General features: G+C 37.8%; 3 protein-coding genes across 3 annotated transcripts; all 3 read right to left on the bottom strand.

Moving 5' to 3' along the window:
* Nucleotides 1-20,855: 20,855 nt before the first annotated feature.
* LOC145982529 (uncharacterized) lies at nt 20,856-21,440 on the bottom strand. Its single transcript, XM_083115979.1, has one exon. The coding sequence runs from the start codon at nt 21,438-21,440 to the stop codon at nt 20,856-20,858; it is 585 nt and encodes a 194-aa protein (XP_082972105.1).
* Nucleotides 21,441-22,252: 812 nt separating this feature from the next.
* LOC145982528 (uncharacterized) lies at nt 22,253-23,062 on the bottom strand. Its single transcript, XM_083115978.1, has one exon. The coding sequence runs from the start codon at nt 23,060-23,062 to the stop codon at nt 22,253-22,255; it is 810 nt and encodes a 269-aa protein (XP_082972104.1).
* Nucleotides 23,063-23,076: 14 nt separating this feature from the next.
* LOC145982527 (uncharacterized) lies at nt 23,077-24,192 on the bottom strand. The gene has a single exon (XM_083115977.1). The coding sequence runs from the start codon at nt 24,190-24,192 to the stop codon at nt 23,077-23,079; it is 1,116 nt and encodes a 371-aa protein (XP_082972103.1).
* Nucleotides 24,193-72,089: the final 47,897 nt, after the last annotated feature.

Below are 72,089 nucleotides of genomic sequence, written 5' to 3'. Positions count from 1 at the left end.
TTGTCCGGGCATATTCTGATATGTCTTTTTACTGAATATCCTGGAATTTCCCTTTAATATTTTTACGCTACTTTTAACATTCTCCAGTTGATCGCCACGATGAGGATAAATTTGTTTTTGTAATTTAGCGTCTTCTTCCACTTTTGGCTAATCGCGACGAAGAGGATGAGTGATGATTAGTTTAAATTGATGAAGGGACACTCGTAGCAGGCACGTATCCAAGGGGGAGCTTAGGGGGCTCGAACCCCCCAAAAAGTTTTCTGTTTACAATAGATAAAATGAGGTATTTGGTTTCTTGTGGTCGGAAATAAAATAATGTGACGATAATTTAAGGAGAGGAATAATTATCGAGTCAAGCACGTATCCAAGGTGGGAATCAGGGGTCTCCAGCACCCCCTTCAGGAAATTACGCTACATAAAATTAGGTTCATGGCTTCTTAAATAATGTGATGATAATTTGAGAGAAATAATTATCGAGGCAAGACACAGAAGAATGTTCTATAACCCTGTTATTGTTAATAGCGCGCACCCAAGGTGGGATCAGGGGGCTGGAGTCCACCTTAATTTTTTTCAGTTTACACTACATAAAATTAGGTTTTTGTTTTCTTGAATAGTGTGCCGATGATATAAGGAGAGAAATACTTACCAAGGCAATACGGAGACTGTTCTATAACCCTGTTGTTGATAATATTGCATTAAAACTTTTTTTGAGCTTTCGGTGTTGTCGCTGCACTATGTAAAGACTTGTCAGCATTTGGAAGCTGCAAACGTAGCGCCACACGTAGGGCGATTCATGGTAATTTTTTAATCTCTGGAAAGCGCGAGAGGGAAAGTTCATGAATAAGAGAAGGAGTCGAAATACTGGTAACATTAACGAATCGTTTTATCTGCGGAACATTCTAGAATATAATGAGGTTAAAATACGTGGCTTCAATTTCCAAGTTGATCTGTACAACAGAATCTGTTAATGAGAATTCAAAGGTAAGTGTGACAGTTCATTCATACTGTCGATTAGTGATCAATCAGTGTCCATTGGTGGCTTTACAAGATCTAGTGATTCGAAGATGAAAAGAACTAAATACCGTAAAGTAACGAAGTCTACTACTAGTTCCAATTGGGGTCCAAAGTTGAAGACATTGACGACAGCGGATCTTCCGGAGCCTCAGTGTAGTGCTAGTTCGGGTCGAGGGCCGAAGGGATCAACAACAATCCAACAATCAACAACCAACAATCTGTGTATTACTCTGTGCTGTTTGTGATCCACATGGATTTGTGATCATCCCTTCATCCATTTCATCTACTCACCATTCATTTTCATCTTTGCGATTAGCCAAGAGGTAAATTATACTTGAAATAAAACAAAAGTAATACAAATACAAAAAAAAAATAATGGAACGATTATGCTGTTACGTTTTCCTGTATTTTAGGCACGTTGCATTTACCAGCCAACAGTCAGAGATTGCTTTTCGGTCGAATGATACTTCTAATAATCGGAGGTAAATGCAAGCTGAGAATTATAATTTGGTCTCTTATCCACCTGAGTTGAGGATCTAAATTTTTAAATTTTATTTGTAACAATATTTACTACTGCGAGGAATTAAAAAAAAAAGGAATTTTGGCACTGGCTTCCTATTCTGCAATAGTTACATTTGTTGTAAGAACATAATACATTAATTTACTTTGTATAAATATTACATTATCCATCGCTTTTCCTAATTAAATCTCATACCATATCCAACACACACATAAAATGTGTTTTACTAATAATACAGTGCGCAATTAGAAAATAAGTCTTGTGAAGCAACACAAATATGGCCTCCCCGATGGCCTAGTGGTAGCGCCGTCGCCTTGTAGTCAAGGGGGTCCCGGGTTCGATACCCGGTGTAGGCACATAGTGGTTCGGATCCAACTTTAAACTGTAGGTCCAGTCCCAATTAGCCTTTCTGTGCAAAAAGCGGACTTAAAACGCGAATTCAATCAATCAACACAAATATGAAATATTAAATCTATTTTTTTTATTTGGTTTATTTTACTTCACTTTTCTGCAACTTTTGGCTAATTGCGAAGATGGGGACGAGTCGTGATGATGAAATTTATGAATGGACATTCACAAACATCCATACCCAGGCCGGGATTCGAACCTGATTTCCTTGCCAGGGCATTTGCTTTTATACAAATTTAGCGATCTTAATTACACGTAGGCTAGATAATGAATACATGCTTTTATATCTCTATTCTTACACCGATTTTTACCTACAATATTAATTTAATATTTATTAATTAATATTATTTTAATTTAATATAATAATAATATAATTATTTTAATTTAAGCGTTTATATTATTATTATTATTTCTGAGACACTTGGTTCGCCCTCCCCGAAATAAATGTTTAAATACGTGCCTGACCAAAACTGTTAATTTAATTTGATAACAAGAGATGAAATACGCGATAGGAGAATACATTTATTCCAAAACAATGCATAGTTTTTATTTCATCATACATTATTTTGCGTGATTTCTTGTCGATGTAGTCCACTGCCGGCTTTTCTTTGCTGCTGACCTATTTATTGCATCTGTTTGGAGAGACTTATTTAAATGTCCAATTCTAATGAAAGTTCTTGTCCGGACATATTCTGATATAACTTTCTCGTGAATATCCTGGAATTTTTCCTTTAATATCTTGCACAACGAAGTCATAACGCTGGGAGCATTTGCATATCTTTCTCCGTGGAAAAGTGCAAATGCAATCTCAAACTGTTTTATGGTGTCCATCCATTGATCTGATGGAACTGTAAGCCCTCCACGAGATATAATGGCTATCCAATCACTGTCACTGGAACTTTCGTCAGGAATTGGAAATGTTGTGCCTGGCTTTCCCAAATGTTTGTTGATATGGCGACACTTGTGTGCGATATATCCACCAAGACAGTGGCGTACGCAAGGGGGGTGTTACGGGGTTTAAACCCCCCCCTTGAGCTTGTGGAAAAAAATTAAATGGCCAATTTTTCAGTCAAACATCTGGGACAATAATATTACTATTACTACTTCCACTACTACTACTACTACTACTACTACTAATAATAATAATAATAATTTGAATTATTATTTCCATGCAGCATGGAGAAAAGCAGAGCATTCCAAACACATGCGTCTTTCAGAGTGATGCTTTGAAAATAAACACGAGTTTATGAGGTTAGGTTAGGGCAACTATGATTTAAAAGAGAAAAAAGTTGTTTTGTATCTCAGTTGCAACAATGTTCAACAGACTGGCGTACGCAGGATGTGAATTATCGGGGACATTTATGCGGGGAAAAAGCCGGGAAAATTCCAACCAATTTCGGGAATTTCGAATCCGGATCTTCCGCGTGATATCACTTGTCAGACGCTCTACTGACCAGATCACCGCAGCTCCTTGGATGAGTTCCATACTTTGATTATTTCAATTTATTTTAATATATTTTCTTGTATTTATGGATCTTCTTCACCCTTGAAATGTCAAACCTCGTTGACCAGACAATTATTTCGTTACAAAGAAACCAAAAAATGCTCCCAGGATTTCATAAAAATAGAATGACTAGAAAGTAATTTCTTTCTATTGTTTTCATCAATACTATATTTATGTAGATCTCTACTACTTAATAGTAGTAGTAGTGGTATTAGTAGTATTATTAGCATTAATTCAGCTAATTAATTAATTATAAGTATTATTAATTAATTGTGATTATTATTTAATTAAAGTATAATAAAACAATGGTATGTGAATTTGGAAAAAGTTTTAGAAATAACACCCCCCTTGATGAAATCCTGTGTACGCTACTGCACCAAGATAACGCAATGCATCCAAATTAACGTCTTGATCACATTGTAAAGTTGTCGAGTCTGCATGTAAGGTCTCATGTGAAAGTAAGTCTAGATCTACTGTAACCTGTGACGTGTTCTGAAAAGATGTTACATTTTTCTCATCAACAATTCCTATAAAAAGTTCATTAGTTATAAAATCTTTTAAGTTTTCTTCTTGATCTTCGGTAGTTTCTGCACATTCCTGGCGTTTTTCAGAAGCAGAAACTGGAGCACTTGTAGAGAGGGGAATGTCGTAAGCATTTCCTGTCATAATGAGCAACCGAATTCTATTGCGCACCTCGAAAGGTGACGGGCAATTATGAAAAATGCCAAGACCTCGGATTCGTGAAAACAAATTTTCTAAACAGTCCTGGTTCAGATGGGAGGTAAGAATATATGGTACGTTGAATGCTTTGACTTCTTCGAATAAACCAATCACAGATTTTATTGATATTAGGAAACCTTTTTGAAATGGAAGTATGCTACTTCTCTTTCCGACACGCAATTGTGAGCAAATTTCTGCAAACCTCTTTATGGTATTTTCTTGACTTTGGATATTAAGACCGTAACCACTACGCAATGGCGTTTTGTTGTCGTAAGGACGTCTAGAATTTAATACGTCGAAGGCATCATTTACTAGTTGGAAGAACTTTGCTTCACGGTCTTTGTGTAACACATGTTGTATGGCGCATGCTGTGTGGCGAGATAATAATCTTGCAGCCATTTTTACATTTTGACGGGCACGACCTTTCACATTTATGTGAGCATCTGTTATGTGATGAGTTACTGTCAGTTCTGATGCCTGGCGTTCCAGAAGTTCTTCTATGAGACTTCTCTTTATTACTGTACCACTGGGTAAAATAAATTCCTCGTCTAAAAAATGGTTTCGCAAAAGCTTTAGAAGATGGGGGACGTCGTAGAAAAACCACACCTTCCTGTTAGAGTCAACAGGGTTCGAAAAAAAAGTTTTCGATGTATCAATACACAATTCCTTCGCCACCTTGGCATTCTTTCCCCCCATATCACACGTGACTGCTACAATTTTCAATCCTGATTTCTCACATTCTTCGATAATATTTTGAAGCAATTTACTTGTCATGGTTATATCAAAATCATAATACACAGGTTGCTTCCACTGAACGCACAAACCTCTAAGCATGACTACTTGGACATTATTATGTGGTCCTAATATTTTATCATCACACGAATCGTAGCAGATGCGACAGTCAATATTCATTTCGTCAAACGAAAGTACAGTAAGGCGTTCCATGTCGCTAAAATCACTTGTTTTAGCTTTCAATAAACATAATACTTCATTTAAAACTCCAGGTCTGCATTTAAATGATTTAGTCCACTTTTGAAGAGTTGAACGTCCAGGAAGTGGAACGTTACGTTTTCTCAAAAATGAATATGATTTTGTTGAGAGAGCCCTCAAAGCTAATGCATTTGCAATGTCTTCTGAATTCCACCTCACTCGTTTCCCTTCACTTAACAAGCACTTAACCTGCCCTTTTGTAAAACACCTGGACAATATTTTGTATACTTCCTTATTCACTACCTTGTTTTTATAAGTCTTTGTCAATAGCACTTTCCGTGCATTCTTCACAGAACCTAAATATTTTGCTTTCTTTAAAGCTGCATCGTATTTCTTTAACGCCGTGTCTTTCGCTGAATTAATCTTCTTTAAACGTTCGATTTCAGATCTTAATTTGTTAATTTCCTCACGAGCTTCAGTAACTTCCTGTAACTTTATGATAGGTTGAGTATTAGTCATTTGACTGCATTTTAGTTTAATTGGTGAGAGTCCCTTTAGCTTCGACATTGCCCTGATTCTTATCTCTCTTGATTGAAGGCGCTGTCTTCTTGCTTCAACCTAAAAAAAGACAATATTGTAAGTATCACAATAATTGCTAAGTTCATGGTGGGTGAGAAATAACTCTCTATTAAAACTTAAATGAAGTCATAGTCATGCAAGGTGGTGCCCTTTCGTATTTTGCACGCACTGTTCGTGACTGACTCGACATCAAATTACCGGGACGTTGGCTGGGTTGTCGCGGTCCACATGAATGGCCAGCAAGAAGCCCTGACCTCACCCTACGTGACTTTTAAGTGTTGAAGTGGGCGAAGGAAGAAGTTTATAAAACAAAGCCAAAGACTTTGGATCAGTTGGAGAATTGCATTCGGCATGTTCTGGCACATGTGGAATTTTAACAATTGTGCCTATGTGAACTTCTAGCACTTGTAAAGTTGTGCCATTCTACTGTGCGACGTATAACTGGTTCCATTAAAATCGATCAATTAATATTATGGTTATTAAATATTTCTAATTATGAGTTATTTTTCACCCACTCTGTAGTTTATTAACACTTTCATACAGATGGTATGTATTTGTATGTTAGCTATTTTACGTTACTCTTCAGATTCTCCAAGTTGATTGCGATTAGGATGATTTTGTAATTGTGTTTTTGTTATTTAGCATCTCTTTCCTTCCATTTTGGCTAACGATGAGGATAAGTGGTGATTATATTAAATTGATGAAGAGACACTCACAAAGAACACTCATGCCCACGCTGGAACTTGAACTCTGGAACTTCGGTATAAAGATGGAAAAACCGGGTCTTCAGCGTGGCAGTCAGACGCCTAACCGACTGGACCACTGTGGCTCATTTGAGCTTATATAAAATAAATTCAATTCAATCCAGAAACACAAAGTATTAGATTTTGTATGGTGTCTTTAAATTATATATTGATTTATACTATGATAAATATATATTGTAATGTGACTGACTCTTTACGTTTTTGGTGCTTGTTCGCCTTCCCATGACAATATATTGTGTTATAATATTATAATTAAAATATCATTGATAGAACTTTATTCGTTTTGATACGTATGCATTACAATGATTCGCTTCTTTAGCTATTATCTACAACCTCAATGTTTGACGAGAATGTTCAAAGGATGTGCAAGGGCAAAACGTCTGTTTTATAAGTCGTATATTAAATTTTCTCAACTAATTGTATAATACAAATTTGTCTACAAACGAGCACAATGTGAATACAAGTGTAAATTAAAATTAGTGTTGGCTATCCACGGGATAATCAAAGTATTTATTTCTCGGTGATGTTTGAGCTTCAAAGCTGAAAGGGTCTATATTACTCTCAATATTTAGTAAATAAATAACCAGAAACTGAGTTTTGATCGTGTAGTGGTTTTTAGAAGTTACACATGTGATGATGTGGAGGGCGTTTGGAGTAATGTGGAAATAAGTCTGAAGTTTGGAGAAACAAATTGAACCTCTTTAATTTGAATAATTTATGAAAAGTTAATTGTGCAACTCGTAAGTTGCTGCTGTCTAAGGCATTTTAAAAGCGTGGATAATAATAAGGCTGTTAAACATAACATTTCCAACCCAGTATTAAGACCAACACTAAGTATGTAACAATAAAATTGTAATGACCATTCTTGACCTATCTCACACGGGTAAGGGCAAAGAACCATTACACAATCTAAACTTAACTTTACATTGATTTGATTTATAGAAATGCATTACTTACAGATTCTTGTGATGTGCTTGGCATTCCGTGCCAATTAGGAACGTGCTGATTTGGAACTGCTTCGGCTCGAAGTTCTTTTTTCAAAGGCAACCCTAATAATTCATTTTTCAGGTCTCTTTTGTAATCTTCAGGTAAAAAGTGAACTGAACATACACGTGAATTGTTAACGTTAAACTTCTCTCTTCGTTTGCAACGATTCACCCATTCCTGCTGCAGCAACTTATTTTTTGGGAAGCAATGGTATTTTATTCCAGACGATTTCCTTCCATTATTTTTGCACGTGGCAACAGAACAGACAAGATGATTTGTACTCATTATACGGGCACTTCAAGAAAAGGTGCGTACACATAAAAATCAATACATTTATGGCAAGCTTCCGTAAACGCTAACGAAGTAAATTCCATTCTGTCCGCTTAATGACGTCATAGCGCGCACAGCATCATGGGAATAAATCTCGGAACCTCGGGAATGGCATACCTTATAAAGGTACCTTGTTGCGGAACATTTCTTAAGGCGAAATAATGCATTTCTAACTAAGATAATGTTTATTTTCTCTATTTACGAGTACTTACTGTTTACTTGTTGTTTCGAATCTGTAACACATTATGGCCGTGATAGCATACTGGTTTAGGGGGCGTTCTGAGAGTGTTTTGTCGATTTATGCAGTGGTGCAACCTCGTTCACCGGAAAATATCTACTTTCGTGCCCCTATTTGAAATTATGCTAATACGTCGCATTTACGTGTAGAACTTGTGAAATAACCTTGCGATTTACCACGTTCATTGTCCATCTTCCTTTCGCAATTCGGAACCATCTTTCTTTCGCAATTCGTTAATGATCTTCCTTTACGCACAACACTCTTGCAACCTTGAACATTGACGTCAGACGTGGAATGCCTACGTGGTTAGGTTAGGCCTGTTAGGTTAGGTTCCATTAGCATAAATACAAAGAAAAACTTATATTTTCGCTAAGAGACGCGTTACCTTTGTATTGCCTAACATGAAAACGGTCTCTCCTGTGACGTCAGAACACAATGTTGCTAGGGTGTTGTGCGATAAGTGACACCCATTCGGGTCGGAACCATCTTTCTTTCGAAATTTGTTAATGCTCTTCCTTTACGCACAACCATCTTGCAACCTTGAATATTGACGTCAGACGAGGAATGCCTACGTGGTTAGGTTAGGCCTGTTAGGTTAGGTTCCATTAGCATAAATACAAAGAAAAAATAATATTTTCGCTAAGAGACGCGTTACCTTTGTATTGCCTAACATGAAAAAGGTCTCTCCTGTGACGTCAGAACACAATGTTGCTAGGGTGTTGTGCGATAAGTGACACCCATTCGGGTCGGAACCATCTTTCTTTCGAAATTTGTTAATGCTCTTCCTTTACGCACAACCATCTTGCAATCTTGAATATTGACGTCAGACGAGGAATGCCTACGTGGTTAGGTTAGGCCTGTTAGGTTAGGTTCCATTAGCATAAATACAAAGAAAAAATAATATTTTCGCTAAGAGACGCGTTACCTTTGTATTGCCTAACATGAAAAAACTTTCCTGTGACGTCAGAACACAATGTTGCTACAGTGTTGTGCGATAAGTTACACCCATTCGGGTCGGAATCATCTTTCTTTCGTAATTCTCTTCCTTCCAACCTTGAATATTGACGTCAGACGTCAGACGTGAGACGATGAATGCCTACGTGGTTAGGTTAGGCCTGTTAGGTTAGGTCCCATTAGCATAATTACAAAGAAAAAATATAAAAAAACCTCTCTCCTGTGACGTCGGAACACAATGTTGCTACAATGTTGTGCGATAAGTGACACCAATTCGGAAAAAATGGCTTGTTCCGAACTCGACAGGTGGTTCTAGTGAAAACACGGCGAGGCTGAAACACTGGCTACGGGGTTGCATCGTCTTAACACACGGAACATTGCACTCTCATGCAAAAAGCAAATGGCGTGAGGAGAAACAGCGTGTCGGACAGAGATTTTCGCAGAAAACAACACGCATTCACATTAAAATGGATCAAATCTACATTCAGGATCTTCCAAAACGCTCAAGAAAATGATTTCCGTAAGTACTTTCTCCTGTAAATTTGAAGGAAATTTCAAGGAATCCGTTTTGACCATACGATAATGTTACCCAATGTCTATTAGTATATCTTTTTCCTTTTTGGAAAAATTTGCTGCTCTATATTTTTTCTTTTCCGCCATTGTTTCCAAAGAGACTGCGATTGTAATTCGACTTCTCTCTCTCTTTGATTGTTTACAGGTTAATCGCGAATTGACACACACCGTAATGACATTAACTAGTTTCAACTCCTACATTTTTTTTAGTTTAATCTCACCCCAAAAAAATATATTTTAGTCGGAGAATAATATTGTCTGAATTAAGAAAAAAAAAGTTTATTTTTTCACAAAAGTGGATTAATTGTTTTTCGGCACGATGCAGGACAATTCACATATATAACGAGCATACTTCCAATATATCGGAAAGAATCGATTTTTACCTCGCTTCGCCGTGTTGCCAAACGTATATACAGTATGTAACATTCTTATTCGTACACACGGATTTTCAAAGAAAATGCTTTAATATCTGAAAGGAAATACACTCTTTTGAAATTGTTTCTTTACAATTCAATAACTAATATCATTACGAACATAAAATCTTACCCAAATTCTGTATAAGCAATGACAATAATAAATTAAATGAAACTGAAAGAGAAACCGGAGAAACATGCCATTTTTTATACAACTTTTCTATTCGTACACTTAATAATATAAAAGAAAAATGTGTATTCAGTTCAAATTGACTGACAGTTCTAATACTTTGATGCGTATCCTTTGGCTTTAATTACTGCTTGACACCTGTTCTTCATAGAATTAACCAGTTTCCGACATGTTTCAGAGCTTATTTTATTCCACTCGGCTTGCACAACCGTTTTCAACTGTTGTTTGGACTTGACGCCTGCTTTATGGACTCGCCTCTTCAAAGTTGCCCATAAAATGCTCAATGGGATTTAAGTCTTGACTTTGAGCTGGTGTTGTAGTAGTTTGGGCACATTCCATATTAGCCAATTCATGTTAACTCGCGCCTTATGCTTACTGTCATTGTCTTGTTGGAATCTGTTGATAAGCGGTACTCTGCTTTATATTGTTCTTCAATATGTCCAAATAGACATATGCTTCCATGATACCATCAATAAACTAGATGGTACCAACACCTTTGGACGACATACAGCCCCAAATCAATAATGGCCCACCACCGTGTTTAACTGTTGGAACTGTGTTAATGTGATCATTGTCTTTATTTGATTTTCTTCAGACCCTATTTATCCCATCTGACCATATGACACTATCCCAAAATTCCTGGTCCTTGTGGATGTGCTCTATTGCGAATGAAAGTCTATTCCTGCGATTCACCTTATTTACATACGGCCTCTTTCGTGGTATTCTGCCATTATATCCATGCTTCCACAAGGCACGTCGGACATTTTGATCGGACATCATCTTGCCAGTAACATTTTCTACTAACGGTCGTAACTGTGGAACACTTAGTCGGGGGTTTTCTCAAACTCTTTTTAAAATAAAGTGTTCACCACGTTTATTCAGCCGTCTCTCTTTTGGTTTTCTCGGCACATTCTGTGCTGAACCTTCCTCTCTAAATTTGTTTACTATGTATTGAACTCTGGAGTGTGATTTATTGACTGTTTGTCCAATTTTTCTTAACGAATAACTTCTAAGGGCCAAATTTATAACAACATCCTTCAGATCGGAACTACGTTCCTTCACCTTGCCCATTTCGAACACGCTGATAGATAGACGATAGGCCTACAACAATACCTACGCCAGCATTCCACTTGACGGGGAGCGCGCCTACATGTTCAAACTTGTTACGAAGTTGCAAACTGCACGAAATCGCCCGAATAGCGGTGGCGCTCTATGCGAGGAAGATTGAAACTCTTGCCTGTACGAATAACAATGTTGCATGAAACAGTGTGCTTTTCTCTTTTCACACAAATTATACGATCTGTTTATACACTTTGAACATACATTTTTATTGACATTTGTTGGTGAAACCTTCATTAACATTAATTTCCAGTTACATATGAAAATGATTATATTTACTAGTAGATATGACATTTTTTCCTCGGAAATTCTATGTGTACGAATAACAATGTTACATACTGTATCTGACCTAAGATCAGATTTGATCCCTGATCTGTAAAACGGCAGTTAGCTTTATACAACAAAGCAGAGGTGTGAACTAAGATCATCTTCGAATCATGGATCAAATCTGATCTCCAGTTAGGGATGTTTATACAACCGGCCCCTGGTTGTTTTATTTGTTGTAAGTGCTTTTTTTGGTTACACACGCTTAATACATTGTGCCAGTCTTTGATTATGCTCAACATCTGGAGGATATCTGCTAAATTAGAAAACCACAAATAGACATTAAATTATTTACAGATTTGTAAAGGAACTGAATGATGTAAGAAACTAGTGTTTTGTTGGTCATTCTCTGGATCAAATTGTATCTTTATAGATGTTAAGTAATGGTTTTTGGGTAATCAGTAGAGGCATGCATATTTCGTTTTTGACGAAAATACGAAATGTGAAATAACACAAATAATACATTGTAATGTTAATTTTTCCTGCTGCAAACGTTTGAGAAGCAAAAACAGACCCCATTATACAGGAATAAACTTAATATTCTGGTAATGATTTAATGTGCTATTAAAAGGGAGATGTTTATTTTGTGTAATAGACTAACTAACTAACTAACTCTCTAGCCTTCTTAAACCCGAAGGTTCATGGCTGCAGCAACACAGGCCTTCCATGTTTCCCTATCTTGAGCAAGATCTATATACTCTTTTCCATCCCTACCGATTTCCCTTAGGTCCATCTCAACGCTGTCCCTCCATCTTCGTCTTGGCCTTCCTACAGGTCTCTTACCATCAGGTTTCCCAACAAGAATCCTGTAAACTCCTCTTTCCTCTCCCATTCGTGCCACATGGCCTGCCCACCTAAGTCTTCTTGATTTAATCATTCTAATAATATCTGGACTTGAATACAAATTATGTAGTTCTAAATTATGTAACCTTCTCCACTCACCTGTCTCCTCATCCCTTTTAGGTCCAAATATTTTCCTAAGGATCTTATTTTCAAATACTCTCAAGTTATGTTCCTCTTTCAATGTAAGGGACCAAGTTTCACATCCATATAATACTACAGGCAAAATTACTGTTTTGTATATTTTAACTTTTAGTTTCTTAGATATTAAACGAGAAAACAAAAGTTTATGAAGAGAGAAGTAACATGCATTTCCTGAATTAAGCCTACTTTTTATTTCCTCTTTAATATAATTTTCATTTGTTAATATTACTCCTAAGTATTTGAATTTGGAAACTGGTTCAAACGAGTTGTTATCAATAATTAGATTTTGATTATTACCTAACACTTGGTTTCGGCCTGTAAGCATATATTTAGTTTTCTCTTTGTTAACTTCCAAACCTATCTCTTTAGCAGTTTTGAAAAATATTTTAGCATTATTCTTAATTGTATTCACATCATCCCCCAGTAAGTCTACATCATCTGCATATGCTAACAACTGAGTCACACCATTTAATTTTAGTCCTTCTTTAGTTTCTTTTACTTTCCTAACAGCATATTCTAAGGCAAAATTAAAGAGCAATGGAGATAATGCATCTCCTTGTTTTAACCCATCATGAAGAATTGTAAATTTGTCAGACATATTAATACCCACACGAATTTTGTGTAATAGAACAGTTTTTAAATCAAATGAGATTATATTCACATTTTTAAAACCAAAATGTCATTTTATATGCTAGTTTTTCACTGCTATAACAGCGAAATTTCATTTTATTTACCCCTTTTGAACCTGAAATTGACTCTGTTTTTGTACCGAAATTTTGCTTTTTTATTTACCAAAAATATGTGCCTCTAGTAATCAGATTAATGAAAAGCAAACTTTAAAGTAGAAATAAGTTAGTTGCCAATGCTTTCTCTATTGCATTACAGGAGACTGCTAGGAAGAAGCAAAGAACAGACAATACTGAAAATACAGGGTTCAAGCATTTGTATGAGGAAGCTGTAGATACTGATGTACAGGAAGCAGTAGATGCAGATCTTCAGGTAAGTACAAACATGAATATTTTATATTTCTTAGCAATTCATATCTTACATGGAAGGAAGTTTTTCAGTGGATGCACAAACACGAAAGAACTCCCTCTATTCCTCTAGTTTCTTCAGTCAAATTTACAAATTGAACAATTAATGGCATTTGTTATTAGTGGCCCAAATATAATTAAACAGATAAAATATAAGGATTTATTGGGCCTGTCTAGAATTGCTTTTCTCATTCTCGACACCATTAAGTTAAATGCTCAGACTGAATGTACATTCCCAGATAAAATCGTGGATCTGTCTCAAATATTCCTGTAATTTCTGCCAAACCAAGAAAATTGCAATTTGGTGCGACTACAGGAGAAAATATTGGCTGCGGTAGCTCCGTCATTACAGCGTCTGACTAGCATGCAAGAGACCTAGGTTTGATCCCTGACGGGGAGAACTGGGATTTTTTCCCACCTGTTCAAGTGGCTCCGGTGCCCACTCAGGGGAGGGGGTTAAGGTGCCCAGGGGCATGATGCTGATCACATCACCGCCACCTTTGGCTGTGATCAAGAAAGTATGGGACCCTAACTCCACACCCCCTATATGCCTCCATGGCATGGTGCAAAGCACAGGGGAGCACTTTACTTTATTTTTTACTACAGGAGAAAATAATCTTCCTCTTAGAAGACTATACATGGTGCAAAAGGTATTTGAGGACATGTAATTATTCACCTGCATTTTTGTGCAAATGAATTGCTGTACTTGTATATTTTCTGAACAACATTGGCAGACTATCAGCTAATGCAAGAGATAAAAAGGCACACTGTGACTGTTGCAATATACGCAAATCACAGCAATGTTGATATAGCCTGGTTTTTGAAAGTCGTCAAGCCATTTGAGCACAAAGTTCGAAGGAGTTGGAATGTTGGATGTATCGCCTTTAGCCAAACACAAAAATCATTCACAGCATTCAGACAGTATGCTGACACCACAGTTCATACAGCAGGGGTAGGACATCATCGATGTGAATCCCGGAACGTCTATGAGGGTCATTGGCAGACCTGGTGACCGAGGACACAATCCACACTTTGGTGCGTGATGACATCCGATATAAGTTGCATGTGACGAGAAAAGGGCAGTTCATGTTGGTACACAAACAACACCAATGGCTACTCAGAGGAAAGTGACTACTGAACAAGGTGAAATATCCGGAAGAAACTGGGCTGCCATGGTTTTTTCCCCTGACACAAAGAAATCCGACCAGGCTTAAAAGTTGAGCAGAAGAAATAACAACTGGTTATGTTCTGATCCTTCTGATGTGTTATTATACTAAGTATCATGAACTGTTACGGTTTCAGTGGTGGTGAATAGGGAAGAACATATCATGCCACCCCACTTGTTTTCACAGAGTCTTTGGGTGAATGCTGCTGGCTACATCGAGGTGATGGAAACAGTTATGAATCTTGTGCAATTAAAGGCTGTATGTATTTTAGCACCTGCACACAAAGATGTGTCGACCCAAGATTGGATGGCGGCCAATTTGCACAACCACATCACACCAAACATGTGGCCACCTAACTCACCAGACCTAAATCCTCTAGATTATTGCATGTGGAGTGTTGTTGAATGGGATACTAATCGACATTCCTACAATATGAGTGATTCACTGAAAGTCACCTTTATCCAACATCAATAACAACTATTTAACTCATGCATGTCAAAGCTTCTAGTCCTGCATTGAAGCAATCATTGTAGCTGAAAGTGGTTGTATTAAATAACCATGTACTCCAACTGTGTACCAAGTTTTACATCAGTACATTTTGTTGTTCGTCTGATATGGATGTTTTTCGTATGGCCTCCAATCAGTGCCGGATCTATAAATGTTTGGCCCCCTCCCCGCAAAATGTTACCAAAGGGCCCCCTCTACCTACCTACCTTCACACACACATGAATATGCGTGCGTGCGCGCGCGCTTGTGTATATACGTATATTACAATTATAAAGTTGCATATAAGGCCTACAGGGTGATTCAAAAGTCAACAGGTTAGGCTTAGGGGGAACCACATTGTTTTGTTCCAAGCGAATGTCCATTATATTCATTTCAATTCAATTTCTTTTTAAAATAGGAAAGGGGTGATGTGCATAGGCATAGATTTCTTTGGAGATTGGGGTGCAAAGCTGAGTAAAGCATAAATACTGATTTCTTTCTGTTTTTTTGGGGGGGGGAGAAGTATTTTTCTTTAAGTTGGGACCTAATAAACTTGAGTTAACCTTTGAATAATTGTAATTATAATAACTAGGTTTGACAAAAAAACATATACCGGGATACATCTATCTATATTAGCTGGACAAAAAAATCACTGTACTACTGTGATTATATATTACAACATAATATATTACATGTATCTTTTGACTGAGAATTTGATTATCATATTCGGTTTATAATACTTATTCCTACAATCCTTTATAGAAGTTTAATATCTTCACACATATTTACCAAAAAAAAAAAAAAAAGGAGGAAAGCCCAAGATAAAATTTTCATCCACGTGAGGTCGATTGTTGGCACCCCTACTGCACCCTTTCATAATATAACATACATAATATACCAAGCACTTTCCTTAATTCATTCTCGGTTTGAAAAAGGAAGAAGAAAAACATTCAAACTGAGTGATCCCAGATAACATGTAAGTTAACTGCAAGTTAAATCGAATGTCTATTTAACTTGCAGTTAACTTACATGCTATCTGGGATAGTCCCACATTATTGATTCTGTGCATTTGAGAGCAGAATTATGCCTAATTTCCCACCTGTTGTGTGCGAAGTTTCTCTGTGCAAAAGTTACGTAATATGTTCAAAGTTATACATTGGGGTCCCTATAGGAGGGGGGCAAGAAGAACTGGAGGGGCCCGGGCCCCCTGACCCACCCGGTTTCGGCGCCCATGGTGATGTGATATATATATAGTGAGTCACTGTTTTCTCACATCTGGAAAATTATACATTTGTTACAATCATGCAGTCATAACTTTTTCTTGATTAAAGATAGGTTGAAGGAACCTCCACCACTGCATTTGTAGGGCCCTACCCCCACATACCCTAAACGTGCCTAAATAGCAAGGTGCTATGTACACAGGGAACTTTAACTATACTTTACCTGTATATATTGTATTCGTTTCTGTACCCCTGAGTAACTACATTTATTTTTTACATACGCGAACCCTCTAATATGCCAAGGCTGAGGGCCCCCTAAAGGCTTACTTGTCTCCGGGTCCCCCACACTGCGGGGTTTGCGGCTTGTAGATCCGGCACTGCCTCCAATGTGTCTTCAAATACCTTACACACCTTGTATATGTGCACACACACACATATTAACAGTGTTCGAAGTGAGGGGATGGGTGCAGGACGATGGTATTCCTCAGCTAACAACTTTTGTAAAGCTGTCTTAATTTTCATGTTAAAGCATAAGAGCACCCCCCCCCCTTTCCAACTATCAATTTCCACTTCAAGAACTGCATATTAATAATTTACATATATACATTTGTTGTAGAAAAGTTATGTTCCCTGAACTCATCTTTAATTATTTAACATGAATTTTTATACATTTGTAAACATACATTTTCTGCAACAAATGTTGATATGTAAAAATAAATATTTTAAGAACTAGTGACTTGTAACTGGCCCAGTGCATTCATTTTTCTGTTAGGATCAAAGATTGAAACAACCGCTGTGCATTTTCATAATACCGGGAATCACTTGATCTCAGTGTGGATCTTTAAAATCAGCCAGTGCATGATATTTTCTATTGTGGCTGTTTTTCTAAAGCCAAACAGTATTCACTTACTTTTTTAATTTATTAAACATTTTCGATCTTTGAGCCTAACATTTCCACTCTAAAAATATACTGTAAGATAATTTAGAGAAGTCATAACATTATAAAGTAGTATTGAAATTTATTTGGAAATTACACCTGGAGAATTTTTTTTTTTGTAGGTAGGTTGCGTGTTACTCAAAAATCCAGAATATAAAAAAAGGAAAGTTAAAAATTGTACTTACGTATGTGAGTATAGTGTTCTTATTGTAGAACGACGTTTCAGAGATTGACTATCTCCTTCCTCAGGTTCATATAAAAAACTAGGTACTTGGCATAGTACTGCATCAAAAATGTAATATGAGGATTGTGGTTAAGGGTTGGTTAGGATACATTTAAAATATTAAGTTTTTGCTATTAGAAGTACGTAAAAAGCAAGTTGTTCCCTAAAAAACTTGTACAGTAGACCTATTCACAGGTAAAAAAGTTAAAAAAGTTAAAAATCTAAAAAACCTGCATGAATCACAATGCAACATGCAGGTTTGGCCATTCCTACCCAACTGTGTATCTCAATCCACATGAAGGTCAATTCTCCATGAATGTTTCCCCTCCCCTTAATTTTCTCGTTTCCCCTTATTACGTCACAAATCCAACGTAAGCTGCAAGGGAAGAACGTGAATTTACGTTGGAAACATTCATGGAGAATCAACGTGCTGAAATTATTCAGAGACAACAGTCAACTATGAGACATTGAAACCCATGTTGACCAGTACTATTATAACTGTATTTTTTAAGTATCCTCCTGTATTCTCTCTTCCCCTTTTCCCAATTGTGATATTCAGAACAATATTTTAGTCCACTATTGTTCCCCCAAGTTCCTTATCAGACACTCGAGACAAACTCTTAGTCAGTAAACTATTTACAACTTTCATCCTATCAGGGTTACGATCCTTCCTTTTGAAGTTCAGTCAAGGAAAGAGAAACCTCTTTCTACAACAATATCAGCAGCCTCCACTGATTTATAATAATGTTGTACATAATAAATGTTTTTGCCAAGTACTAATATTGCAATAAAAATGTTGAAATTTATTTTAAATTATTTTCAGAGGAAGCCATCGCCGATGGATATATCAGATGCAGCTCAGGTTAGTAATAGTAACTTATAATTGAAGGGCTCAGGTGTAAAACATGCTTAGTGACATTTTGGTCATTTCTGAATTTATTAAGAAAATAGGTTATTAGAAGCTATTCTGTAAATTGTTTTCATGTTGTGTTTACCAATTTTACAAGGCTTCACTGAGTCCAATGTAAATTGTTTGACATAGCAATTTCACTTGAAAATTGAAGGATGGCATATTTTACTATACAACTCAAAAATTACCAAAATGTCACTTACCATGATTTACACCCGAGACCTTCAATTGTATTGAAATGAGGCTTGGCAATGTCTTGTTGATTCATTGTGTAACGTGTAGCAGTGTTCACGTTACAATATGTATATAAACTTCAAATTTTCTTTGCTTTGTACTTATAATTATATATGTAAATGGTTAATTACCAAGGAATGTGGAACACACCTCGTATAAAAAAACCTATTCATCCTGGTGTTAGATATAAGTTCCAAGAGTTTGTTTCTTTCTGCCAGCAAGCTGAACTGGAAGTTTATTATTGGTGACAACAATGCAAGAAAGCTTCACTGAGTCCAATGCAAATTGTTTGACATAGCAATTTCACTTGAAAATTGAAGGATGGCATATTTTACTATACAACTCAAAAATTACCAAAATGTCACTTACCATGTTTTACACCCGAGACCTTCAATTGTATTGAAATGAGGCTTGGCAATGTCTTGTTGATTCATTGTGTAACGTGTAGCAGTGTTCACGTTACAAATATGTATATAAACTTCAAATTTTCTTTGCTTTGTACTTATAATTATATAGGTAAATGGTTAATTACCAAGGAATGTGGAACGCACCTCGTATATAAAAAGAATAAAACATTCATCCTGGTGTTAGATATAAGTTCCAAGAATTTGTTTCTTTCTGCCAGCAAGCTGAACTGGAAGTTTATTATCGGTGACAACAATGATAACGCTATTGTGTAAGAGCCAGGCAGACTCAACCTTATGAAAACGTTGTCACAGGGAAAAGACGAAAGAATAGGCTGTCTTTCCCACGCTATATCTGTCCTGTCCCTTGGCGGACAATAATTAGACTTATATCATAATAATCCCTGATTCTTTTACTGCAAGACAGTGTATTCAGAATTTAGTTATGTTAACGCAAAAGAAAGTTATGCCCGCGCAAAACAAAACCTGTATATAAATATTTTTTTTGCTTAACATTTTGACGTTGTAAATTTTTTTCTCTTTCTTTGTTGTCATATCGCGTGGCCGTTGCAGGGAGAGAGGGGAGTTGAAAGAAGCCATACTCCCTGGTCAAATTAAATACTGAGTGTAACAATTAAAATTCTATTGCATATTTAATATTCACAAAAGGGTAAAAATAGTAATTTTGACATGTAACTAATTATGTTCCTCATATTGATATTTAATTAATTTGTATTTTATTGTGAAGTAAAATTGGTGTTAAGATAAAAGTTTATAAATCCATCACGGCACCGAGAAATCCTATATAAGCAGCGAAGCTCGGTGGCCCGTGGCCTTTGTATTTGAACTTCTGATAAATGCGGAACTCGTATAACCGTCTTTTCTTTCAACATTCGAACTTCTGCGTTTACATCCACTTCGATATTAGGAATTAGTTCATTCTGGGATTACCTTAGGACAGTTACTTAGCTCTTCTGGTCAGAAGGCTTATATTCTCTCTGTTCTATGCTTCTGGTCAGGAGATATAATTGAGAGGGTTGTGATTGTCTTGAGATATACCGGAATTCGGGATCGGCTGATAGACTGTTGGTAGTCAAATGTTTGTGACCCTGGTCAGGGTACTCCTTTTCTTATTCTGTGGTCACGGATTAATTTTCGGTTCTCTGGTCAGAGGCTGAAAAGAGAAAAGGAAGTTGGATACTTAACTGGATATCGACAGAACCTAGTGGGAAGAAGGATTGTCGATTACTTGTAGAATCTTGGTCAAGATCTATAAGCAGATTGAGAACTGTTTGTGTTTTTGATGTTTTATTCACTAACACGAGTACTACAAATAACAAATAAAATATATTCTGGTATATATCGCAATGCACACCAGAGCTGCCTTTGTATAAACGTCCGAGCAGCCACACTGTTCGCGAGCTCTCGCCTGACTGGCGCAACGTTCTTACTGGCGTGTGTATAAAGAAAACAAATGCATGTTGCTATGCACGCAAAAGCGCTGTGTTCTTGATGACATTTCTAAGTTAAAATAAACACATGATTATCATACATTCTCCCCCCCCCCCCTCTTGGTCGTACAATAGACCAAAATTATATATTATACTGTACTTCACTGTGATGTGATTAAATTTCATCACTTTATAACTGCAAATTGTTATATTGACATTAAACTGCACTGAACACTAAACTATTGTTCAAAATCATCTTCGATGGGAAGTAGTACAATCTTGACTACTGGTCTTCTGTATACACCTCCTTTAGTCTTGTCGTCGATAACTCGAACAAGTCCATCCTTACCAGGATATCCTGCTTCAATGATGCCGAGATTCCAAACAAGGGGAGGAAGTCTTTCATCCTTCAGTATCACAACGGTACCTGCTTGAATCTTCTGCTGACGAGTCCACTTGGATCTCTGTTGTAGTCCATGTAAATATTCTTTCGACCAACGACGGCACAATTGTTGGTGAAACTGCTGAATTCTCTGCCATCTTGTCAGTCTGTGGACTGGTAATTCGGAGATGTCTGGCTTGGGTAACGAGGATAAAGGATGACCTATGAGGAAGTGACCAGGTGTAAGTGGGGTTGGATCTGTTGGATCTTGTGAGATTACAGAAATGGGTCTTGAATTTAAACACGCTTCTATCTGGCACAATAATGTTGTCAATTCTTCAAATGTTATCGATGACTTGTCTATTATTCTTACCAAATGATGTTTCATCAATTTAACTGCTGCCTCAGCGAGTCCTGAAAAATGTGGTGATCCATTTGGCATAAAGTGCCATTGTAGACCTTCTAGTGATAAGTAGTCTTGTAATTTCTTATTAATGCTTCTGATTGAAATAGTCGTAAAAGTTCTTGTAACTCTTTGTTTGCACCAACAAAGTTGGTTCCATTGTCACTGTATATATTACTACTCTTTCCTCTTCGTGATGTGAAACGTCTAAGCGTAGCAATAAAAGCCTCAGAGGTGAGATTGCTGACTGCTTCTAAATGGATCGCTCTTGTTGATAAACAAATTAATATGGCGACGTAGCATTTAGTAACTGTTTTGCTTCTTACGGTTCCTGTTTTGACATGTATTGGACCGGCGTAATCTACAGCCACATTGGTAAATCGTCTTGATGGTTGAACGCGAGCTGCAGGTAATTGTCCCATCAATTGCGACGAAATTGTGCTTTTTAGCTTAAAAGAGATTATGATTATTTATGTAGTATTTTCTTAACTACTTGTTTGCCACGTGGAATCCAATATTTGTCTCTTAAAGAGCTTATTAATAGCTGTGGTCCTGCATGTAGAAGTCTTTTGTGATCTTCTTCGACAATCAATTTTGTAAGGTTACTTTTTGGTGTAATATCATCTGATGCTTGCTGTCAAATGATGATAATTGACTGTTATCCAGACATCCTCCAACTCTTAGCATCTGATCTTTGTCTAAGAATGGATACAATGTTTTCAAACAACTTTTATTTGAAAGTTCGTGGTTCGAGTTAAGTTCTCTGATTTCCTTTGAATAGAACGCTTGTTGTGCAATTTTTATACATGTGTGTAATGCACGTTGCACTTCATTGTGTTTGAGATGCCCAATCAGTCTCTCATGAGATTGTAAATAAACTGTTGGCAATATGCCACAACTCTTAATAATTTAGACAATTTTGAAAATTTGTCAATGATGTGAGTCTCTTTGTTCTGTATGAATAATGATAATGTTGATATTCGTCTCATTTCTGGCGCTTCAGTTTTGAGCTTTATTGATGAATGAGGCCACCAATCTGAATTCTCTTTCAACCATTCGGGTCCTTGCCACCATAATGGACACCGTTTCATGATGCTTGCATCAATACCTCTTGATATTAAATCAGCTGGATTATCGTTTGAAGATACATGTCTCCAATTACGGATTTCTGTTAAATCCTGAATTCTAGAAACTCTGTTTCCTACAAATGTTTTCCATTTTGCAGGTGAGGCTGATATCCAGGACAGAACAATTTGAGAATCTGTCCATAAATGTGTGCTTTCAATTTGCAAATACAAATCTGGCATTGCCTCATGCACGAGTTCTGCTAAAAGTAATGCTGCACAAAGTTCTAGTCTGGGTAATGTTACTTTCTTTATTGGAGCTACGCGTGACTTTGAACAAAGTAGTTTGACTGAAACTTGACCTTGCTGATTGATGGAACGAATATATAAGTATGCACCATATGCCTTTTCACTTGCATCTGAAAATCCATGCAATTGTATTTGTGTCACGTTACCTTCTTGTAGTACAAATCTTTCGACCTTTATTTCATTGATAAGTGGAAGTTGCACTTGCAGTTTCTGCCATTCAGTAATTAATTCTGGTGACAGCTGTTGATCCCACTCAACTTCTTTCTGCCAAAGACGTTGAAGAAACATTTTGTATTTGATGACTATTGGACTAACAGCCCTAATGGATTGAAAATGGATGAAATGATGCCTGTTATTTGACGCTTAGTGGAAATGCTGACTGTTATAGAACCAGAAGTAAATTTACTGCTAACGATGAATTTGTCTTCTACAGGATTCCAAGAAATTCCTAGTGTGTTTACTCCTTTTTGCGAATGTAATTGGACTGGAAAGTTATCTTTGTATTCTGGTGGAATTGTTCTTAATGACTCAGCGTTACTACAACACCATTTGTGTAATACAAAGCCTCCTTTAGCTAGTAACTCGATGAGTTCGGCTTGCAATTGCGCCGCTTGTCGTACGTGTTGAGATCCACTAGCTAAATTGTCGACATAAAAGCTCTCTGCTAAAATGTTCGTTGCTTGAGGATAATTACAACTTTCTTCTTGTGCTAGCTTCTGCATACAGCGTGTTGCTAAAAATGATGCTGGCACTGTCCCATACGTGAGAGTCTGCCATTCATATATTTTGATATCTTCGTTTGGCATGTCTCTCCATAAGATTCTCTGCAAAGGAGTATCATGTTGATGCACTTGTATCATTCGATACATTTTTTCGATGTCTGCCGTGAAAGCGATTGGATGTGTTCTAAATCTTAAGACTATTGACATCAAATCAGGTTTAATGGTTGGTCCAATCATGAGAATATCATTAAATGATTTTCCGTTGTCTGTCTTGGCTGATGCGTTGAATACAACATGTACCCTTGTTGTAGAATTGCTAGGTTTTACTACAGCGTGATGAGGCATGTAATACGTGACTCCTTCTGAGGTGTGACGTTCCTCTTCAACTTGTTTCATGTGTCCAAGTTCTTCATATTCATGCATAAATTTTACGTAATCTTGACGTAATTCTGTTTCACGTTGCAATTTCGCTTCAAGTTGATGAAACCTGATTGAAGCTAGGTTGTATGATTGTCCTAATGTTTCTTTAGCCTCCTTGAATGGCAAATGTACCGTGAAACGCCCTGTATGGTCACGAGTGGTGTGGTTTACAAAGTGCTGTTCGTATGCCATTTCTTCTCTTGTTGTCACCGATGTTCCTAATTCTTCAAGCTCCCAAAAAGCTCTTATCTGCCTTTTTAGATTGTCATGTGTCATTGTGAAACATGAAGTAATCGATGTGTTGGCGTTACATTGTTGTGGGATGCGTCCAGATAGAATGAAGCCCAATTGCGTGTCTTGAAGTACTGGGAAGTTCTTTGGGTGAGTCATACGTTCTGGCTTCAATATTTGAAAGAAAACATCTGCACCTAACAATAATTGTATTTTGCCTGGAATAGCAAACATAGGATCTGCCAATGCAATATTTTTTGGAATGTTCCATTCTTCATACGGAACCTTTTCTGTCGGTAAATTGCCAGTGATGGTTCACTGCATATTCTATGGTTGTAGAATAATCGTTTATTGTGGATTGCAAACATACTTCAACACTTGATCTGGTTTCTGATGTGGCACCATTTATTCCTCTTATTGGAACGACCCTTCTTTGTTTCGCGAGCTCTAGTTGTTGAATCATATCTGAAGTTACGAAATTCGATTGAGAGGCACTGTCTAATAACCCTCTGCATTTTATCCATCTTCCTGTTCGATCTTTCAGCTTAACTAACACAGTTGCTAGCAAAACGTGTGATTGAGGTTTTCCCTTTATTGTGCAATACGAAGCTTGTGGTGAAGAAAATTCATTCTGATTGTACTGACTTGTGTTAGTAGGCTCTGAGTTATCAGAACGAGTATCTGATTGTTGCGATCTTCTTGACGCTTCTCTTGCGCGATCTATGTGCAATAAGGTGTTGTGGTTCTTTCTACATGAGCTTGATTTACATACGCTTGAAAAATGTCCTGTATTTAAACAATTAGTACAGATATTGTTGTTTCGCAAACATTGATATTTCTGCACTTGATTTGCATTAATGAAGTCTTTACATTTGTAAATAGCATGTGGCAGTTTACAAAATGGACACGTCGGAGACGACGTAGTGACGTATGCTCTTGTGAATTTGTCTTGCTTTGCATTAACGTACGATTTTTTGCCTGCTTGTTTGTTATCAGAAGTTGAATTGACCGTATTTTTGATGGATTCTAACGCTTGGCATCTTTTTTCTAAAAATGACAAAAAGTCCTTCAAAGTGGGAAACGAAGATTCTGTGCATTGTAATTCCCATGCCTTTCTAGTTGTAACGTCTACTTGTGAAACGAAATGTTGCGTAAGAATCATGTCTTCTAACGACGCATCTATTTGTATCGCTCGAAGTGCATTTAGATTACTTGTTGCTGTATTGACGAATTCCCTGAGTTCTGTTGCATTTTCTTTATGTACGGGTTTAATGTGAAGGATTTCATCAATGGACGAAGCTGCAATCAACCTTTTGTCTGAATATCTTTCTAATAACAGCTCCCATGCAACCTTGTAATTTGCTTCGCTGATCTGAAGATTTTCAATGAGACGCAACGCTTCCCCCTTGAGCGAAGTGTGCAGATACTGAAACTTCTGTATTTGCGGAATGTCTTTGTTGTCGTGTCTTCATACGCCAGCCAATGCTTATAATCCCCCTCAAATGTAGGTAAATGCATGGTTGGAAGTTTCAAGTGTGAACTCGAAGTCGACGTTACATTGTTTTGCAGCTTTGCTGTGTTATCGAGTTCGTGATCTTTAATGATCGTTCTCATTGTTGACTTAAGAGAAAAATACAGCTGTTCTATTTCTGCCCATACCTCTTCCTGACAAGAATCAGTAGACAAGATGTCTATCTCTTGTTGCACGTCTTGAATCTTACCCCATATTGTTTCTAAATGCTGTAAACGGGTGCATATTTCCTCTACGTTACCATGTTCAATGTCAAAGGCACGTACAAATGTTTGCATTCTTGTCACCTGTCCCTTCTGGGTTCCCCTTTGCTTTACCAACGTTTGTAATTCTTCCATTGTTGTGCGTGTTTATTATGGGATACAAGAAAAACAAGGAATTGAAATTGACGTAAAAAGAGCCAGACATAAACAATGAGCATGCAACTCACCTGCTTGTTGCCAAGTCGCTGAAGTGTTTTCTGCGGCGCTCTACGATGCTGTGTGAAGTGATGCTTTCCGGGTGTCGCTTGTGGTCGATACGGCAACAGTGCTGGATGAAACTGCGTAATCACTGAAGTCTGCTGAATGATCGTTGCACAATCAACTTGTACGTACGCGTGATAATGTTTGTGCACTGATTCGTATCACTATTTGGCTCGATGGAGGACCATATGTTTGTGTTTTTGATGTTTTATTCACTAACACGAGTACTACAAATAACAAATAAAATATATTCTGGTATATATCGCAATGCACACCGGAGCTGCCTTTCTATAAACGTCCGAGCAGCCACACTGTTCGCGAGCTCTCGCCTGACTGGCGCAACATTCTTACTGGCGTGCGTATAAAGAAAACAAATGCATGTTGTTATGCACGCAAAAGTGCTGTGTACTTGATGACATTTCAAAGTTAAAATAAACACATGATTATCATACAAGAACCTTTGACCCAGAATTACGAGGGACCTTACATCGAGGACTGAAGCAGCTGGATTAACCCGAACCTTGAGCCGAGGAGACTCAAGCCCCGAAGAGATGCTGAGCTTGAAGCCGAGGCTCAATAGACCCATAAAACCAAGTACGATCCAGGGCGGACCTTACAATTGATTTGGTTTATTGTACTTCGCTTTTCTGCCACTTTTGGCTTATCACAAAGATTACAATGAGTAATTACATGATACAACTGATGAAAGGATGCTCACAAACCACACCCATGCCCAGGCTAGGATATGAACCTGGAACCCCTAGCATTGTAGATCTCTGTGCTAACCACTCTGCACAGAAGTCAGTGCAGAGTCCTATCTCATCTCTCAATTAAAACACTTCATATATATCTAAAAATATCCAGAGAATTATCTGCATTGTATATTTGACTTTTGCATTTCTGTCCATACAGAAAATAATCATTTTCTCTGTACAGTTGACACTCCACATTAGTCACTAATTCATTACATCTGGAAAAGATGAAAAGTCTACTAACATATTAGCTAAGCTATAGCTTTTCCCTTTATTCCAATATCCCCAGGATTCCTAGTTTAAATTCCAAGAATTTAAATTCCTGCATCTTGAGCACGACATTTGGGGCAAGTTTTTTTTTCCAACTGTTGGTGAACAATTAATCTATTCTGGCATTCCTCAACTTCAGTGTAGGACTAAGATCAAAGGTTGATCAGAAGGTACCAGAAACACTGTGTAAGTCATAATTAATACCTTTTGACAACGGGAGACCATATTTCATTTGTTTCTGATGAATCATTTATGTGATCCATACTTGAATAAATAATAGTTGATTGAATTGCTTTATTTCACTTCGCTTTTTGTGCCACTTTTGGCTAATTTGCAAAGATGGAGTTGAGTGATGACATGATGAAATTGATGAATGGACACTCACAAACATCCATGCCCAGGTTGGGATTCGAACCCGGAAACTCTGTGGATAAATTATTATATGCTAAGTTAATCTACAATATATAGATTTTCCCACAAGGCATACAGAAACTATCGACCTGTTGCTGTCCTCACACACAAAGGTCAAGGCCACTCCCGGTGAGTATTCATTGCCTCGGACCACACCCCCATGCTTGCCAAATTGCAAGCAAGTCCCTGGAAAAGCCCCCAGGCCCTATCCATCCTGCAGACCAGTCTACAACTTGAAAACAGTCAACTGGGAGCAACTTTCTCTTTTCAGCAGCCTCATTCCTTCAACAATGATGGAAGCAGTGGATTTGCTCGTGGACTGTGTGCAGGCTGTAATTAAAGACCACGTGCTCCTAAGGAAAACAAACAATATCCCAATTCCCAGTGTGGTATACTGAAGAAACTAAGATTATGAACAAAAAGAATGTGTGGATCCTTTGGAAACAAATTCCGAGCATTTATACACTGAACATTTGTACTTACTTAAGGAAGCATAGCAAAAACTTAATTCAAAGGGACTATAATACATAATTATATTCAAAGTGTAACAGAAAGTGTTTCTAAAATCCCTAAAACATTCTGGACGCTAATTAACTTATGCCGGCAACATGACCGTATTCCCCTTCAAGACCTTCCCCTGGAACGGTAAGTCTGCTACAAAGGATGAGCGTTCATCGCTTTTTAACTCGTACTTTACAAAGAACTCCACCACGACACTACCGGAAGTTAGGCCCATTATTCCTTACACACACTTTCAAACCTTGACTAATTGCAATGAAGTCCAAGAATTATTAAAATCTGTTTCAAGTTCCAAAGCTACCAATCCTAATGATATTCCTGCGATATTTCTGAAACATTTAGTCCATATTCTATCCAAACCAATAAGCACAATCTTTAATAAATGCTTTTCCAAAGGTGTGTTTCCTCATACATGGAAGCAAGCAAATATAGTCACTATCCTCAAACACAGAAACAAAACTCATGTTATTTCCAGTCGCTCGATTTCCTTACTTCTTGCACTTGCACTGCTAGATGAAAAAATAATTTCTAATCGTATCCTTGCACATGTTTCTCCGTTCCTCGCTCCCACTCCCACTCCCACTCCCACTCCCACTCCCACTCCCACTCCCTCATGCTTCCTGTGACACAAACCTTGCTTGCTTACCAAAGCGGTCAATTGCCTGAATGCCAAGCAAGACACGGATGTCGTATACTTAGTCTTTACAAAAGCTGTTGACTCTCTCTCTCTCTCTGACTCTCTCTCTCTCTCTCTCTCTCTCTCTCTCTCTCTCTCACACACACACACACACACACACACACAGACACAGACAGACAGACAGACAGAGATTTGTCTACCCTACCATACAATACGAGGACATGGCTCAACTGCAATTAGTGGGCTCAAGAAAGACGTTTTATTGAGATGAAACCACTCGCATCGGCATACTCAATGGCTAAATAATAACGAAGATATGACAACTTTTCTCCTTACAGGCATGTAACAGACATTACGAGGACGGTCCTCTAACTGTAGGTCATCTGTATAACCAAATGTACACCTGTGTTTTGTGTGCACAGGTCCTCGCATCGCACATAATTCTATCAACGATGCGAGGACATTGATGTCCTCGAACTGTAGATTCTGCAACAAACTATATGAGGACCTGAGTGTATGTATGTTGCCGCAGCTGGTGCACCGCAGGGGGGAGGGAGAGGGTCGGATAAGGAGGGATGTGGCTATCGCGAAGGAATCTGTTCTAAATGAAGGCCACGTGTTTCCTTCTTTGAAGTAAACCGTGTTGCGGTTAGCAAACTTACAACTTTAAAAGACTCCTGAGGGTCTGGGTTCCATTTTAGAAACAATGCCAGAAATGTCATTTCTGATCCAAGAAAAAAAATTGTCCAGGTAGTTTCACTGAACCTTCTCAGAATGTATAACGTGATACTGTTTCTAATTATAATCTAATTTAATATAATTCATCTTATGTAATAAATTGTCTCTCTTTTAATCGTACTTGCAAGCAGCCACCTTTCTCTAGGGATGGCCAAAAAATCCGGATTCCGGAAAATTTGAAATCCGGATTCGGAAAATATAATATCCGGATTTCGAAGGGAATCCGGATATCAGAGCGAGAAGAATACCGGAGGCAAGACAGGTTGTGGAAGGATAACGGATTACAGAGAGAAAGCGAATTTTGGAGTGAAAACTGATTTCGACCCATATTTTCAATAATTGTCTCTTGAATTTAAGAATATACTCTAATCTACCAATCCAATGTCAGAATGTCTTCCACGTAGTGCACCCTGGACTGCATTTAGCAGACTAACGAGACTATGGCGTCTGGACTCACAGCCAGTACAATCCTACATGGAGCTTTTTTGTGGTTGTGTGATCTGCCCATATGTGTTTGTGATCGTCTGCTTCATCTTACCACAATCCATCCTCAATTGAGCAATTGAAGGGCATCAGGGAAGGGGCACATATATGAGAGAATCAAGATTCACACAGGAAAGATAGATTGATTGAGTTGGTGGTTTAAGTCCACTTTATGCACAGTAAGGCCAATCGGGACTAGACCTACAGTTTAAAGTGTGATCCGATAGGAGAGATAGGAATGATAGCCAAGAGGCTATAAAACAGGTGACGGACGACATCGATTATTTTCGCAATCTATCAAAATATCGCCCTTGTGCAACTGCTACGACAGATAAGGAGTCATTGAGCAATGTGGGCGTGTTTGGCGGAAACAAAAAACTGTTGTACAATACTACTGCAACAACACTGATCTCATTGCTTTTCAGTTAGCCAAAAATTTCTCTTTCTCAGTTTGGAATTAGCTGCAAACATATTCAGTAGACTTAATTACGTACTATTTAAACATTTAAAATAAGCGTGAGCCAGGATGGATCGAATTCGAAATCTGGATTCCATTCAAAATTCGGATTCCCTCCGAAATCCGTATTCCCTCCAAAATCCGGAATTCGGATTCTCCGTTTTTACTACCCGGATTTTAAAAAAAAATCCTGATTTGGCCATCCCTACTTTCTACATATGTATGACTTTTCCAAAAATATTACATGGGGACTTTCTTAGAAATATTAGCGAAAGCAGAAATTTTCCTTTCTACTTGTATTCCATTCATTTGCACTGTATGAATATTTTATTTGGTACTGATGTGTATCAGACTTTACAATCATCAGAAAATACATTGTAGTGCATGCCAGAAGGAAAATATATTTATTTGTAATTTATTTTTCTTATTTTACGTAGCCATTCTACTTTTTTGTTTAATCGTGACGATGATGATGAATGATGAAATTGTTACATGAGAGGGTTTATCAAATTACCGAAATCCGATAAAGTTTAAGATAAAACAACATAAATTTCATGAATAAAATTGTCCTTCATTGACATCTGACAAAATACATCTATGCCAGATATTAGCTCATCAGGTGTTTCAAGTGGATTGATTGATTGATTGATTTGATTTATTTAACTTCGCCTTTAGTGCCACTTTTGGCTAATTTGCGAAGATGAGGATGAGTGATGATATGATGAAATTGATGAATGGACACTCACAAAGGACACTCGCAAACATCCATGGCCAGGCCGGGATTTGAACCCGGGACCCCTGGCGTCGTAGCGTGATGTGCTAACCATTCCGCCACAGGGGCCTGCTGTTTCGAGTAGAGAAATGCACCAAGTTTATAATAATAATAATAATAATAGATGAAAGTAATGGTTTCATTGCAAAGGACGTATTTAGGATGTGGCAATGGGTCTTTTTTCTCCAAAGTTCATGGTATTATTTAAAACACCATCCCAGTTGTATTATTACGACACAGAATGTACACATGATTCTGATTCCGAAGCTTTTGGATATATTCATGAAGTAGTTCTCAACCTTTTTTCACTGACCAGACCCTACACCAAACCCCTGCAATCACGACACACGTTCATTTGAATTTCTAATTATTATTATTATTATATTATATGTAGTATCAGATATTCAATTGAAATGAAGTACGTCCCGGTAGCCGAGAGCTTTGAGTACACTGATAAACAAACTCTGTAAATTCACCTTACAGGGGTGACTTTGGTTTGTAACAAATAGACGTCCACAAAAGGCAAGTTTCCTCGTTCTAAACAAAGGTGAGTTTTCCTTCATGAACTTGGGAAGCGCATTTATCCGCCCGCGAAATGAGGGGTGGTTATACTCACCCGAGCTTAGGGGGTGCATTTGCACTGTATGCAGATGAAATGGTGTAAATACACTCCCTTAGCCAGGGTAAGCATATTCACCACATACATTTGCTAGAGGAATAATTACAAAGCCTAGATTGGTGTGAGAAAACTCACCCCTGCTTAGAAAGTGGAAACTCGGTCTTTGGGGACTCCTATTTGTGACAAAACTCGCCTCAAAAGTCGTAAGCTACTGACTCTTCATGCAGTTCATCTGATGATCATTCATCTCCATCATCGCGATTAGTCAAAAAGTGGCAGAAAATCGGCGTAAAAAAGATCAAGTCCAAATTGAAATGAAGCGCTTTGGTAAAATAGTTGCACTGCTAGCACACGCATATGCCGAGTTAAAACTGACTATTACAATCGCACGATAGCACCAAGCGGGAAAATTAATGCCGGTGTTGACCCTTTGCTATAGATATTCTCAAAATAAAACGACGTATTAAAGGGTAGGTAGCAAATAGTAGAAAAACAGTATGGAATATGGAACCATTCCAAATGAAATTATATGTATTTCGCCACCCACTTACTGGGGTTTCTACACATTTCTTTTTTTTTATTTTATAATATCGTGTGGTCAGACCCGTAGCTAGGCAGGGACGAGGGAGGCTTAGCCTAACCTGGACCGAGACCCCTTTCATCGTATTTCACAATTTCCTAGCATACTACTTCTTCACATGCATGTCAGAAAGAATTTATAAGTTTATTGATCTATAATAAATTTGCATCTCTCATATCGCAAACGAGAACATTTACTAGGAGCAATTTAGAAGGAACAATGCATTCCCTTCAATTTCAAAATTTTAACTAATAATTCAGTTTAAAATATAGATTATTTTAAAAGAGAAAAATAGTAATTTGTTCTTGCTCAATGCGCTAGCACCACGTTGATTTGTATATTAGTCATATCAACTTCATTCTTATTACTATGAAAACTAGCCCCTCTCACCGGTAAAATTAATATTGTTGTCCATTTTAAAAAAATAGAAAGAAGAGGAAAAATCTTCTCACTTGCTCTCCTCGCAATGAAAGTGCTTTAGAAACCACCATAACAACTTTTCTCAAAAGTAATACAATTCTGATAGAAGAATTTGGTTATATGTATGAATACAAGGAAAAAAATATCTCTAGTTGCAGTTCATGTTTCATTTCTGTTTAACTATTGAAAGTAAAAGTATCATGTTTTACATTTGAAACAAGCTCACCCCCACTCACCTGTAACCCATGTACGCCTCCTCAAGAGATCACTCCAAGCTACAGGCGCGTGTTGTCAGAGTTTGGCATCAATTTTACCAGAAACACGACCGAAGACACAATTTCCGTTTCATATTCATATTGGTCTGCTAAAACTCTTTCACGATACTTTAAAAACATCAGAAGGAAATATTCTGAACTTGCGAATTGAAAAAAATAAATAATAATAATAAAAATAGCAATAAACGTTAAGCAATTTGGAACAAATAACATATGCACTGGAGTATATAAAAACATGAATATTTTCAGTGGTGGTTGTTCAAGAGAATACTCACCCTTCAGCACGTAGGATTCTTCCATCCTCTGAACAGTCCAATGTGTGAGCAAATACTGATCAGTTTCAATAAATTCAGGCAAGAACTTTAGAAACTATAGTGCAGTTTAGAGTCATGCTATTGGTCAGTGTGGGGACACTGAAGACAGACCTTTCAGCCTTATATTGTTTTCAGTGAAAAGCGTGAAACTAAAAGGGGAAAATAGGGTGCGACTCTGAAACGAAATGCGTTAGGGGTCAATCAAGTAATTTTCAAAAACTCACCAAAGATGGGGAAAGCTGTCATAAATAACCGATCTTTAGAACCAGAATGTCCAACCCTTCTGGTAAAATTGATGAGGCTGTGATGGGGGTGAAGAAGTTTAAAACATTTAAGAGAGAAGGGTCGGCAGAGAAAGCGTGCAGAGGGATGGGGAACAACAGGGGTGTTGCACATAAAGTCGCAAAAACATAATAAAAAGGAGCCTGCCTTTAAGAATTGGCCTCAATGAGAGAAACATCCCTCAGATGGTTAAGGGGTTACATAATGGCACGTGTGGAGTTAGCAGGCTGGGGTGCAAGAAGAGAAAGTGAAGAGATCTCCCCCTTCAGAAAGTGAAAACCTTCACTCTCTTCACATTTATTGTATTTCGCTTGTTAGTTCTAACACTTTCCCTTCTAGGAGTAAGCACTCTACGAACAAAGGTGGTACCAGACTTTACCCTGTGGGTGAACCACTTCGTGGGGCTTCTTTTAAGATATTCAACGATCTTCAAAGGGCCACAAAGATTATAGATTATATTGATATTGACGGTATTTATGTGCAACGTGATTATCTTTAACGATAGGCTACAATAGTAAATCTAAATGTTGAATTGCATGATTTATTTATATTTCTGGCTATTTTACATCAATGTTTACAGGTTTCGCTTGACCATGGCAAAGAAAAATTAAGTTAAAAATTATGGAAGTGCAATTGCCGGAATTTGTTTGACGGCACAGGGAACGTGACTGGCATGAGATTTTAAGGACCTTTGTTGGGTCACTTGCAACAGAACATATAGTACGAGATTGCGACTATTTTAATCTACTTTATTTACTTTCTTTTCGATCGTTAGGGGAGAAATTTGAAAAGTCAATGAGGCAACGAACGAAATGAGGAGTGATAAGTTTTGAAGTAATATTAAAACTTTAGCCATTATATTTATTTTAGAAAGTAGGTATTGTCCCCTTCCCCCTGGATACCGCCATAATTGGATCTGTATTTTAAAGCGGGGTCTGAACCACTGTGCAAAGTTCCTCAATCGGGGATCGAACACGATAAACCTTGATTTAAAGTCACAATGTTAGGTCCTACATTAACATCGAGAACCAACGTGTCCCTCCGTGTCAACCATAGCTTTTGAGACACTCATAAGTGAGTATCTCAGGAACTACAACAGCCAGAGAGACAAAATTTGGAGATTGATAAATTTAACACACAGCTAAAACACCACCACTAGACTCTGTGAAAGTTCGGCCCCCAATCTCTGGTTTAACTCCGGCCCTCGGGATTACTTCCCTTGTATTATCCTTTCAATCTCTCCTTCCACCTCACCCTGGGTGCCAAGCGAGCAGATCATATTTTCGCCGGAATTACGATAGGGGGGTTTCACATAACATATATATTTTTAGTCCCTGGTTCGTTACACATGTACAGAAAGTGAAAAAATATTTGGTTAAAAATGGATAGTACTGTAGTTCTTGGAGTTACTTCAGCAAATCATAACATTTTTAGTAGGATTATATAGATTTATTATACGTTGCTATTATTTACAAAGTGTTTCCGTATGTGCATTTACATAATCAACCAAGTTCCTTAATTCAAGCAAAGGCGTACCTATGGCCTAACCATTGATACTTTCATTAACGCAGAGTTAGCCTAACTATCTCTGTGGCCTACCCTCGACTTACTTGATGTTCCGACCAGTCTTGTGTTTCCTTACACAGCATCCTCATTCAGCCCGCTAGACATTCTGATGCGATTCGGCAATATCGTACAAATGCAACTCTTTTGCTAATTGGGAATCTTGGGGATATCAAACAGGGGTTGGCCTTACCAAATGCTACATATATTTTCCATCATTAGTTTAGCCACTATAAGTGGACTAAACTTTCGAAGTATGTTCCTTAGCCAAATGATACATTAATTTCAGTCACCAGTCTAGCTACCATAAGTGGACTAAGACTCTCGAAGCTGTTCATTTGCCAAGTATTACATTTTCTTCTCAATCATTCAGTCTAGCCACCCTGAGTGGACAAGACTTTCGAAGGGTCTTCGTCGTTATGAAGGTAGTAAAAAACTTTTTTTTTTCTAAAGCCCAAATGGCTCTTTTTTATAGTCGGGGTAAACGTCAGTGAACGTGAACCCCGTAGCAGTGGAAAATTCCACTGCAACGGCCTTTTGAAAGACAACTAGCTCCCCCCAAACCGGGAAGCTAAAAAAAAACAGGGGAATCTAATATCCAGCAAAGCACAATCCAATAAGCATATACACTTACATGCAATAATAACATGGAAACATATTACTTAACCCTACACCTTGTAGCTGGCCAGCAATTAATTAATACAATAATACAAAACCAGTAATGGTCAACCCGACCATTACAACTCCTACATCTTAATTTCTGTCTAGCTTGGGTATTACTTGGCCTTTTATTTGGAAGATGGCGCAGTGGTAGCGTCGTCGCCTTGTAATCAAGGGGTCTCGTGTTCGATACCCGATGGAGGCTCATAGTGGTTCGGATCCCACTATAAACTGTAGGTCTAGTCCCAATTAGCCTTACTTTGAATGAAGTGGACTTAAGACACCAACTCAATCAAAACTCAAAAGAAGTGAAACTGATTTACGAAAACAAATGGTTTCTAAATTGAAATCTAATGTCCGTGTGCAAAGGCAACAGTTGTCGTTGAGGTTGTATTAACACGTTGCTAGAAAAATTCTGGATTCCTCCCTACTTACACGTAATTTTTTTTAAAAAAAACTGGTCACAGCACCACAATCCAAAGAAAACCAAGCGCATCTGGAGTACACCATTATGCTTGCAAGGTAAAGCATCCAAAAATATAAATTTGTGTCTGATATTTTTAAATTCTTTTGAAACAATGGCCATTATTATGACAAAAATAAATTGATTTTTTTTGCAGGAACAATATTAAGGTGATGGAAATAACCTAAACCTACTTTTCCTAGACCTATTTGAGATTACTTGATACTAGGTTACTTACGTCGCTTTTCTGGCACTTTTGGCCAATCAAGACGGTGAGTATGAGTGATGATTTATGAAATTGATGAAGGGACACTCACAAAGAACAATCAACACCAGGCAGGGATCCGAACCCAGGACCCCTGGCATCCACTACGCAAGGAAGTCCGCTCCTAGGCTTACCTGAATTGATACTGGTTTATTTTGGGAATCTCACACACAGTATGGTGTTACAAGTACAGACTTTTACAGGAAAGTTCTGTTCTCTTTAGTACAATGATACAGCATCTTTTACAAACATACTCTCATCGCATGAATTCCAAAGAAAATATATAGTGGCGTGCCAAAAATGGGGCTGGAGTAGATTATTATCTCCCTTTGGCCCAGTAAAAAGAATGTGAAAGGCAGGAACAGGTGGCGAAATAATGGCTGACTATTGTAAAAATGTATAAGTGCCCCCATTTCGTATGTCCTTGGTACGCCACTGTATGTAGAGTTTTGTCTTTAAACCCAGTTTATGCACAAGGTGGCTAATCGGAACTGGGGATTTGGAGTTTAGTGGAATCCTAACCACTTGTACCTCCACTTTGCAAAGGGTCCCGCCCTTTGATGGCAAGGAGGTGGCATTACCACTAATTTATCCATCAAAGAAATAAAGCTAACCCACAACTTTTCAAGACATGGACTGTTCCATTTGGAACAAAGAAAGGGAGGAGAAATGGTCGTTCCACTTTCTGATAGGAGAGGAAGCGTGATAATTTAGATTGACATTTCTTAATATTTTGAATATTTTTTCCTCGAAAATGGGATGAGGCTCCAATGATTTTTTATTTCCATGTGTTAGTACATGTATTCAGCTACAAGATGGAATACCACGTTTTTGCTACCCTTCCGCTCTTTTGAGATAAGTCTAATTCTAAAGTTGCCGATTTCGCAATTTTTGAGTGTTTATATCTGCTAACAGCGTCAATATCCAAGTAATGTGCTATATCAGGTAGCTTGCCCTAATAGTGAGCTTCCATGAACAGTAAGCAAAATTTGGGGTAGTGTTACTTAACCAAGATATTAAGGGCCGAAAACAGGCAAAAACTGCATTTTGGACCCTCTTTGTTGCCGCATAACAATGGAAAGCAACAATAGCCCATCAAAACAATTAAATGTATACAAGCAGTCTTATACTAACAGTATATCAAAACAAAAGTTCGGGGTGTTGTTGCTTTCCAAGATACAGCACTCCAAGCGTACTCATGTTTCACTTTTCATGAATAGTGGACGGTTTGACCTTGAACTTTGACATTTTCTACAGGGTAGGGAAAATTTTTCCAGTGTCTGAAAATTGCACAAAATTCATTTCTCATGACTTACTTCAACATATAAAAAAAATCACGGAGATCAAAAAATACAACTATCCAAATATAACTTTTTGGTTCGAATGTCAAAATAATGGCTCTTAAACAAATTTAAAAAAACGTTATGTTCTTTCCTATTTCCCTTTGACAACTGACACATTGTAGACATCAAAGAACAATAGATAATGCATTTATGCATTCTCACTTTCATTCAGCTATAATTCTCTTAGGTCACCCTCCCTTACACTTTTCATTATATTTTATCTCCCTTTTAAAAAAAAAAAACATCCCGAGTAATTTTGCAGTTGGTTTGCTAATTAAGAAAGTCATAAACGTTTTCTTTACTAGTTCGCACTACAAACATTTCCCTAAAAATCCCATCCCGACACCCTTCCTTCAAATACACTACTGTCAAGAGGAACTAATAAATCTTGTTTATGTTCCTGGACAGAAATTGAATAGTTTATTTCAGAAACCCCCTATTTCCACAAATATCGTTTGTGAGAAAACAAAAAGAAAATGCTATTGTCCCACATAATATTTGAGCGCAGTAAAACAAATTGGTCAAAATTAAGTCCCATTGTCCAAACACATTTACATGGTTTTTGAATGTTTCCGATATTAAGTAGTGGGGGAATAATTATTTTTCCAATTTCACAGGTTTTTTTTTTCAGTGAACCACTTCTGTACATTTATTTTGCGCCATTATCAGCGCGATTTTATAATGCTCATTTATTATTATTTTTTGTTTATGGAGGGAGAAAATCGCAACGAATCACAATAAGACTTTATTTTATTCATGAAATAGATGAGCGTGAAGAAAATGAAAAAGGTTGAAAACACAAATGTATTGTTTTCTTCATAATAATCACTATTCAAATTATTTGAGCTAAACTTAAGGGGAACAAAAGAACAAAATCTTCTACGTAATCACTTAAAAAATTCACATTTTCAGAGAACAAAATAGGTAGTAATCTAACGTACCTAATCTTTCTCCTAGACCAGTGGCGTAGCGCAGTTCTCTGGAACCCCTGCAATTAAAATACTGGGCCCCCCTCAGTGGAAAAGAATAAACATCGAGATGATGCCAGAGTGGGACAGACCAGGCCCGTAGCCAGGCAGGGGCCAAGGGGGCTCAGCCCCCCTAACAGGGTCGCCACCCCCTCCCCTTGGCATTAGGCAAAACTATTTTGTATTCTAATTTGAGGTGAAGAGCGAAAATTTAGACAGAATATATTATTTTGTTCACAACTTCGTTCGTTCATCTTGTTTATGAGCAGAAGTCTAAGCAGCGGCAAGTGTTTAGAAGATTATCAAGACTTTAGAATGTTCTTTCATAAGGAGCCTTCTTTATCTGTACCTTCCTTGCTCCTGTTGCAGCCTCTCTTTTGACAGAAATCTGTGACTTTGATGTCATTATCCACATTCCTTCCGCATCTACGTTAAATGTCAACAGATCCCAAGTTTTATTGCTTTGGGCGGGGGTGGAATGTACGGTATGCACTATGATTGAAGTGAATATTGTACATTTTAACATGTATGATAAAAATATTTGTATCATGAAAAATAGCATGGAGAGTGTGTTAAGGGATGGTGTCAGTGGCAGTCTTTAGCACTTCAAGAGATGTTTAGAAGATATATAGAAAAAAACTGTAGTATTCGTATGATATTTCTAAATTTTATATTTTAATTTAACTTAATGACCCCCAACACACATAATTTACCTTCATTTAACACTATTGAACTTTTGAAAAATGGACTTGGTTCACAAAGCCTCGCCTGATAGCGGTGAGCCCCCCCTGGAGGTCAGTTCTAGCTACGGGCCTGGGAAGGACGCACAATAGTTAGCAACCCCCCCCCCCAAGTTGTAAAATGAATTAACCCTTCCTTCCAATTTTTCCTCATCAACTTAGGCTATATATCAGTTTAGTAATTTGTCGAAACTAAATCATGGTTGTCTAAATCTCTCATAAATAACTGGATGAAGAAATTAGAAATATTTTCTCTTACTTCAACGCGGTGGCAAGGCCAAGATTCTTTTTTTAAGGAGGGTGGAGGCTTCACACAGCCAACTATTTTGTTCGTGATCCTTTGTAGTTCTTGTTCGAAGCTTTTTTTCTTTAATGTAGGTTACATATAATACACATATATTTAAAAAAATACTGTTTGGGTAAATTGTTTAAAGGATAGTAAACACTCCTTTTTTGAACTTAGAGGTGGATGCACCTTCAGCCCAAAAAGCCATGCTATGCCAGGTCAAGATTCAACGTAAGAGCCGCTCACATTACGCTTCTAATACTAATACTGAGTTATATACTCAAGCAAACTTATCATTTCAGTTACGGGGACTGAACTGGACTTCTACATTGTCAATGGTGACCTAATATCAAAGGGTCAATTGCAATCTGCTGCTAAGAAATAGAGGCGGACTCAAGAGATAGAAAATTAAGCAGCGACTGGACTTATTCACTGAAAATTTGTCACTCAATGAAATCCCTATTGGAGCGATTGGAGCACTTCGAGTACTGTATACGTTGTATACCCTGCGTGGCGGAATTGGGGCTACTGGACCTAAGGGCAAAGGGAAAATTGCTCCTGGGCTCAACATCCCGAGTTTTTGGGCCCCTTTGAAGTAAAATGTAATAGGTGTGGACAATGTGGGAAATTTATCTAATTTCAATCTCATACTGAGGCTTGGGGGGCTTGAAAATATTTGGTGGGAAGTTACATTTTAAATATCACGTAATATTACTGGTAATAAAAATGTCATAAATTATCAAGTTTGCTTGTTTAGGTATTGTGTAACAATAAGACATCAACCGGTTGAGCAACTGAATCTTTCTACTCGATTCACAACTGTACTACACTACACTACACTACTATTACGAAAACCACGTAGGTATAAAGGTATGAGATGAGAGAATCTTCCTACCGATTGCCATCTATGAGCAAGTAACTTAATTCTGATTTTCGGAAGAGACCCATAATGTCAAGTTGCCCGGGCCCCTCTGCTTATTATCGCAGACGTCGTCATATGATATGTTACTGGGAACCAACTTTCTGTTTCGTAAATCCATTTTTTAAATAAGCGACAGTAACTGCTGAATTTCTGGGATTATATAAAATTTCAGGATGACAGAGAGATAACATAGTGGGACCCCTATAACTCGCCCCATCCCCAGCATTGCGGGGATTTTGCGGGGGAGGCTGCTACGCCACTGACCTAGACCAAGTTGAAGCATTCAGCATGTGTTGTTGGCCACAGCAGAATGTTGTTGTAGAAGTTGTCATATTCTCGTGTGTAATCCAGCAACTTACGAATATCGTCCAGTTTCTTCCTGATTATGGGAACCTTTCCTGTTGGCTTTTGGTGAATTTAGCTGAAGATGAACTTTGTCAGGCAACAATTCACGCAGTGGCGTGCTCAGGATTTTCTAAAGGGGGACGGGTTTACGTATACATTTGTTTAGTCGCCAGCCTTCATTTTGCCATCTTTTTCCTGCTTTTGATGTTCTTTTATTCTTGAATGCTGGGCCAAAGGGGGTGGGCATGACCTCCACCAACCCCCCTTCCCCTTGGGCACGCCACTGAATTCACGACAATGTTAAACACGCCACTCCACAGGAGAACACTTGTTCTTCGATACAATGTACGTAGTATTGCCAACTGTACGGAACGTCCGATTGAATCAGTTGGTACCAACTGAGTTACATCTTTACTGTAGAAAGCCTCTATGTTGCGGCCCCTGAGGGGTTTCTGCAGTAAACGGATATTTCAATGCCACTTACCTTCGTTACGGATGCGGTTATATGAGCGGTTTCTACATCAAATGATGCATCTTGGTAAGGGCTAAATGAAACTGTAAAAATGTCGTTTTGGCCAAAAGTGGTCGATAGGCGGTTTCTTAAATAAACGATTCAATTGTGTACTGAATGAGCTTTCAAATTGTTTTTTTCTTTATATAATATTATGATATATTATGAATGCAGGAAATCAGGTTCATGATTGATGACCATGACAGCAAGCGCACACAGGAAACAGCAAAGGTGTTGTATATAGTATTTCGGCAATGGAAACCTGGGCCTGACGCGACCCTCATAAAACTGTCGTCAGTAACCTTGTCCCTTTGAAAACCATTCCCCCCGAAAGACATCTCGTTGGTCCTTCCACTGCCTTTGTCGCCCGCTTCAAGCGAAAAAAGACTGGGATAATCGCAAGCTGAGGATGAATGATGAAGCGATGAAAAACATCATTAAATAGACACAAATCTAATACCTCCCCCAGGATTCCAGCATGACAGAGAACCTCTGGCGTCGAAGCCTGCTACACTCATGACATCGTAACGGAGGCGGGAAAATAATCAACCTGTACACATTTTATATTATAATTTTCAATGTATGTTGTATATTGTTTTGATCATTTAGAAACAATGCAAATTATTTTTTTAAAAAATAACACACGGACTTCAGACGTTTGTGAAGCAATGGAACTACAGTACTTTTTCTTATTCCAAGTTTAGCATGTTGCTTGGAACATAAATTAGTAACAAACTTTGAGACGAAAATGCGTAGTTTAGAAGGGGAGAGAGGTAAAAACCCATTTTGTAACAACGAATGGTTTAAATGTACTGTAAGCACTGGCGTACGCAAGATTTTTTTTCGGGAGGGGCTGGAAATTAATAACTGGATGCTTTCAGTGGCGCAAACTTGTAGGGATAATTTGTCGTGTTATTACTATTATATTTGTTATTACGTATTTTCGTATTGAAATCAGTAAATAACAGATTGGAAATAGCGAGTATGATGCATTAATATCATAATACATGGAAAGGAGAATTTCAGATATTTTCTTAACTTAGAACCCAATGTTATAAAGAATGGCAACTGGGGGTAATTTTATGGGGCTTGCATTTACCACTCTGGCTTTTCCCGAGTATTTACAGGGTGTCTACCAGTCAACAATGTCAAGAAAATCAAGAAAAAGTCAAGAAATCAACAAGTAGGTCAAGAAAGTCCAGAAGAAATTATTCTTGTAGTCAAGAATTTTTGTCTAAGGACGAGAGGACCTCACAATGGCGCAGTGGTAGCGTCCTCGCCTTGTAATCAAGGGGTTCCGGGTTAGATATCCGGTGGAGGCACATAGTGGTTTGGATCTCACTTTAAACTGTAGGTCCAGTCCAGATTAGCCTTACTGTGCAAAAAGTGGACTTAAAACACCAAATCAATCCAATCCAAGTAGCCTTATAATCAAGACGTCCCGGGTTCGATACCCATTGGAGGCACATAGTGGTTCGGATCCTACTTTAAACTGTAGGTCCAGTCCCGATTAACCTTACTGTGTATAAAGTGGACTTAAAAGACCAACCCAATCAATCAGTCAACTAAGGTCGAGAAAGGTCTAGTACTAAAGTGTGGAATAAACGTTTCAGCGTGAAGAGTAATGTGCCTAATGTGTTGCTGAGAATTATGCTGTGCAGCCTGGTACGACGCTCATCGCAAATGGTGTTACCTCGGGACCGAAGTCCCTTTCTTTTATCTTGTTTCTTCCGAACCAGTGATGGATAATTTTGGATGAAATGCTCTGGTATTTTATTTACTTTTGGAGAAACGTTCCTTGTGCAATTTGTGATGTAAAATTGTACTTCTTAACTGTATTTGCTACTTTGCTGGTGCATGAACGATGCGTAATGATAGCATGTTAAGTATGTGTATTCTCGGTGAGCGATAAGAGTATTTGGGAGGGGTGGCGTAGTGTTCATATCAGTGGCAACGCTAAGGGGTGGCAGGGTTGGCCACAAACCGCCAGACACACGTCTACCTCCTTTCCCCACCCCCACACACACTTTTCCTGACTCAAAAGTCGCAGCGTAGATCAAAGTAACTTTAAGAAAACCGTGGATGTAATTGCTACCATAGATTGGAAGTTCGATATTTCATGTAGATATGATAGCAGATCAGTAATGTACTTTAAATTCAGCAAATTTACTTGTGCTTACTCTTCTCGCAATACAAACATTTGTAAGGGAACCTCATATTACTTTGAAAGTATTAGTACAGCAATACATTAATATTGTTGTCGCTTTGCTCGCTGCTCTCACAATACAAATGTTTCTGACTCATATCAACTTAATATGCATTACTTGTCCTATTATTGTTGAAACAAAGAATACCGTTATTTATTTATTTGTTTCGGTCACGTACAATAATAATGATGGCGAACCTTAACCGGAGTATGTTGTTATGTATTATTTGCCTTGAACTTCCTGGAAATCAAAATAGATCGGCTAATATGTCTGATTGCCACGTTTCACTCCCAAGGAAAAATGTATTCAGACCCCCTTCCCTCCCCTCCCGTCTATCGTTCGCATCCATTACAGTAACCTTTCGGTCCACCTAATGGATAGGCTATGCAGTTCCTCCCAAATGAAGTAAAAAAATAGCTAGTTTGAAATGGATGTCATTTTGTTGTTGTACTAAAAACAGTGGAAGCATATTAAATACAATTGTGAAAATATGGTAAGATTAAATTCAAATAAATAATAAATTCTATGGAGCAAAAATGTCCACTGTGGCAATGGCCGAGAATATGTGGAGCCCTATCCTTTATCTCATGTGCGTCTGGGGGACGTTGCAATGCACCGGGGATTTTTTTACACATATCCCACAGTCCTGCATGAGGGTAGAGAAGCCAAAACAAATAGACTTTTTACTATATTTTTGTGCCCCCTCCCCTCCCCTTCACTTGCCGTTCTGGTCCTCTCTTGGCCGCTCTGGTAATTTATTCCTGACTTAGCCACTGGTTCATGTGGTTTGAAAACTGTTAGTCCTCTTTACAATTTTAATGTTTAACTACCAAAATTTTATTGAACCTTTCTCTTAGTCACGTTAATTACCTTGGTGCTTCTTACAATCCAACCATAACATTCATATCGATCACCCTTGGAGTCTCAGATACTCAAACAGGTATCTTCTTTCCTTGTATTATTTGAATTACCCTTAATACAATAAATGGTTACATTGTCTTAGACACCTTACATCAGATTATCTTAATATGCTTCCGAATATTTGATTACATGACATTATGCCTTCTGGCATCGGTCCGGTTATTGATTTAAGAATTGGGGAGGGGGGGAGACTTCGTAAGCTGACGCAACTAGCATCACAGTGTTTGCAATAGTTACTACAACTTTGGAAAATAGAATTGACATTGTCGTATCATTGGAGATGAATAGCGGACAATCCATGTGTAGGGGCTATAGGTAATAGGAAATTACTTTCTCTTAGCGTAATCCAGTTTCAAGAAGACAGAATGAGAGTGTAAAATGTAGTGTTGCCCACGGGACGAGACGGGACAGGCTTTTAAAAATTCGAGACGAGACGAGATTGATCATGTGTCCCGAGACAAACGAATATTTTCGAGACGAGACAGGATTTCACAGCATTTCCACGAGACGAGACAGGTCAAAGTCTCGTCTCGTGGGCAACACTAGTAAAATGAAGGCTTAATTTAAGATCTGTCATTGGTTCTTAGACGATGGTCCATAAGAAGGGATTTTCTTCTCATCGGACACCTTGAGGAAAAGTAAAAAAAAAAAAAAAGTAAAGTGCTCCCCTGTGCTTTGCACCGCGCCATGAAGGCGTATAGGGTGTGTGGAGAACAGAGCTTCAAGGAGAGATCTTTCAAGGAAAAGTAATGGCAGACATTTTTATATTCGGAAAAATACAAGTTCTAAATTTAATGAATTTTCGTGCCATTACAAGTAGATCATGTAAGATATATTATTGTCCCCTATGGACAGACGATGGAAGCTACAATTCTTTCATATCCCTACGGACTACTAATTTGTTAGTAAATCAGTTTACCGTTGCCTATTTAGTTTTCCTGCTTATGCTGATTAGAGAAACGATTCAAAATCTATACTTGCGCAAGAAGAAGAAAATGGAAAACTTCCCTCGCAACATCCTCTGTAGGTAAAAATAAAATAAAACAAAACCATATCCGCTGGAATTATATTCAGTCATGTTTTTGCCTTCTTCCGACCGTTCATTATGCGTGGTATGGCCGTTGGCATGGGTGACATACTTCTTGAATCAACATGGATGGGTGGTCCACAGACCTTGGAATACTAGGCTCGTTGGGAATACTCTTCTGGTAACCTTGAACGCAATTGTTGTGCAAACCCCCCATCGTAAAGCCAGGCCAAGGTGTGTTGCTCTTCGGATTTCACCCTTGTCGAGGGTAACACATTGTTTGCTTCGACAAGAATGGCGATGGTGAGGCCAGAGGCGAATCCACGAACAAAAGAGGAAAGAAGCTTTCACTTACATCAACCATGTCAAATTCAGTTTGGAAGTAGGGCCGCATATCTTGGAGGTTGGCCCAGGCGGGAGGATTCTAGTGATTACTGTTCCAGCATCGGTATATTATATAAAATATATAGAGTCCCCACCCTCAGGTGCTAAAAATTAGCAACCGGAGGAGGACGCAACAACCAGAAGAAAAAATTCCCCCTCATCCCCCTTCACAAATAACCCTGATTAGAACTGAATGACTCCATAATTACGCACGTATGTAATTGTAAAGGAAAATATTTAAATTTTAGTTCTTATATAAAAAGGAAAAAAAGTAAAGTGCTCCCCCACGCTATGAAGGCGTATAGGAGGTGTGGGGTTATATATTTTATTGAAATAAAAGCAAACTGAAGTATATTTTGGCAGAAAGTGAAAGTATTTTTTATGTTTGTTTCAAGCGTACATCGGTTACAATTGTTGAAAACATAAAAAAAATAAAAAAATAAAGGAGGGGGGGGGGCAATTCTAGTTTCATTTTCCACAGATTGGACATCAGATTCTCAATGTCCCAGTGTCCGTACTATTTTTTTTTGTCAGTAGAAAATTCTTAATGCAGACATCAAATGTGTATTAGTCATTGTTGATCGTTGGGCTCTTTCATTTATCTTCATAATGGAGAACAGGTGTTCACAAAGGAAAATGCTTCCAACATCACTAAAATTCCAGCATCAAAATGACTTATTCGAGGATGCTGCTCTGGGAGATATAAGAAATATCTAGAAAGGCTAACCTTGTAATGATATTTCTCTCTCAATGCGGAGTTGCGTTGTATTTAAAAAAGTTCCATTTCAAGGTCGGAACTTGCACACGCACCATCAAAGGAAAAGGAATTAGCGAATAAGAAAATTCCCCTTAGAAGCCTTGAACCCTGTTTTCAAATTCATCAATTCCGATATCGGTGACAGAGTGGTTAGCACAGCACGCTACGACGATGGGAGTCCTGTGTTCGAATCTCGGCCTGGGCATCAATGTTTTTGTGAGAGTCCTTTTCATCATATCATCGATCATCCCCATCTTCGTGTTTAACCAAAAGCAAACAGCGAAGTAAAATAAAGCAAATCAATAAACAATCAAATTAATCAAGTTTTAAGTTACTTATAACTTGTATGTGTAAATTGTAAAATATATATGTTACTAACTTAGATAAAGGAATACTGTATCATTGCTAAATGATCTCTACGTCAATGAAAATATTTCTTTTGTGTCACGGAGGGAAATCATGACAAGCAGTTATTCTGTCACACTGAGATGAGACTCGCATCCACGAGTAAATACAGCTAACTGAGCAAGCCCAAAGAAGTTCATACTTTCATCTATTTGAAGAAAAAACCCAACAAAACCATAAAGTTATGATTTCAATTTTTCGTTTTGACATAGCTTGTTAAGTTACCAATCCTCTCCTCATCTGTAATTCTGATACTTTAGCCTTTCATTTCATTTCGATTTTTGTTATCTAGCATCGCTTTTGTGTCACTTGATGATGCGTGACAATATGATGAAATGGAAGAAAGGGCACTTACAAAGAACACACACATATCCAGGCCGGGATTCAAACTTGGGAACCCTCGAGTCGAGTCGCACCGCGACACTGTGATAACATAACCACTCCACCAAGGCAGTCGACAACTTTATTTTGTAACAAAAAAATATTTTTGAGTGAATACACGTTATGAGGAAACAAAATATCAACACTTTTCACAACAAAAATATGCAATCTGCTATTTCGTTTGAAAAATTCTACATTCCTCTTCTATAGTCATTTTCTTACTACCCACAAGTATTACGCAGCGGCAAGGTTGTGTGAAACTTTTCCAGAAACTGAATTTCATCAAGGCAAAACCTTCGCAATTGTCTCGTTGGCGACAGAAAGTATCCATGCTCGTCTCCACCAGCCAGCAAGAAATTTCTATACTTCAGAACCAACCTGTCAATAAAGTTGCTTAATAGGCAGCCTCCTCCCCCTTTTAATGGAATGCAAGAATGTAGGGAAATAGGTTAATCTGCTGAAGTTTCGATGAGTCGACGTTTGCTTTATGAGGGAAAAAACCGGGATAACTTCAATTGTATATATAGTCCTCTATGCATGAAATGTAGGTAGGGCCAAGGCGAGCCTCATCAAGAGATGCTGCGGGCCGCGAGCTTGACATGGCTGACTTACATCAGTGCCCGATGCCAGGGCCGCTGTTAGGAAGCACGAGGCCCTTATATTTTGAAAAATGAATATGTATACACCTTCAATTATTCGTAAAATTATACACTAAAACTCACATAGTTATTAATAGGGTGCGGATATGTAGGCACTAGAAATAGCTCAAATAGGCCGAAAAATAGGCGCCCAAGGATCAAAATACACTTAAAAAGCACTGAAATAGGCACTTAAAAGGCATCCTAAAATTAAAAATTAAAAATTGCACTAAAATTGGCTAAAAATTCTGCCTTTAAAAAAATGTCACTCTTTGTGAACCGTTATTTCATATGCTTCTTATCTTACGTTGCTTTCCGCCATGTTACTGAATCGCGTCGATGAGGATAGAGGATCATTAAATGAAATTGCTGAAATACCGAGTACAGGAATCGCACGCGGAACCTTGGGCCGCCTAGTCCTTTGGTATTTTGAAACCAAGGATATCTTCACAAATTTGAAGCGTAGCCACCTTATATCCTTTTACAAGCACAACAAAACAAATGAGTACTGTGACTCCTACAAGCTTCCAGTTGAAATAAAACAGGAGAAGAAGTGGTGGGCCAGCTTCGTTTTGTCGGAGTACGAGTCAACAACCTATTTCCAGTTTGCTTACCCTGATTAAGCGACATTTGGAATTTTCAAAGATCTGACCTTCCCTCAAATCTGTCGAATATCAGATTACAGTCGGTTCAAATTAAACAAAGGCTTGCCTTCTTCAATGCAGGGTAAGTCAAAGGGGGGGGGGAAGCCGAAGTAAGCAGAAATTGCAGAATAGGCATTTCAGGCACGATCAAGCAAAATAGGCACTAACCCAAAAAAATAGGCAATTATAGGCAGGATGAAAATGCGTTCTTGAACTAGAAACGCCATGAAACGAACTTAAAACATTGAAGCCTACGTTATGCTATAGAAGAATAGAAAAGGCAAATGGTCAAAAATCTGCACACTAGTTATTAATATTGCGTAATTATTACCCCTTTTCAATTTCCCTTCAACCATCAACGAAATCTGGCTGCGTGTAGAGGATATCAAGACAAAAATTTTCCGTAATAGCTATTGCTACTTTAGGACCTACTTCAGGCCCACTAGCCCTCGAAAAACATAATATTCTTATCTTGTGTATATGTAACCATGCACTGCAGATTCATCGTTGCCAACATACTAAAGACATGAAGCGGGATCATAGGCCAGTCAACAAGGGATGATTTTGGGGTCCAATAAGGAAAGAAATCAGGGAAAACTGGAACAAATTTTATTGCTTTCCTGAAAGGGTTCTTTACAACATATTAATTTTACACGCCTCTACAACCCGGATTTGGCCGCCATCTTGGAAAAATGGCGTCCAAAATAGGTTTTTTTTGCAAATATCTCACTTGGAAAGCATTGTATAGCAAAAGAGGTTATGAGAAAAATTAATCTACATAAAATTCTCTACAAAAAGGTTCTGTGCATTTTTCTTCTAGGATGCGCCTTTTGGGTGCTAGATGAGCGAGAAATTTTACTTTTTTTCCTCACTCCACTTTGCAAGAGAGAAAGACAAAGAAACATTTTTGCATTGTAACTTGCATAGGTACTAAAATACCTATTCTAAATGTTCTAAGGACTTTCTTGAAAACGTATTTTCAAGTGGTAATATATGTATATTAATCACTCGTAAACAATAATTTTATAGTATTTAATACAAAACAAATGAATATAATGTCTGTATTTCTTGCTACTGTTAGAAACCAAACCATCCCTTGTCTTTTACCAGGAAGAATTCTTGAAATACGTATGAAAAATATCATCACAGTTGTCGTGAGCTTTCAGATCGAAGCAGACCATAATCTACCCAGGGATTTCAAACCGATGTGATGATGATATGTCCCCCTTTAGTCTATAGTAAAACATTCCCCGTGCAAGCACGAACAACAGACGTGCTACGATGCACGGTATTGAGAACATGGCGCAGTTCGAGCGACACGTGCAGCTTGCTTCGAAAAGTTGCATTTATCTCTTAAGATTAGCTTCCGTCTCTTCTATCCTCTGTCCCGGGAATCTATGGAGCCAGCGAATAAAAACAAGTCTCTGCGCACGTAGTAACTCGAGAGGGCTCGACGAATGAACACGTGAGAGGAAACGGGATTGCGTGGCGTGAGAAAATAACAGAAAGGACTAGCCATTTACAGGAGCGTGTACTGCTTCGCTCCGCCCACTCGCTTACTTCCCTTCTCTACTGTAATACACGACCTTGCTCCAGAGATTCCCAGGACAGAGGATAGAACAGTATCAGATTTTGAACACATGAATATATTGCAATGTTCACAGATCATTGAACACTTTAGCCCAATTTTCCTACAGCTACAAGGCCCCTTTTAAGGCTTTTACAGAATATAATGCGAAGAAGCTCAGACTGTGCAGTTTCTTGTCTGTTGTGATACTTTCAGAGAGTGCTACACAGAGATCATAAAGATAAGACTTCTTGGTTTTCCACATCCTTACCTCATCAGCTATAACGAGTACGGGGCAAATTTGTACTTAAAGTTTTCTCTGAATTGATCTTGATTTGTTAGTAAAATATTATTTAAATTAAAACTGGATACAACGCATCTCTGATTTTTATTTCAGAAGTGATCGCTTCAGTGAATCTCTCTTATTTTGTTCAAACTTGACATTTGCCAAATGCTCAACATTGAAGACATTCCAACATCATGAGCATTGGAAGGATTGGTTTTCTTATTCCCTATTACTCTTGTAACTATTGGCTTTATACAATCAAAAGCAGGGATCCCCGATGGCGTAGTGGTAATGTTGTTGCCTTGGAATCAAGGGGTAACCGGTTCGATACCCAGTGGAGGCACATAGTTGTTCGAATCCCACTTGAAAACTGTAGGTCCAGTCCCGATTAGCCATATTGTGTATAAAGTGGACTTAAAAATCAAATGCAATCAAAACAATCAATCAAAAGCAGGGAATGGTGGCTAAGATGAGAATCACTGACAAAAGAACTGAGAGTCTTGTTTATCTCTTTATGTACGAGACTTTCGTGCATCGACATGCAGCTCATCTATTTTATCTGTGAACTGGTAACTAACTAACTAACTCTCTAGCCTTCTTAAACCCGAAGGTTTATGGCTGCAGCAACACAAGCATTCTATCTGTTTCTATCCTGGGCAAGATCAATCTTTCCTATCCTTACCGATTGCCTTTAGGTCCATCGCAACGTTATCCCTCCATCTTCCTCTTGGCCTTCCTACAGGCCTCTTACCATCAGGTTTCCCAAACAGTTTCCCAATTGCCTATCTGTGAACTAGTAGTCATGCCAAAAATCCACTTGGTTAAAATTGAGTTGATCACTCCTCTGCCATCCCCACAACTCTCCTTGGAGCGCATCACGGACGGCTCCATCGTCATATCTGACAAGATCCCAGACCAAACATTTTCTGATCGTGTTATTGTGGTTTGAATTGTTGTTTTAAGTTTACTTTATGCACAGATAGACAATCGGGACTGGACTTACAGTTTATAGTGGGCTCCAAACCACTGAGAAATGTGCCTCCACCGGGCATTGAATCCAGGAACCCTCGATTACAAGGGCGTTTTAATGTGAAATAACCTTTTTGGACCAAGTCAATATGTTCCTTTGAAATTATCTTCTATTTTTGACAAAATATATTATCTCCTGTACTCAGGGACGCTAAACTATAACCTGTAAGTACTGCATGCAGTGATAAAAGCAATTGAACCAATAAATGACGTTCTATGAGAAAGAACAAATGTAAAAAATCTAGTTTTATAGAAGAGAATTACCAAAACTTCATGTAAAACATGTTTCCATGAGCTCCGCACTTCCAAATCGGGGCTGAAAAAGGACTTAAAATTTCTCGCTCATCTAGCACCCAAACGGTGCATCCTAGAAGAAAAATGCACAGAACCTTTTTCTAGAGAATTGTATGTAGATTAATTTTTGTTATAACGTCTTCTGCTGTAAAATGCTTTCCAAGTTAGATATTTGGAAAAAAAACTTATTTTGGGGGCCAACTTCGAAGATGGTGGCCAAATCTGGGGTGGTACAGGCGTGCAAAATTAATATATTGTTAAGAACCATTTTGAACCATTTTATGAAGATAATAAAATTTGTTCCACCTTTCCCTGTTTTTTTTTTTTTTCCTTATTGGACCCCCTTGTTGACTGGCCTATCATGGTAGCAGAGAATCTGACAGAACGACATTCCTGATTTTAAATTTCGTTCAATTCACGTACGTTGCTTAACGTGTTTGATACCTTTACGTTACAAATTTTCTAAGTTTTATTAAGAGATATTCATATCCTGGAGGCTATCCTTCCTTGTCTGTCAGTAGCGTATTAAAAATTTTGTCGTTTTACAATAGAAAAAAATGTTAGTGGCATCGGCATGTGATTCATGGCTGTAAGCACACAGGATAAAAGTGGTATATTTTGAGGGCTCGTACTGTCAAAATGAGACCTCAACGAACAAAATGTTATCGAAAAAATTTCGTTCACATTGATGTCGTTTACATGCTGTGGAAGGATGTCGGTGTTTCACAACGACACCCTGTGTTAGTGTATATCCATATACGTATATAAATATAAATGTATTTGCTATTATATCTTTACCAATGCTCTAAGTTGGGTATTCGGAGAGTTGTATTCCTCCTCAATAGAATATTTTATGCAAAGATACCCCCAAGGCTAGAACAACTTCTCTCACCTAACAATTTCCAGTACGAGCGCTGATCTTTACACATGGTTTCGAACAAATATTAATATTTCAGTTAGTATGTTATAGTTGCGTATTTGGAGAACACAATGCAGCTTAACTCTCCTATAACATTTCTCTCTCACCTTTCGTGTAGCAGTCGTGTAGGTGCTCCTCTACCCGCTCACCAAGGCCGATGACACCCCCCCCGAAAATAAACAACTGTCATTTTTTATTTTTAACGTTTGAAACTATTCGTTTTCTGATTTTGAAATTTAGAATACTGAAACACCTCCTGAACACGAACATGATGCATTATATATATATTCTCGATTGAAACTTGATAATCTTCATTAGATAAGATGTCCTCGTTGGCACGCCCGATCCTTCTTTCAGGTAAATAACGGAATCACATACAGATACAGAGATAAAATTCTATGGACTAAAAATAGTATCACTTTCTACAATAGGATATAATATATCGACCTGCTCGTCTGTCTATCTGAAATGAGAGTTATATATTGATATTTCCGATTGATAAAGGCCTGTGGAGTATCGCGTTTACCTTGTAAATGCTGCTGAAACTTGTTTAGCTTCTACTGTCACAGTATGGCGTAATTTTTAGAATTACTAAAAATATATGCTGTTGGCTTCCTGATTTGTCGGCAGAATCGTAAGAACAATTAAGTCCTAAACACGAAAGCCATATAGAACACGAAGGAATGGAAGTGTACAGTGTACGAGCTACAGAGGCTTAACTACAAACGTAGAGACCCCTGCCAATGTTTCAAGATAGATCCCCAATTGATTTGTACAATTTACCGCCCATGCGTCTTGTTCGCAAATTGAAAGATCGTTGAATTTTCTACACTATAATTTACGTGTAAAAGAGATGTTCTGAATTGATTTCTATGCCACGCATATGAAAAATACATTACTGAAAATATAATATATCAAAAAATAGATGATATTAATTAATTTCATTTTTCCGGAAAACTGGATGAAGGAAAGTGATTTTCCTCTGTAAGATATTAGAACTCATGCGCTAAGTATTTAATTGAATGATTAAAAATGGTTTATTGGAAGGAAGGGAGGGAAGAAAGAAACATAAATAGCGAGAGAAAAGCGGGTTGGCTCACTTCATATCACGACCTCTGACTCTTGTCATTCCATCCACCCTGCAGTTACGCCCCTAATGAGCTACGAATCAAGCGTTGAAACCACTGGTAAGTTATGAATGTTTTTGTCCTCTTTGGTGTGTCATCCAATTGAATAATTCAGATGCGTTTGAGTGAAAAGCAAAGAAAAACAAAGAAGGGTATAAAAGGGAAAATGATTTTAAAAATCATGGTACAGATTACAAAAAGAAGTAAAACTGGAAAATTCTCATTCTTAGTGGTTTCGTCGACATGACCAAAAGGCAAACGTGAAAGGGCATAGATTCAGTGGAAACTTTCTTCCCAGAACCGAGGGGAGTTATAGTAAACACATGTCCACGGTGCACCCTGGGAGGTCTTTGTCCCCTGCGTGGAAAGGAGGTGGGGGCGGTAGAGAAGTACTGTGACGAGCACGCGACAGTGAGTCCGAGGACTTCACCCCCTCTTGCCCCGGACCCTTGTCGGGCTTTCGTGACCTTGAGGAGAGCGGAGTGTGAAATCCGAGATGTGTTACTTATGCCTACAGACCGTTAATATAGGGACATTTGTGTGAGTGTGTATATCGCTACCAGCACCAGACCTACGTTCCGAGTCACGCCTGGGAAAAGAACCACAGACTGAGAAAGCATTGGGATGCTTGAATATATTGTCGAGACGATCCGAGGACGGCGCGCGCGCGCGCGCGCACACACACACACACACACACACACACACACACACACACACACACACACACACACACACACACACACACATATACATATATGCAACTCATCCACAAATTTTCAAATAGATTTAATATTCACGAAACTCTTCTCAAACTACTTTCATCTTACTTGCACAATAGAAAGCAAAAGGTTATAATATCTGGTTGCTCTTCTTCGTGGCTTCCTGTAGTTTCTGGTGTGCTCCAAGGAAGTTCTCTGGCACCCCTGTGTTTTTCTTCATGGATGACATTCACAAATATATTTATTACAAATTTTCAGTATTATTGTATGCTGATGAGTGAAAATTATTTCAAAAACATTACCTCACTTCAGGACACATTCTATATCCAAGACAATCGCAAACATATTGAACGCTGGTGTCAAGACTGGGACCTCAAATTAAATCCGGAAAAATCTGTTGTCATGAGGTTTACCCTAAAATACAATAGCACAGCGCCATCCTACAAGCTATGCAACCAGGTTATCCCATTCGTACGACAGCACCAGGATCTTGGTGTCATTTTTGATAGCAAACTGACTTTCAACCATCACATAGACTACATAACTTCGAAAGCGATCAAAATGCTTGGATTAACCTACAGATTTACAGACATAACACACGTTTCTGCCCTAAAAAACCTACTTTACAATGTGTGTTGCTCCTATCCTTGAATATGGTTCCTGTATTTGGACAATGGCATGTGAAAGCAATATAAAGAAAACAAACAAAGTAGTAAGTTTCTTCGTGAGAATAGTCAAACATAGATGCCCAACCCTTGGAAACTTCTCCAAGCAATAAATTCTATCCACTCTACAAATTCATGACCTTTCTCTTCGCCGTCAACTATCAGATTTAACACTACTTTTCAGAATCATTAATGGACAACTTTTCACCAGTGAAGTCTTGCCACTTCGTAATATCAGAATCCCACGTCCCAACAGTAAATGGAACCTTCTTTTACATTAAATCTTCAAGGCTATCTTTAGAACAAAGATCACTTCTCTACAGGCTACAAACAATTTGCAACTCATTAAAGATGCTCCAGGCTTCCATTTATCTAAACAGACTTACAGAACGGCATGCAGAAAGCAACTGAAGAGTAAATAATATTATTTTTGCCTTAGTTGTTATTATTGTTGTTACATACGTATATGTGTGTGTATGTGTCCATCTCATTATTTTGTTTATTTCTTTTCCGATTGATATCCTGATGTAAAATGGATTTTTCTGTATTCAGGAATTTTCAAATAAATAAATAAATAATAATAACAACAACTTTATAAAAAGGCTTAACCAATTTTTTTTAGGAAGGGGGAGGTAAACTGACTTCCTTGGGATGTCAAAATATTATGGTCATCCTAGACTGAGCATATTCTAGATTTGCATGTCAAATTTTGATAATGTAATCAACACAAATGTACTTGTATGTGTGTGACAACACAAATTTACTTGTATGTGTGTGACATGTATATTTATTGCTGTAACTTGTTCATTGCAGCAACAACAACTACCTGTCCAGGTTGATAATGAAGCTCCACAGGAAAGTGAAGCGGATTGTTTATGTCAAGAGGTAAGTGTCATTTTTCAGATTATTTTAAAATGGTGTTCTGTGACTTTTGACTCACCCCAAGCCACCAGTATCTTATGAATAGGATGTTGAACATCCCTTTGCTGTTTTTACTGCTTACCACTAAGTTCTAGTAAACTGCTGGCAGAATTTGTTTTCATTCTTCTTGTCGCATGGTGAATAGTTAACGTGTGGTTGTTGATTGATTGCTGTGTGCAGCAACAAATATCAGAATTTAAGATTGGATCGGGAAAAGAGCACTGGAAAATTCCATTGCACAAAGACAGTTCAACACTTAATCTCAGCCAAGAAACATCGAAATAAGTTCATCTTCTGATCAGCCATTTGCTGCTGTTTTGGTGTCTCAACTTGGTTTACAATACTGATGTATTGACTACAGGCAGTTGATTTTAAATAAAAATTTGGTGGAAAGTTAAATCAAGGACGTGCAAATGCACGAGGTGTTGATTGTTCTGTACAGTGGTGACAATTTGCGAATTGCGCAAAAACTGCACAAATTAATTTGAGATTGTATGGTACAAAACATAATATTTCAGAATATTTTCTACCCCGGACTCTGAAATGTGTGCATTAAGTTGTTAGAAATTTGTGGAAGTGTGAGCACCTCATTTAGGCCTCCTTACCTGTGGTTAATGTAATATATTGCAGCACGTCATCACCAAAATAAATCATACGATGTTTTGTACATTTCATTTTTTTTACTTCTGCCAGCATGTTTCTTAATCTTTTCTTCATGTTTTCATAACATGTTTGGTTTTTTTAGGTCAGTTGAAGAAGATCCATGTTTTCACTTTCTTTTCTGTTGTGCTGTCAGTTTCTTTTAATCTATTACATCCTTGCTCTTGTCGAAATGTTTGATTACTCTTTTCTCTTCCATGTTGTGACTTTAATCACACAATTCAACGGAATCTCATGATTGTTGTTTTCGTTAGTGCAATGTACATCTTTAAACCAAGTTCATTGAGTGTGGATTAAAATTGGAAACAAAATAATCGGCATTAGTAGAACAACTCTTCCAGGTTTTACTACTCTTCTTCAATTGCATAGCAAAGAAAAAACAAAAATATCTTACCCTATATTTATTACAAAGTCACCTCAGCAATCAATAATAAGGTTTAAGAAACAATGTACCCAAGTTCCCTTCAAAAAACATTGTTTCAGTTTTTCTCCCAATTTTCTACAGATTACGACTCAATTAACCTTGCTGTTTAAGCAAGAGTATTATTTTGTTGATATAGAAAGGGCCTTTTCCAAACTGTGTGGAAAGCATGGTATTGTCTAAAATGTTTTGGTACACATCAGCGAACACTGACCCATTTATTATAACTAAGGCCATAAGCCCAAATCAGCAAAAAATGCTGACCAGACCATTACTCCACCGCTACCAAATTTGAGAATGGTCACACAGTTCAGTCTCAAAGTCTTGGACTGGAAGTGAAAATCTTACGAATTACTTTGACTGCACTGCCTAATTACTTGACTGCACTGCCTAATTACTTTGACTGCACTGCCTAATTTAGTCCATAGGTAAAACTAAGAACACATTGTTTTTTTCCACGTTATAAACAGTTGTTTTTCACCATAGAAATCACATAGCATTTTTCATAGTTAAGTCAGTAAGTAGGCCATAAACATTTATCAAAAAAATACTGAGAAACTGACTTGAAAACCATTGTTATTATTCAACATGATCTCTACCAACATTGATATGCTTAACACCATTGCTTTATCAGTTGTAACAAAAAAGTTGGTTTTTCATCGTTGCTTTCATTTAGTGGAACAACTCTTTCAGGTTTTACTACTCTTCTTCAATTCCATAGCAAAGTAAAAAAATAATTACTTTCCTACATTTATTACAAAGTCACCTCAGCGATCAATAATAAGTTTTAAGAAACAAGGTACCTTAATTTCCTTCAAAAAACATTTCTTTGGTTCGAATTTATCATGTTCATGCAATAAGTAACACATATTATTGTGGCTGAAATGAAATTATATGTGTGAACCCAAAGGTGTAGTGGTAACGTTGTTGCCTTGTAATCAAGGGGTCCCAGGTTCAATACCTGGTGGAGGCACATAGTGGTTCGGATCCCACTTTAAACTGTAGGTCCAGTCCCTTTTAGCTTTTATGTGCATAAAGTGGACTTAAACAACAAATCAATCAATCAATCATTATATGTGTGAAATACATAATTTTTTGTTGACTCATTTTCCAAGAGTCCCCCGGTGGCAGAGTGGTTAGCACATCATGCTACAATGCCAGGGGTCCTGGGTTCGAATCCTGGCCTGGGCATGGAAGATTTGTGAGTGTCCATTCATCAATTTCATCATATCATCACTCATCCTCATCTTTGCAAATTAGCCAAAAGTGGCACAAGAAGCAAAGTAAAATAAAGCAATTCAATCAATTAATCATTTTCCAAGTCCAAGGGGGGGTGGTGGGGGAGGTGGGAGGAGGTGGTGCTTAATACCAAACACTTGTTCCCATTCACTGGCTCCATTTCCCTGTAGATATCTGTGGCTGTTTGTCCTTTGCACCATAAAAAACGAATAACGCTTCGCTGCTCATATTGCATGGACTTCCTGAGCACTCCAGCCATCTTTGCCAACTGATAACAGCGCCGTGCTGTGGAAGAAATCGGATGTTACAATAGGGCCATACCAAGAAAAGCCTACTGCATCGCTTGTATATATATATCTCGCTTTTGTAATAACAGTTATAACAAGCTAGAAAAAAATTAGGCGATAAGACTTTTCGATTCTCCCTCATACAAATGTTGTATATTATGCACTGTGCCTGTTGATAACCCTGTACACTCCACTAAATATGTGATGTTGACTCGTCTGTCTGCCTTTACCATGTATTGAATCTTGTCAATGTTTTCTTGACTGGTCTATGTCACTGGCAGGCCACCTGCATGGGAATCTTCATGACTCTGCCACATTCAAACTCACAGTACCAATACCAAGTAGTGACAATAGAATATGATGGAGTAGATTGTGCTAAAGTTTGTACCATGTCCTCATGAATTTCTTCCATTTTAAGGTTTTAATTTTCAAATACTTGATGACATCATGAACTTCATAATTTTCCGCTTTCATCACCTTCCTACAGATGATCTACACAGTCGAGTCACATTATTATGACCACCAGCTAATATCCAGAGTAACCACAGGGTCAGCACAGATAGTTGCTAGAGGGGCTGGGAGTGAATCGAAGGTGCAGCTAAGTTGTCACAGGTATCGGAGCCATGCTTCCTGCAGTGCATACCACAGCTGCTGGAGGGTGTGTGGTGGAGGATGCATAGAGCGAACATGACCATCGAGGTGGTCCCACAGAGGCTTTCAAGTCCAGAGAATTAGGGGGCCAGGGAAGTACTTGGAAGTCTTGGTTGTTCTCTTGAAACTACTGTTGGACATCTTGCATTGTCTTGCTGGAAGATCCCATCCTTTTCAGGGATAACAATCAGCATGTATGGATGTGTATGATCGGCAAGGTTGGATTCATAACCAAATTGATTGAATATCCCTTCCACATGGATAAGTGGTCTCAGAGAATGCCACGGAAACATCCCCCAGATTCCCAGGTCATAACACTGCTGCACCAGCTTCTGTTCTTTCAGCAATGGATACCACCTTACATGCATATGTACATCCATTCGATGAAGCAAAGAATGGGCCTCATAGTAGGAGGCAACCTTTCCCTATGAGCAGAGGCCAAATTCTGATATTGTTGTGCAAATTTAAACCTCTTCTGCTGCTCTTCATTATCATTGTTGCAGTGGCAACCCATTTGCTTCAGACCCCATACATAGCAGGGTTCGCTGAACTGTCATTTTACACACACGTCTAATAGCCCCCTGGTTCATTTTGATGATGAACTGCTTCACTGTAGCATGTCAGTCAGCCCTCATGCAGCTTCATTGCCAACGATCGCCTCTCACATCAATGGTATGTGATGCTCCGCAGTTTCCCCATTGGTTATTTGCAATGGTGCCATTTGTCCACTCACAATACACTTTCACCACAGCAGCATGTGCACAGTTCACAAACTTAGTTGTTTCAGAAATACTACCACTCTTGGCCCAAAAGCTGATAATCATCCCTTTTTGCCATGACAGAAACAAGTACTATGTGTGCAGACAGCTTATCATACTCCTTATATAGGGTGTGGCAGTGAAATGGGTGAATTTAAAAGCACCACCAGAGATACAAATTTATTCATGGTAATAAATACAAAATGAAAGCACAATACTTACAATTGTGATGAATGCTTAGAAACATCGTGCACATACATGTCACGGCACAGAATGCCCAATTACTTGAAAATGACATCACCCAGGTATCCCCTATTTTGCATCCACTACTGTCACTTTCTCACTGTGAAGTGACTTTTCATGGACCCTTTGAGGATTCTCATGTGACCCATATCGAAAGCTTTGCTTGTTTACAAAGCCTGAAAAATGAAAATTGGCTTCATCACTCATAATCAGATCGTTGATAAGGGCAAGATCGTTGTTTTGTAAAATGTCTTCACAGCGAATGCACGTTGTTCACCAGTCCACGACTCTATCTCGACTGAACACCGTTACCAGAGTAAATGCTAAAGTTTTGTCTTCCAGATGGCAGCAATCCCATTTTATATCATTTATAATATTTATATATTTTAATTATTTATAATGTATTATATAGATTTTTCTTTTCTTTTCAGCAAGTGGCTACTCTTATGAACACGTCTTGGATGAATAAGCGTACTCTCCGTTCATATGTGAATCATTTCCAAAATTGTAGTGAGAACATATCGAAGCACAGCAAGGATCTTCTGTACAGCATGCAAAACTTCAGAATTGCATTAGATCTATCATGCCAAGTCAAGAATTACATGGTATGTATTTACCTTTTTGTAGAGAAAACGAGAATGTTATTTGTAGGGCAGAGCCAATACCAGTTTGAAGCGATACCGATACTGATACTTAAAAATTCTAATGATTAAAAGTTCTTCAAAATATTGATTAACATTGGTGTGTAAGTATTCCACTCAAATTATATAATTCAATTTTAGAGCTGAGCAGATACCATGACCGATACCCACCGATACCGATGCTGATACCGATACTTGTATAATTCCAGTATGAAATAACAAAGGCTAGTTACTTCATCATACTAACTCGTCACAGCACTAGGCACCTATTTAGAAATATATAATTTGGGGAGCCAGTCCGAGCCAAGTGTCTCAGAAATATAATAAAAAAATTGTTTCTATTTAATACGTTAATATAATTATTTGTAATAATATGAAAATTAATTAATTAGTACTTAACTTCTCTGATGTGTATAGAGTATTGTTGTATGTAACCACAGACTAAGAAACGGAGGAAATACTATTTTGTTCTTTCTATCTTGACTAAAAAATATTGTTATTACATAACAGTTCCTGATAAATATTTTATGTACATTATTGTAAGTAGTGGTGTACATAAATATTTAGAGGGGCCTCTCCGATGGTGTCGCCGTCACCTTGTAATCAATAGATCGTGGGTCCGATACTCTGTGAAGGCACATAGTTGTTTGGGTCCCACTTTAAAATGTAGCCGTATGTTCCCAATCTAATCTCGACAGAAATTATTGATTGATTGATTTGCTATATTTCAGTTTGCTTCTTGTGCCACTAATTTGCGAAGATTGGGATGGGTGATGATGTGATGAAATTGATGAATGGACACTCCCAAACATCTATGCCCAGGCTGGGATTCGAATCCTGGCATCATAGCACGATGTGGTATTGTAACCACTCTGCCATGGGGGCCGGCTTTCGGAGGAAATAAATAACCCTCATTGGCCGATACCGGCAGTCACACGAAAGACAGAAGTGAAGAGGATAAGTATAAATTGCTGAATTCCCTTCGTGCTTGAACATACATAAAACAAAGCTAATTTCACAGTGACCTTCATCCCTCTTTTCCAAGAACTCCGCAACTGCCTGACCCAGCATTAGTACTGTAGGGGGGTTAAAACATACACATATCTTACCACCATGAGCTTGGAGCAAAAATTGGCACTGAATGGTTTATTTTTCACAGCGTTAACTAAGCAGTTAGATGCCTTCATAGTCACGTTTGGGTTCAGCTTTCACTTACCCATGCCTTTGATCTTGCCATCTGCATCCCGGGAGTGTGGGGTTTTATCCAGTGTTTCCAGGAAAATGTATGGAAATTACTGTGCTGGTCTCCCAATCTGTCACAAGGTAGGGTGAACGAACTTTTAAAAAGGACAAATGTTGAGATGAGCTGTTGCTTTGCCAGCTCTTCTAGCCACTAAAAGTCTTTGGTATCGGATGGTATTGGTAAAAGAAATCAACCGTCACTCACCGATGCCGATACCGCCAGTATCGGCTCAGCCCTAATCAATTTACAAAGAGTTTTGCTTTAAAATGTTCGACAATTACAACAGAATATTAAATTGCATGTTATGTTATAAAGAAATTAATTTTTTCATACAAAACTGGTGTAAAATAAAAATGAACTTTGAATTTTGCATACTTTTCAGGATAATTACACCCCGCGAAAGTGACCCACAGCAGTTTTTCCTAGCCCATGAAAGATGAATATGGTGGGAGATATCGGATGGTATCAGCAAATAAATTCCAACCCATACTTTCCAATATCAATATTACTGGTATCGGCTGATACTGACGCATCGGTAACGGCTCAGCCCTAGTTATTTGTTAGGGGGAACCATAACATACAAAGAAAAAATCAAATGATGCGCATAAAATGTTTGATGCTCTCTGCACTTCCAACCACAAACATTTTATGTGCATCATTTGATTTTTTCTTCATATGCCATGGTTTGTGAAAATTAGAACCTGCATGTTTTTAAATAAGGAGACAAAAAGACTCATAAAAAAATAATAGAGGTTGTATTTAAAGATTCATAGTTTGGATTTGATATTTTTTAAAAAAAAGTATAGCATATTTAAGATTATTTCGGTTATGACTCATTCCATGCCAAATCAACACGGATATGTGCAATTTTCACCCTGACCATCTCAGATTTTCATGAAATTTGGGGAGTTGAAACTATGCATGGAACTTAGTACAGTGAAACCTCGATTTTACTTTCTTCAGGGGACCAAGCTGAAGAAATTTAAAATACGGGAAAATGTAAAATCAAGGAAAATTTCTTAACATTTTACTATGTTGGGACCAGCAAATTTAATGTATAATGTGGGAAAATGTAAAATCCGGGAACGTAAAATCGGGGTTCCACTGTAACTATGAAAATTTTGAGTCTCATTTGTCTTGTAATTGTAAAATTATTCAAGGTCAAAGTTCGCAGAAATTGCCCTTTCTGAGCTTGTTGAGCTGTATTAAATGTGCTGTAACTCTGCTCCTATTTGACCTAGGAAGCTGAAATAATGTTTATTGTACAGGGAATGGAACAAGCTTTTCAGTGATATGTAATAAGCCTACCTGTGAATAAAAAGAAAATGCATAGTTTCAACTCCCCAAATTTCATGCAAATCTGAGATGGTCAGGTTAGGAGCTGTGTTGATTTCTTATGGAATGAATTTTATGTCTTCTCACATCATGATCGGGCCACAAGTTTGGAGTCCAAACTCAAGTATCCATAGGTTTTAATCAGATAGTAGTTTGGTTCTGAGTTTCAGGAACACCCTGACAGAGAGTTGAAACATCATGTGTCAAGGGTTTTTTACTGAAATATACACAAATTTCATCAGCATATTTAGTGTTTTTTTTCTTTAATTTTGACATACTACATATACATTTTTTTCAACAAGGAAATATAAGGTCAGTTGTTGTTGTTGTTGTTGTTTTAAGTCCAATTTATGCACAGTAAGGCTAATCATATTGGATTGATTTGGTGTTTTAAGTCCACTTTATTCACAGTAAGGCTAATCTGGACTGGATCTACAGTTTAAAGTGTGATCCGAAACACTATGGCCCTCCAAAAATCGAACCCGGGACCCCTTGATTACAAGGTGATGATGCTACCACTGCACCATCGGGGAAGCCATAAGGCTAATCAGGGCTGGGCCTATGGTTTAAAGTTGGATCCAAACCACTATGTGTCTCCACTGGGTATTGAACCCGGGACCCCTTGATTACAAGGAGATGATGCTACCACTGTGCCATCGTAGAGGCTGTAAGGTCAGTTACAAAATATACAATGCAACAATATTACATCACAAGATAATGTTTCAGAAGGGAGTCAGTAAACAACTAATTTTTATATGCTTGTTGTACTGCATTTTGATCTGTATTATAAGACTATTTTAGAAACCCATATATCGAAATTATCACTTATTTAGTTGTATTTAAAATTGAAAAACTGAAATCACATTTTAAATCCTGAAATTGTTTTGAATTTGCCCAGGCCTCAGCAGAACCAATTACAGGGGACATGTGGCCAGCACGACGAAACCAGTCATTGAGCTCCATAAAGAAACACCATATACTCTTAACACCATATACTCTTAACACCATATACTCTTAACACCATATACTCTTAACATCACCAACTGTATCATAAATGTAATACATCTTATTTAAGTGTTTATATAATAAATATTCCTCCTTTCTTGCTCACTCAATTTAGGACAAAGTGCACAAGCAGGATGCGGCAGAGGAGATCCAGAAGGTATCCTTGACTGTAAGTATTAATTCTTAAATAAATGTTTATAGTGCAGTGAATAAGTTCCCAAAATATTTTAATTCTGGATTCCAGCACCAAACTTTAGGGTTTGATGAAATACATATCAAAGACTATAAATCAGCTGGGAGACAATCTCAGAAATCATTGTCACGTGCAGTGACGTCATCAAAATGGCCACCAAGCAGCTTGTTAGATGTTTAATATCTCAGAAACTACTGAACGGATTTTAATGAAATAAGTCATTTTAAGGAATAGTTTTTTTTTATCTAAAATTGCATTTTTACACAGTTTTCTGTAAATTCAATTGTTTTTTTAATAAAGTTCAAATTATGAATATTTTCCTTATTTCCTGTCCCATCCACTTCCCAATGCGTAACACTGTTAAGCCTTGTTTCCATGTTAATAAAACATGAAAATGCTGACCAAAGCAAACTTTTATAGTATCAAAAAAGAGGGTGGAAACGTTATATTTTTATGTATATTTTTTTAAAGTTTGCCTTAGTCAGAATTTTAATGTTTTATTCCCAATGCGATATCCATGCAACACTATGTTCAAGGTTGCTTAAAATAGTTTCTAAAATTTAACTATAAGTTGCTGTATGCTTGCACATATTATTAGTTTTACCTACTTAATATTGCTCCTTGATGATTTGTTATCAATAAATTATTTTCAATCTAATTTGATATTTTCTTAAGAATAAGGCCTGTTTTTTTTTCTCCTCCTTTTGGTTGTTAAATGTCAATCCTAAGTACAGAGGTAGAAGTGTTCCTTGATCTACATTGTGACGGCTCAATTAAGCAGCTAGTTGCCCTTCACTCTTAACGCATTTAACTAACTATGCAAAAGTCAGGGCTGCAATTTTTTCTTGTTCTGCAAAGGATGCTTTCTTGCTGGTAATCGGGTTTCCTGTAGATGTTCCTTCTAAAACCATTCTAAAAACCAGAAGTGATTTCTTAGAAACAAAGTTCACATGGTTCTTTAAAAGACCTATTAAACTTTTGAAATTGCCAAACACGTCTTCATGAACAATGTTGAATAGCTACACGTGTTAGACACATTCCGTCACTTATGGAATTGTAACTACACTCATCAATTATGCCATTATGAACATCTCCTACAAATGTTAGGAAAATTTCTCAACAAACTTGCGATGAGAGAGGTTCACATTCATCATATTAACTTAATTGTTAATTTATAGCCATTTTCTGTTGTGAGAGGCTGTTTGCTGTCGGTTTGGCACAGAACAAATATATTTCATGATATGACTGATTTGCTGTGGCTTGTGTACAATGAAATTACAATAAATATGGGGTGCGTTCCGAAGGTCTTAACGAAACTAACGAATCGAACGAAAGTAACTGGCCTCGTGAACCTGGTGAAACCAGTTATTTTACAGACTTCTGGGTTGCTCTAGACGAAAGCGCAGGCACAGCTTTATGTTTATAGAAATTTGCTGCATGGCGTCCAGCAGAAGGCATGTGCTACTAGCAGAAATAAACTCTTCTTCGAGCACTGTTACTCATTTTAATCACATTGTAGGAAGAGTTAAGGCACACTCAGCTTGTGCATGTTGCTTCATATTGCTCTATGTTAAAAATATAATACATTTTCCGAACTAGAGCAGTTTGAAGCCATCATGCACACGCGTTGTCTGCGGGCAGCAGACAATTCTCACCGAACAAACCAACCTCCTGGCCCCTGTATTTAGTGAATCTCGTTCTTTCACAGATGCACGGAATGCGACTTTTGGGACAGCATAATAAACCTCACAAAACGCACGGAAGCACTTATTGACCATAACTCGTGCAACTTTCGGAACAGGCCCATGGAAGGTTCCAGGTTCGAATCCTGGCCAGGGTCTGAATGTTTTTGTACACTCACCTCACTTAGAAATTTGTTGTCCGTGCAATGCTATGAAGCATGTATAGGGGGATGGAGGGGGGGAAGGTATAAGACCACACACATTCTATTGATCTTGGTCATGTTGGAGGTGATGTGAGCAGCAACATGCTCTGGCCACCTTTTCCCCAGGGTTGCTTCAAGGTACCCATTTAGTTGAGGCTTGATGGACCCCAGAGTCCCTTTATGCATGACAACCTACTGATAATTTCTCCCCTGTGTGTTGCGCCATGCCATGAAGGTGTATATGGGGTATGGAATTAGGGACCTACACTTTCTTGATCATGGTTGAAGGTGTGGATTTGATTTCATTTATTTATTCACCTTTAGGGATTACAATAATCCATGATTTAGATGATGTGATCAGAACCATGGCTATGGTGCCTTTACCCCCCCCCCCTGCTTCATAGTTTCCTCCATTTACCCACTATTCAATACTGGGTGGGCACTGGAGCTGCTTGAAAAGAAAAAAATCCTGGTTCTCCTTTACTGGGGAGATGCCTTAATGACTGAGCTACCACAGCTTATAATTTATCATTTAAGCTTATAATTTTGTAAATACTTGAATGTAGAACATTTGTTTAATTATCCCTGCAAATCATTATTTTTTAAAAAAATATATATATACATTTTGTTTCATTTCAGAAATGTGAATTGGCTGCTATCAGAGATGATGTAAATTCTGCAATGATGGTAAGCAATATTTCTTTGAAGTTTAAAAATTTCTTTTTTTGTAATATTGTTCTCTTTGATTGTATGTGGATTTTTGTGAATAATGTACGTTACATGCGATATATCCTTGAGGAGTGTAAGCGACCAAGCCAAGACGCCACGCAAATAGTTGCTGTCTCACTTTTGGAAGCCACAATGTAGCCAGACCACGTTGAGTGAGAATATGGCTGACATACAATAATTGGCCGACTCAGTTTGCACGAACCTAAACACAACAAAATCCCGCAGATACCAGGGGAAAGTGAATCAAGATCAAGGGGCTCTTATGGAGATATGTCGTATACACTATATACATTTTATTTACATGATATTTATATTGTTTTCTACTCCTCATTTGATGCACATCTGCTATCTTGGTCCCACTTATCTGTGGTACCCACTGCCGGGACTCTAGCCTGGTTCACAAGAACAAGTTGCTGCGCAAACTTCCAGCAGTAGCCAGGACTCAAAATCATCACACTGGCCTTGTCCACAGTTGTAACTTATTCTTCATGTGACTGTGGAAATGTGTCATTTGAGTGACACTTTTTGAATGCACACTGTCTTCAGCATAATGCATGCCCACCAGCCCTGTCTCGCACAACTCCCAACTGGCACTGTCCCTCTGGGCAACTCAAATATCACTTAGTGTACTGCTGCACCGGACTAATGCACTGACGAACTGTTATGGACGAAGTGTCATCCAACATGGTTACAAACTGTCCAGTTTTTTGGGGGGGGGGGTTTCAGATAAAACCTGGGCAAAACTGGGTTTTGTTGTTTTTTTTCAGGTTATGTTTAAACACATATATATATATATTAAAAATGAAATATTTTTTCTCCTAGTAGTAATGCATTGTAACATTCAATTTGTATTGTTTTATACTCTGTCTCGACTATCCAAGTAAACGAAAACAAGTCTCTGCGCAAGTAGTAACACGAGATGGCTCCACTAATAAACACCGGAAAGAGAAATGGATTGCCTGGAGGGGGGCAAGCAACTGCAGTTAACAGCCTTCACAGCAGCATGTACTCTGCTTCGCTCTGCCCACTCTATTTCATCCCCTTCTCTGATGCTATGCGCACCCTTACTCCAGAAATAACTGTGACAGGGAATAGTTGACTGAATCAAAAACTATTTAACAATTATGTTAACATAATCTGTTCCATTTTTTTTTTCAACACTTTGATTCTATTCTTCCAGGAGGGTGTAATAGTTATTGAGGAAGCATATACTTTGGTTTATCCAAGAATCAGACTACCAAGGGGTGGGGGTACAAAATATGTTGTGACCAGTGTTTTTTTTTCTGATAGTCAACAACGGCACTCGATACTGGCATCTTATTATAGGTGAGGACTAATAACATTTTATTCTAACAAGATAAATGCTTACTATCCCAGAAGTCTTGGGTTCGAATCCCAGCCTAGCCATGGGTATTCTTTGTGTTCTTTCATCAATTTCATCATATCATCACTTGTTCTCATCTTTGCGATTAGCCAAATGTGGCAGAAAAGAGGAGTAAAATAAAGCAAATCAATCAATCAATCAGTGAAACAAACAAGAGAAATGCATGTGTGTGTGTGTGTGTGTGTGTGTGTATGCATCATCGTTTATGAACATAACACAATTTTGAGTAATTGTTATGATGAACACATTAACAAACAACATGGTAACATATCAATCTTTCTTCCCAGAAAAAAAGCAATAATCATAACTTCTTACAGATTTAATTTTATCAATCAGGTTTGCTACCTTTTTCCTCCTGCCCTTAAAAACACAATTCTTGAACCTTTTCAATGTAACCAATGGAGGTACAAAATACATAGACTTTATACCTTCCGTCTGCCACAAGACAAAACGTGAAGAGCAAGAAACTGTGTCATCTTTAAAATCCCTTCTGTCATACTATCCCCAACAACAAACTGTAAAATTTCATCGTGAACATTGGGCCTCTTCCTAACAGTTTTTGAAAAAAGCTTGAAATGGTACATTTACTAGACATATTACATGGAACAAATTCATAGAACGTATTAAGAAGAAAACTACCCTTCATGTTACAACTCGCATTAAATAATTTCCCGAGCATGACCTGGTGATACCTTAAATGCAGCTGAAATTTTTGCTCCAATGTAAGGAAGAAGAAAAAAAAAAAAAAAATCACATTAAGCTATAGGCAATTATTAAAAACCACGAACAGACCACTTGAAGAAACCAAAGAAGAAAAAATTCATAACAACAATGCCGACAAAAGAAAAGAAACTGGCCGCTGATCTTTATAGAGACTGCCGCCAGTTCTGAAAAGTATCGGCACCTCTTTCAGTGCTTGCCTGTTGGATTCAATAATAACGGTCTTACTTCAGTACCCATCATTTGGTGCTCAATATGACAACATGACATAATATTACATATTAATGTTAGTGTTTTCAATAAACGTAGGGGGTGCAGAAGAAAATTAAGGGTTGCGCAAGCACCCTCTCATGCCCCCTGGCACCTCAGTGGTGAAAGTATGTGTTTTTCAAGATCAAGCACATTTTTAGTTAATACGATTAGTAAATATTCCATTCTGAACTTCGCCAGCCCCCATGGCGGAGTGGTAAGCAAGTGGTGCTATGATGCCAGGGGTCCTGGGTTCAAATCCCAGCCAGGGCATGGATGTTTGCGAGTGTCCATTCATCAATTTCATCATATCATCACTCATCTCCATCTTCGCAAATTACCCAAAAGTGGCACAAAAAGCAAAGGAAAATAAAGCATATCAATCAAAACCATTCTGAACTTCAGTTTATGAAACACATTATTTTGTGAATGAAGTGTTGTGTCTATGTTGGAATGAATTATGCTACAGCTACAAACATGTTTTTTATCTCATTTATTTCATATGCCATTGACCATTAGATTATTCAAAAATAGTATGTAACACAATGTTTTAAATCTGCTTCAATACAGTTTGTTCACAGTTTGTCACAGTTGTGTTTTCTCATTATTTTTCTGGATGTTTCAAGCAAGCATAAATACCTCCTTCGTATATTAACTATGCCAAATTACAAATTTGCTGTATTTAATTGCATGGCTGATTTAATCCAAATGGAATACATTATACATCTTCCAAAATATCTGGCTGCTATGGTAATGGCAATTCCCATGGTCAAAACATTGGTGTCCCCAATTTGGTTCCCAACGTTTCCCAAACGTGCACTATATTTTAAGACATTTATTGTCAAATTATAGCTTAAGCAAAGCCGTAATATTCTAAAGAGTCTCCTTTCTTAATCTCCAGAAATGTAGCTTAGGCAGAGTTTTGAAATCGTCATCAGAATTTGGACTCTACCTCGGCATACGAAAAATCATTTTTTTTCTACAATCTTGAAATACTTTGAACAAATGTAAATGGTCTCAAAATTGGTGACTTACCCATAACCTTCCTAAAATACACACTACATTACAGAGTTTTTACTAAAAACTTAAAACTCAAGTGATATCGCAACATTGCTGAGAGTTAAGTTTCTTAATCTACGAAAATATAACCTAGTCATATAAGCATAATTTAAAGTTTTCGCAAGACATGTTAAACCAGTCTCATCTACTATCTTGAAACATGATAGCCAATATTTCTCAAATACAATGTGAGATCAATCCTTCAAGTTATCTTGCAACTATAAAAATTGCAACTCAAAAGCTTTGCATTTATGGCGGTATCAAAAATAGAATGTGTGTGATTTTACCTCTTACCTCCACTCCTAAGAGCATAGCATAGAGCCTGCCTGCAACTTGTGGAAAATTAATTTTTCATCTACCAATCTACCATATTGAAACAAATTGCTCGATTTTGTTCACACATTTTTTAGCTGCAGAAATAATTTCACCTAAATGATTCTAAATTTACAGCAGTTATCATCATCATTAAATAGATGACTTATCCCTCTCTGCTCATCCACCCTAACTCATACTCCTCCTAAATTATGCACTATATATTTTGATAATTTTTTTGTCAAATTATAGTGCAAGTACATAATGCTGCTGTAAGTTTCGTGCACAAAGCTGACATTGTGGTAATTATGAAGATGCACGACTTGCATGGCCTCAGAGCTCCTAAACAGACATAAATGACATTTTACTGCATAGGCAAGCAACCCATTAGGATGAGAAATGACAAAAATCATTTAAAGAGTGTTCGAATTTAATTATGTCACAATT

The sequence above is a fragment of the Lepisma saccharinum genome, unplaced genomic scaffold (assembly GCF_977018435.1).
Source record: "Lepisma saccharinum unplaced genomic scaffold, izLepSacc3.1 HAP1_SCAFFOLD_231, whole genome shotgun sequence".
Classification (NCBI taxonomy): Eukaryota; Metazoa; Arthropoda; class Insecta; order Zygentoma; family Lepismatidae; genus Lepisma; species Lepisma saccharinum.
The sequence above is the reverse complement of the archived record's forward strand: the minus strand, read 5'-3'. Positions and strand labels throughout refer to the sequence as shown.

What these genes read in the sequence shown, in the direction of transcription:
- LOC145982528 (XM_083115978.1), bottom strand. Translation starts at nt 23,062, where the DNA reads ATGTTTCTTCAACGTCTTTGGCAGAAAGAAGTTGAGTGGGATCAACAG.
- LOC145982529 (XM_083115979.1), bottom strand. Translation starts at nt 21,440, where the DNA reads ATGCCAAATGGATCACCACATTTTTCAGGACTCGCTGAGGCAGCAGTT.
- LOC145982527 (XM_083115977.1), bottom strand. Translation starts at nt 24,192, where the DNA reads ATGACACATGACAATCTAAAAAGGCAGATAAGAGCTTTTTGGGAGCTT.